Below are 72,089 nucleotides of genomic sequence, written 5' to 3' on the forward strand. Positions count from 1 at the left end.
TTGGCGGGTCAATTTAGCCTTTGGACTAATGTTGTTTGGAGTTTATGTGCGTGTGCAGGTTAAAACATGATCAATTTCAGGCAAAAATCGTGTCTCGGGGACCCCCGGCAGTCGCTCGGCGAATTGAGCATCAGTGAGCAGCCCAGGCGCTGCCCAGGCACCGCCCAGGCACCGCCCAGGCACTGTGCCTGCTCGGGCGAGCAGGATGCCTGCTCGCCGAGCAGGGCGCTGCTCGTCACGAGTAGCCCTGCTCGCCGAGCAGCTCGCCCTGCTCGGCGAGCAGACCTGCGGGAATTGGTCAAAAAGACCAATTCCACCCCACGAAGCCACGATGGACCCCACGACTTCCTACACCAATAAGGACACGAAAATAGGTCAAAAAGAAGGCCGAGCCACGCCTATAAATAGAGTTTTTCCAATGTAATTTAGACATCTTTTATCTTTGTAATTTTCTTAGTTTTCCTCTTGAGAAATCCTCTCCACCTCCTCCATATCCTTCAAACCTCCATTGAAGACACCTCCGAAGCTCCGTTCACCGAGGATTGCTCAAGCTCCATCCTTAAGTCCTAGAAAGACGCCTGCATTGGTAGACAGGTTCCCTGAAAGGGATTTTTCTTCTTTTACATTCTGTCTAGCCTCTGATACATGTTATGAATTCTAGGCTTATTGTAACTTCGTGACAATATTCTCCATCTTTGATATATATTATAGTTCTTGTTCATTCAATTGTTTTAATGCTTTAATCTTTGTCTTACGCTTTGTCTGATTGGTTTAACTCATTCGATAATCCCAAAATCAAGTTGGCACATATTGCGAGCTGAATCTGACCTAGTCAGTGCCTATAGGATTGATGACCCTATAGAAGATTAAGCCCAAATTGCTGAGCCTTAGAGCTAGTTTCGTCCTTACAAGGGAATCACGAACTAGGAACTTTAGGAGGATAGGTCGGGTTAATCGCCTCAGACACAAGTGACTTAGGTTTTAATTTAATTGCTTAAACATTCTATTTTCATTATCATCGTATCCCTTCATGTTCCTTCGGATAATTGCATTGGTAAAAGATCACTTAGGAGTAGTTTAACTTAATTAGGGGTAGAGTAACTTAATTAGGCGTAGAATAACTTAGTTAGAATCAGATAACTTAGCTAGGAATAGTATAATTCAACCTAGGAGTAGATTAACTTAGAAAAACCAACTCAAAACCCCCTAAGCCTAGATAACACCTGAAACCAAGTAACTCGATACTTGCAGAAATAAATCCTGTGGACGATAACCTGGACTTAACCAGAAATTTATTACTTGATAACGACGGGGTACACTTATCCCTTAGTGAGTTCTCATCTCTAACTTAGGTGAGGGCGCATCAAGTTTTTGGCGCCGTTGCCGGGGATTTATGTCTTCTGCAATATCGAACCAAAGGTCGATTTGTTAGTTTAGGCATTCCTTGTGAATATCCTTTGTTTATATCGTTTATACTTGTTTATATATAATTCTTTATAACTTCTATACTTGTTCATATCTTTTGTATTTGTTCTATATACTTTTACTTATCAACTTTTGTGCTAGAACTTCACTTTTTCTCAGCATTCTCTGATCAATGAATTGGCAAGAAAGAGTCGAGTGGCAAGCTCAAAAGTTTACTATCCCATCAAGACAATACATTCATGCCCTGGAGAATGAGGCTCCCAATCCCTCCATGGCCGACTTAAATGAGAAAATGGATATCTTGATGACGAAACTGAGCCTCAACACCAATGAAAGTGTAAGTTTTGTGGGTAATCACCAAAGGTATAATTCTAACCCCAATTCTTACAGCTTTTATGGCAATGATTGGAGGAGACCTCAACACTCAAATCTGTCCTACGGGAACCCTAACATGTTGAGGCCTCCAAATAGGTTTGTTAATGAGCACAGGGAAAATGAATTGGGAATGTTCCCTTACGAACAAGCAAGCCAAGTTCCTCCACAACCCTCTAGCCCACGAGATGAGGTGCTGTCCCTTTTGAAAGGAATATCAGCCCGACTTACAATCAACGAGGAGGTTTGCAAGGACTTGAGCAACCAATTGGCTCAAATAAACCATGAGATGCAAGAGCAATCCCGAGATGCTCTCCCAGGCATAAAGGAAAACATAGAAATCCCACAAAGGGAATCAGCTCAAGCCATCTCCTTGAGGAATGACAAAAAGGTAGAACCAAGTCCACTATCACATGCATCACTCGAGGTAAGTGAAGAACCGGAAGCGGTAAGCAACCCCGGTTCAAAATCTGAAATTCTAAATCATGTGGTAGAGATAAAAGATCAAATCAAAACTTGTGTATCTCAATTACCTTTTCCTCAAAAATTAGAAAAGTTTAGGTTTGTTTCATGCTTAGAAGTTTTCATTCTCTTCGACCTACTAAGAGAATCCAAAAGGGAACAAACCAAACTTTTTCATAATATGTTTAAATTCGGCCTCCTACTTTCATTAAACTTATTTGAGGCTCTTAATCCGTTTTGTAGGTACGGGTTATTTGTTAAGGAGTTCGAATTCCTAACGCGAGTAGAAGCATACACCTAGGTGGAAATTCTATGTCGAGCTCACCGACTATAACGTAGCGCTTCTTGGGAGGCAACCCAAGTTTTAATAAAACTTTGCAGGTTTACTTTATTTAGATTATACATTGATCTTTTCGTTTAGTCTTTTTAGTTTTCTTTTACGTTTTTTTTAAAGTGTTCGTTTAAAAAAAATAAAAAATAAATAAATAAATATTTTTTTTAGTTGTTTAGTTTTCTTTTATTTTATTTTTATTTTTTTTAAGTGTTCAGGTTTTAAAAAAAAAAAAAAATTTTGGCCCCAGGAGGCCCAGCTCGCCGAGCTGGGCACTGCCGCCCAGCTCGGCGAGCAAGGCCCAGCTCGCCGCGAGCTGGGCACTGCGCCCAGCCCACCGCTGGGCACTGCGCTCAGCCTGCGGCTGGGCACTGCGCTCAGCCTGCGGCTGGGCACTGCCGCCCAGCCCGCCGCTGGGCCGCGATAAGCAAACTGTTCGGGATTTTTAAATCCCGAACGGAGCTGAAAAATAATAATAATAAATAAAAAAATAAAAAATAAATTTTTTTTTGCGTTGTTTTATTTTAATTTGTTTTATTTTGTTATAATCCCAAGAATTGTACACTCTATCCGAAGTTAAGGTTTCGTTATTTGTCATTGAGTGCTAAAAATTGGCACCGGAAATCATCAAATTTTTGGCGATTGCGATAAAATCAGTAAGTTGTCTTCTCCACCCTAACTTTTTGCACTTGTACTTTATGGTTTGTGATGCAATGTTGGAACTTATTGCATATTTTTAGTGTGAGGAGGAGGGGTAGACAAACTTACAAAAATTGTATAAATTTTTTTAAATTTTTGTTGCGTCGTGTCTAGTTTAGTTTAGCGTTTTCGGGTTTTATTTATGTTCTCGCATGTTTAGGATCTAAAACCGTGAACCTCCTTCGAATATAAACTTCGTTATTTATCCTTGAGGGCTGAGAACCGAATCTAAGATTGCATGACAACTAGTTTAGGTGTAGGACACAATCCTTGTATCTGTAAAAGCATGAGCTAAAGTTTGCATTTAGACCCTACTTTTGAAGAAATGCTAAAATCATTACTTAGGTAGATAACTTAAGAATTGAAGGCATGTGATGTTAAACTTGAGTTTAGGGAGAACTAGTAAACACAAAATTGAAACCCAAAGAATTGTGAGTTGAATTTGAGCCCAAGAGCGAACATCAAAAAGCTCTTTTTCTTGACATTTTTGTGTGAATGCTTTGACTTGTGGAAAGATTACAGATTTTGCACCTAATACTGTGTTGAACCTACATGCAATGATTTGAGATGATAAACGATGAAATCAGCCTCATTAGAATTAACCCTTTTTCTTTACTATATTTTCTCTTTTTCATCCACTCTAGGAAGCCCCTTTGAGCCTATATTTTTGTAGTTTATAGATTTTTCTTTCGTTCTAACCTATTTTTGCAAACCACAACTTGGTTTGCTACTTAACCCAAAATTTTTGCAAAGCTCAAATTGAGCCTTTGTTTTCTTCTAGCGCTTTTTCTTTGTTTATGGCATTATAGTAGCAAGCCAAAAGGCTAAGAAGTGAATGAGCATCACTATCCAAAAAAAAAGGGGAAGAAGAGAAAAACAGAAAAGAAAAGAAAAGAAAAGAAAAGAGACGAACTAAAAGGGGAGAACTTCATCCCCTAGTTCTTTAAATCAAAACGTCTCAAGAAAACATCCCAAAAAGAGAATAATGGATGAATAAAAAGCTCAATCACTTCATATTTGCTAAAGCCATTTGAACTTTGTTTTTCTAGCGCTAGAACTATTAACCCTTGTTGTACCTTTAACCCTCTAACCACATTACAACCCCGATTCGAGGCTGTTTTTGATATCATCGGAGTCATATAGCATAGTAGAGGAACTCGGATGAACGTGCAAAATCAACGTAATCCTAAGCAAGAACATAAGCCGAGAGTAAACACTTTAGCCACCAAAATTGTGTGAAATGAGTGAACTACCTATGGTGAGGTGTTTTACTTAGCGATCCCCTCAAGCTCGTTTAATTGAACATGTGTCCTTTTCCTTAAAACATATGACCTATGATAATTGAAATGCGGCTTTTAGATATCGTGTCTCTACTTTGTATTTCCGAATGCATGTAATTACAGATGCTCGAAATTGTGTCAAGCACCTAGTCAAACTGGGAGGTTTTCTGGCTTGCTTGTGATTGCGGGTTTAGTTTTTTAGTTTACTTGGGGACAAGTAAAGTTTTAAGTGCGAGGAGGTTTGATAGGGGTCAAAAACCCCTATCTCTAGGTACGGTTTAGGACGGGTTTTAGCATTATTTAGTTAATAAGCGAGCATTTCTCGCATTTAAATGCTTTTGTGTGAGTTAGTTAGGAATTGGAAACGTTTTATTTACTTTTCGTTGTTTAGGCTCGTTTTATGATCAATTTAGGCAAATACGGCCAAAATGGCATGCATATTATAATTCCGTTATCTTTTGAAGCTAATTGATCCGTCAAAAGTCGCACCAAACGAAGCGTTTGCTCAAAATAAGCGATTGGAGGGTCAATTTAGCCTTTGGACTAATGTTGTTTGGAGTTTATGTGCGTGTGCAGGTTAAAACATGATCAATTTCAGGCAAAAATCGTGTCTCGGGGACCCCCGGCAGTCGCTCGGCGAATTGAGCATCGGTGAGCAGCCCAGGCGCTACCCAGGCACTGCCCAGGCACCGCCCAAGCACCGCCCAGGCACTGCCCAGGCACCGCCCAGGCACTGCCCAGGCACTGTGCCTGCTCGAGCGAGCAGGATGCCTGCTCGGGCGAGCAGGATGCCTGCTCGCCGAGCAGGGCGCTGCTCGTCGCGAGTAGCCCTGCTCGCCAAGCAGCTCACCCTGCTCGGCGAGCAGACCTGCGGGAATTGGTCAAAAAGACCAATTCCGCCCCCACGAAGCCACGATGGACCCCACGACTTCCTACACCAATAAGGACACGAAAATAGGTCAAAAAGAAGGTCGAGCCACGCCTATAAATAGAGTTTTTCCAATGTAATTTAGACATCTTTTATCTTTGTAATTTTCTTAGTTTTCCTCTTGAGAAATCCTCTCCACCTCCTTCATATCCTTCAAACCTCCATTGAAGACACCTCCGAAGCTCCGTTCACCGAGGATTGCTCAAGCTCCATCCTTAAGTCCTAGAAAGATGCCTGCATTGGTAGACAGGTTCCCTGAAAGGGATTTTTCTTCTTTTACATTCTGTCTAGCCTCTGATACATGTTATGAATTCTAGGCTTATTGTAACTTCGTGACAATATTCTCCATCTTTGATATATATTATAGTTCTTGTTCATTCAATTGTTTTAATGCTTTAATCTTTGTCTTACGCTTTGTCTGATTGGTTTAACTCATTCGATAATCCCAAAATCAAGTTGGCACATATTGCGAGCTGAATCTGACCTAGTCAGTGCCTATAGGATTGACGACCCTATAGAAGATTAAGCCCAAATTGCTGAGCCTTAGAGCTAGTTTCGGCCTTACAAGGGAATCACGAGCTAAGAACTTTAGGAGGATAGGTCGGGTTAATCGCCTCGGACACAAGTGACTTAGGTTTTAATTCAATTGCTTAAACATTCTATTTTCATTATCATCGTATCCCTTCATGTTCCTTCGGATAATTGCATTGGTAAAAGATCACTTAGGAGTAGTTTAACTTAATTAGGGGTAGAGTAACTTAATTAGGCGTAGAATAACTTAGTTAGAATCAGATAACTTAGCTAGGAATAGTATAATTCAACCTAAGAGTAGATTAACTTAGAAAAACCAACTCAAAACCCCCTAAGCCTAGATAACACCTGAAACCAAGTAACTCGATACTTGCAGAAATAAATCCTGTGGACGATAACCTGGACTTAACCAGAAATTTATTACTTGATAACGACGGGGTACACTTATCCCTTAGTGAGTTCTCATCTCTAACTTAGGTGAGGGCGCATCAAGAGGGCGTATATACGAATGGCCGCCTATAAGCAGAGGATTGCAGCCTATCACGACAAAAACGCAAAGCTTGTGGATCTGAAAACAGGGGACCTAGTACTCCGAAAGGCGGATAAAATTCAGTCCTTAGAAGGCAAAGGAAAATTGGGAATCACCTGGATGGGGCCATACAAAATAGTCACCAAAATTGGCCCGGCCACTTTCAAAATACAAGATATGGAGGGGAACACATTGCCACGCACGTGGAACATTCAGAACCTCCGCAAATATTTCGCCAGGGAATAGAATGTAATCAAGGTCTTGAGTACTCTTTTTCCTTTAGTAAGTTTTTATCCCAAGAGGTTTTTCTTATTAAAGGTTTTAATGAGGCTCACATATAAGACCCGCTTGCTGTAATAAGGCGCATCGCCATTCAATAAAAAGCAATTCTTATCTTGTCAATTCTTTTTTAAGTATTTTCTTGTAGCAATATAAATATTCCAGATTCAGAAAAAAAAGGAGGGAGGCAACAAACGTATTCCCGCAAGTAGGATAATGCTATCATGGAATAAATACTGTCACACCCGACCCTAAACGACCTCAATCGGCATCGGGCGTGAAATAGAAAGATCATAATCAATACTTAAGAGTCTCCAAATTATCCAACGCCATTATATTACAATTGAACTACCAAAGTTCTAACCATAATTCTCACAATAAGCAGCCAACTTCCAACCCACCTAAACGGTCGGTAACATTCTCTATATCCTGTACTTTCTCACCTAAAAACATTAAAACATTTAAAAACGTGAGACAAAAATCTCAGTAAGAAACTATCAACCATAAAAACTAACTTTACTTAACATAGCTACATATATACCTTTAGGAAGAGATTTAATTAAAACCTTATAAAATATACTCAAAACCAAAGTTCATATAATTTTATCAAACCAATTCATAATCAAAGAAATGTTTTATCAAACCAAATCGTATTCAATCAAACGTAAAACCTTATATCAAAATCAATTATAACCGAAAACGTAATCCAAATGAAATTAAAACATTGTATCCATCCTCGAGTTTCTCCCCTTAAGTACCAATCAATAACCACATATATAGTCGAGACGTCTCTTAACATTGCCTATCCCATATGGTCTTACCCAACACTTCGTTGCCATACCCAATAGGTCTTCAAACTGTGTACACATGCCATGTCCCTCACTGAATATGGTCTTCAAATATAAAACCAGAGATCCGGATAACTCTCGATGGATATAAAATCATAAAATCATAATGTGCTCAAATTTCCTTTCACAATCAAATTCCAAACTATTTCATAACCATAAATCATTTGGCTTCAATTAGCCCTTTTGTATCAAAAAAATCATATTTGGACTTCAATCCAAGATAATAATAACAATAACGGCAACAGATTTCTCAATCCAAAAACAATTCGTAAGAAATCATCAAATTCATTTTGTTGAATATATATATATACATTGAAACTAAAAACATGTATGTATATATATAAATCAACCAAATTAAACCTTAAATCAACATAATCAGGTAAAATCTGAAATTCACATAGAAGCATAGTCAATGGCTTCATTTGAACCATAATTTCACAATAAAAAAACAAAATCGTGAAAAACCCTAATTTTACAAAATTCTTGCATAACCCTAAAATATCAATTTCTGAAAAATCTTTGATATATATTTATCTATATACATAAAACTCAAAGTATAGTTGATAGTTATTTACCTTGGCTACTAATTGACCCGATCGATTCTTCTCTAAATTCTGTCTAAGACGTTTCTCTCCAAACACTACCGAAACTCAAAAACTCTTCGGCTAGGACTTAGATCTATGTATAAGGATGCTATGGTTCCAATTTCGAGTGATTCGGATGGTCGAATCTCCGTAAATCAAAGAAACGGTGGAGAAACGGTTCAGGAACGATAAGAGCTGATAAAGATGAAAGAAACAGAAAAGAAAAGATAATGATATAGAAGATCATCATCCTCGAGTACGATGGAAGTTTGGAGAAAATTATGGGCAAATATCACGTTTGATCCTCAATCTTTCTATAATCTTTTAAAAATTATCCTAATTTTTAATTTACACATAAAACCATCAAATTAACTCCAAACGTTTTCTATAGCACCAAATAAAAAATCACACACCTAATAATTATAATATATATTACTATCAAGGTATAAATTCTAAGAATTTAGACACGGACGTGACAAATACTTTCTCCTCAAAGATAGGAGAACAATCTTAGCGGCGGATCAATCTACCTCAAAGATAGGAAACAAATTGATCCCCGTCAGAGATAGAGTTAAAACATTTCTCAGACGTGAGATCTTTACACTCTCACACACTCTTCCCAAAGAAGAGTCCAAAGTCCTAGTGGCGAATCGATTCACCTCGAAGATAGGAAGCCAATCGATCGCCTAAGGCAGCTTAACTTCCTCTAAAGGAATAAAAGCTCTTAGCCTTCACAAAGGCTCACACTCCGAGGTATGGCTGGCCACGTACCTCGAACCAATCCTAAAACCTATAGCTTTACTTGCTGAAAGATATGAAGCGTAAAGTAAAGATAAATGGTTGTAACAAGGATTAAAATAAAATTGTACTTAGTTACATTCACAAAAACTAAACATCTATAGGAGCATCCTCCTTAGCATCTTTCTCATCAGATGCACCCTTCAAAGGGACCTCTTTCTCTACAGGAATGGTTCTTTCCTGAAGAATAGTGCAATCAGTTATCGACTCTTTATCCTTATCACCCGCCTCCTGGGATACTTCATCAAGATCCTCTGCTTCAAGATCCACAGCAGGTTTGGCTTCCTCAACAGATTCGCTCATCACCTTCCGAATATGATCACGGATGAAGTCTTTGACGTTCGGGATCTTCCGGTACTTAAGGCAGTCTATAACATCCGGAACCATGTACTCCGGGTCTACAAAATCGATCTTAGGATAGGCGAGTCTGACGTACGCCATAATCCATTCTCCGTAGTAGTAAGCGCGTTCTCCCGCCAGGATCTCCGCATTTAGCAAGGCACTTTCATGATTCTTAGCATCCCCCTCCAGCTCATCAATTCTCCCCTTTAGGTTACGGATCTCCGCATCTTTACTCTCGTTAAGGGCAATGGCGGAAGCAGCATTTGCATTAGCAGTGGCTATCTCTTTCTCCATTCTTTTTAAGGTAGCTCTATCCGCCACTCCTTAAAGGAGATCCGCTTCCATAGCACGCATGCGTGTGTATACCTATCAAAGCAAAAGCCGATTCAAATAAAAGAATAAAAACGGCAAACTCACCCTAAAGGAGATCACTCTTTCATCCAAAAATGCAAAAAAGGATAGAGGAAACTTACTGTGAGAAGCTCTGTTTTTCCCATCTGGACATGGGCTGATCCCGAGATCTTATTCTGGCTCTCCCGTACCTCGCCTAATTGACCGAGAGCTTCGTCCAGGTCATTGATGACGGATTCATTCCTTAAAGATCCTTTGTCACCATATTTGGCGAGCCAGTAACCTCCTAAGTCAGGCTTCACCACCTATGCAAGGATTAAGAGGCAGAAATAAGATCCCAGTAAGAGAAAAGAGAATGATAGAATGAACACACCTGTTCAACCCTCGCCATTGGTTTCTCGGCTCTCATGGCATCCTCCAGTAACTTTCCACCACTGGAAGCCGTGGGTCTCTTCTTCTTTGGCAGAGGAGGATCCACAATATCATCGGCAGGCCGCTTCCCAGAATCCATGCGGTGATCAGCCGCTCACGTATCACCTTGGGCCTCTAGCTCCTTCTGTTTTTTACACATCTCTGCAAGGGCGCGACTTGCCTCAGACAAACCCCTGACAAGGGAACCACGAAATAATCAAAGATTAAAGAAGAAACAAAATTACCTTCATCTAGTTGGGTAAACTTTGCGTAAGAAATTCCATCTACATTGCGGTGGATCAGAGGAATATCATTCATCATGAAATCCAAAGCATCGGCGTATGTCCAGGCATCTGACTTAATGCTCTTCATTCATCATGATTGTAGTGCAACCTTCTTGATCATGGTTTAAGTTCTTCAAAACTCGCCTCATCCATATAGCTTGGCAGGCACAAGCAGTGGCAGCTACAAATTCTGCTTCTATTGTTGAGAGAGTAACAATTGGCTGCTTCTTAGACATCCAAGACACTGCTCCTGAACTTAATAAGAATATGTAACCAGATGTGCTTTTAGAATCAGTTTCATCCCCTGCATAGTCGGAGTCCGTAAAAGCAAGCAAGTCTTCATCACCTCCTCGTTTTAAAATATCCCATAGTTGGTAGTCCCCTTTAAGTACCTCAAGATTCTTTTTGCTGCTTGTAAATGTAGCTCAGTGGGTCTAGACATAAATCTGCTGATCAAACTCACACTGAACATGATATCAGGTCTTGTAGCCGTAAGATACATTAGGCTTCCAACAATTTGCTTGTAATACGTGTCAAGCAATTCCTTTGACATCTTTGGTGATTTTGGATCCTGGAACAATTGGGCTATTCACAGGCTTGCTTTCATGCATTGCAAACTTCTTCAACACATCAGTAGCATATTTCCTTTGACAAATGAAAATTCCTTCGGGTTTTTGCAGAACTTCAATTCCAAGGAAGAATCTCATCTTTCCCAAATCAGTCATGTCGAAAGTTTGCATCATTGAATTCTTAAACTCAAACATCATATTTTTATCATCACCTGTAAAAATTAAATCGTCAACATAAATGCTAACAATCAAAATTTTACCTTCATTGTTTCTCTTGGTGAACAATGTTTGCTCGTTTGGGCATGTTCGAAAGCCTCTTCTTATGAAATGAGACTCTATATGACTGAACCACGCTCTCGGTGCTTGCCTTAGACCATACAACGCCTTATGCAGCTTGTACACTTTTTGTTCTTTTCCCTTTTTCACATACCCATGTGGCTGCTCTACATAAACATCTTCATCTAATTTTCCATGAAGAAACGCAGATTTGACATCCAACTGAAAGATGTCCCATCCTCTGCAAGCTGCAATCGCCACAATCATTCTAACTGTATCCATACGTTCAACAGGCGCAAAGACTTCAGAGAAATCAACTCCTTGCTGTTGGGAGTACCCTTTAGCCACCAAGCGAGCCTTGTATTTTTCAACTTTACCATGCTCGTTTAATTTTGTTTTGTAAATCCATTTTACTCCAATTATTTTTGCTCCAACAGGCAGATCTATAAGCTCCCAAGTCTGATTTTTTTCAATTGAGCTTATTTCTCTATCCATTGCTTTCCTCCATTTCTCATGCTTCACAGCTTCTTCAAACAGATTTGGATCATCTCCATCTACACCTTGCACAATGTAGGCCTCTGCTTCCTCGTCTTCTTCTTCACTTAGCTCTTCTCCACTTACATAATCTTGCATCCATGTTGGCAACCTTTTTGTTCGAACTTGAGTTGCATTTTCTGGTGGAATATTTGTTGTATTTGCTGCTGCAATTTCTGTATCTACTGCTGCATTTTCTGCTTCAGGTATGACTTCATTACCTTCTTCTTCATTTTCATCGTTTTCACTCCCACCATCAAGCTCTACTTCTGTTTCACTGTCATCATCTCCCCAAATTAATTTAGAATTAATTTGGTCTTTGCTGTCCCAATCCCAACTCTTTTCTTCCTCAAATATGACATCTTTACTAATCACAATTTTCTTAGTTTTAGGGTCAAACAGCCTATATCCTTTTGATTCTTCACTAACACCTAACAAGACACAAGGAAAACTCTTATCATCCAACTTACTTCGTTTTGCTTCAGGTATGTGAACATGTGCAACACATCCCCAAACACGAAAGTGCTCTACTGAGCGCTTGACTCTGCTCCATGCTTCTTGAGGAGTAATGTTTTTTACTGACAAGGTTGGACATCGGTTCAGCAGATAAAATGTCCATTTGACAGCCTCGGCCCAAAAGGTTTTAGGAACCTTTTTGGCAGTGAGCATGCAGCGCACCATGTTCATGACAGTGTGATTTTTCCTCTCGGCTACACCATTTTGGTGAGGTGTGTAGGTAGTTGTGAGTTGCCTTTTGATTCCTTGCTCTTCACAAAAAACTTTGAAGTTCGCCGAAGTGAATTCGCCTCCTCTATCTGTCCGCAAACATTTGATGGACTCTTCTACTTCCTTTTCTACTTGCTTCTTGAAAATTTTGAATTTGTTCAAGGCATCTGACTTCTCTACTAGCAAATATGCCCAAGCTTTACGACTATAATCATCTATGAAACACAACACATACCTCGTTCCACTGTGTGAAATTGGCTCAATAGGTCCACATATATCAGCATGTATGAGCTCCAGTACCTTGGTTGCACACCATTCACTCTTTTTGGGTATGACATTTCTATGTTGCTTTCCTGTAAAGCAATCAGCACAAGTGATACTTGAAGTTCCCAAGTCAGGCAGCCCATACACCATTTTTTTGGATTGCAGAGTCTTCAAACCCTTCATGCTCAAGTGGCCGTAACGTTGATGCCATAGATATGTGGAGTCACTACTTGTATTCAGGCATTCTTCTATGTCATATGTGCTGGATCTTTCATTGAACAAGATGAACATACGATTAGCACTCATCTCTGTGCGTGCAATGAGTCCTCTATGTGGCTGATATATGTTACATGCTCCATTTTTAATCAAAATAGTAAGACCCTTTTCCTGCAATTGTCCCACACTCAACAAATTGTTTCTGAGTTCAGGAACATAGTACACTTCACTTATCACAAAGTGAATCCTATTAATCACCAACCTCACACTTCCTTTTCCTGCCACTGTCATTCTAGTGTTGTTGCCACATTTAACAAAATGCTTGAAGCCATCAACCATATTCAAGAACATATCTTTATCGCCACACATGTGGTTTGAGCACCCAGTGTCAAGAAACCAAGCATCTTTTCTTTTTGCTACATGCTCATCTTCATACGTCATTAAGAGCAATTCTTCTTCTACATCGAGTTGTGCATAGTTAGCTTCCTTGTTCCATCCACAGTAGCTTTATTAAAAACTGGATAGCCTCTGCCACGTCCTCTACCACGTCCACGTCCTCTTCCTCTTCCTCTACTGCTCTCAATGTTCAATGCTTGATCAACCTCATTGCTGTATCTTTTAAATTTTTGCTCATGAACCACTAAAGTGCTTTGAAGTTCATCAATTGACATGGAACTGGTGTCCTTTGATTCTTCAATGGACACAACCACATAGGTGAATCGCTCTGTCAAGGTTCGAAGAACCTTCTCAACGACTTTCGAGTCTGGCATCTCCTCTCCATTGCTCCTCATTTTGTTTGCAACAGCCATTACTCTAGTAAAGTATTCAGTGATGGTCTCTGTCTCCTTCATGGCAAGAACCTCAAAATCTCTTCTCAACGAATTCAGTAACGACTTCTTCACACGATCATTTCCTCCAAATTTTCTCTTTAGCGATTCCCAAACAATTTTTGATGTGCGTCTGTCCAGAATTTGTTCAAACACGGTTCTATCAATGGCTCTGAAGAGATAGTGTTTCACCTTGTGATCCTTCATTCTGGCATTCTCCAATTGTGTTTGTTGTGCGTCTGTTAGTGTTGTTCCTGGCACTTGCTCCTTGATGCCTTTCTCAATATAGATCCATAGACCTTTGGAACGAAGAAGATTCTCCATTAATTCACTCCAATGGTCATAATGAAGACCATCAAAGTGAGGTATTTTTGCAGAAATCTTTTGGTCACTCATCTGTGTTTGAATCTCTCTCTCTTTCTTTCTCCCTTTTTTTTTAGCTGCTGCTTACTCTAAATAATCAGGCCAAGTGGTAGCTCTGATACCAGTTTGTAGAGGTATCTTCTGAACTTATCAAAACTGGATAGTGTTTATTGAAGCAAAGAGAGCTATTTAAATAGCCTTACAAAAGATAAGATAAAAACAGAAATATCTCACAGTAAACAAATCTGGAGATTTCAAAAACTAAACAGATTCCTAAATAATAGGACCAGAAGATTCCTAAAGAATAGGACTTATCAAATAACAACTAAACTAGACTCCTAAACAATATCAAATACTTAACCAACAAAGACCTCTTCAATATTTGAATCTTCTGATGTCGATACTTATGAATCACGCAAAATCAAATTTCCTGTTGAAATAGCCACCCCATGTCGACTCATAGGGTCAGCCAATGGATTGATTTGTGTAGCCCCCTGTTTTATAGGGGACTGCTGCTTTATATGGAATCCATGCACTGATGAGTGTAAAAGAATAACTGTACCCTTTTCATCGCCTGGATCTAGGCTATTTGGCTTCGGTTATGATTCAATTTCTGATGATTATAAAATTATTGGAGCTTGGGATTCCCACCTTCGAATTTGTTCCTTGAAAACAAATTCATGGAAGATTCTTGAATATTCTTTCAAATATTCATCAGCGGTTACTGCTGTGCATTCAGATGGAGCTCTCTATTGGTGTGCTGGTCCACAGATCACTGCTTTTGATTTAGCAAAGGAGAAAATTTTGTTACTAGATCTGCCTGAAGATATTGACGTTGTCTGCGACTATAGTTCTATTTGGATTCAATTGTTCGACTACCAAGGCTTGTTATGTGTATCTGGGCGCAAGTCTATTTGGGTGAAGGAATATGGTAACTCAAATTCTTGGACTAAATTGACTACATCTCTGCCTTATGACTATGCAAAACCTGTCGGAATTTCTAGGCTTGGCGAAGTAATATTTTGCACAGTTGATGGATTTGTAAAATATGTTTTGCAAGGAAGAATGCATGATTATGATAAGTCAAGAATAAGACGTCATGCAGATGCATTTATGTACAAAGAGTCCCTAATTTCACCCAAATGTTTTGATCCAAAAGGATGATAAATTGATTGGATTTGGGTTGACATTGTTATTGTTGTTTTGTTGAACTTCAGAAGAAGTGATCATTGGTAAGACAATATGATGGCTTGAGCTATGTTGAGTACTCAAACTTGGTACTAGTTTTGTGATTTTCTCATTTTAAACATCAATTATGAATTCAATGCTTTCCAACTGTTAGACAAATGTTCAACAACTCGAGACTAGGCTTTGTTGTGTTTCTCTGTAGTTTTGTTATATTTTCAGGCTTGAAATTGGTTGCTCTGAAAGTGTGGTTGCCAAACAGCCAGCTCAGTCCTTTTCAGGTGCCTCTCTATCTAATCTGGTTACATTCATTTTGGATTCTTCAGCTCCGTACATACAATCTTCTTTCTTGAACTACAATTGCTAGGATATGGTTTAATTTAAATTAGTGCATACGGTTTTTGGATGAGCTTTGGCGCAAATTGTTTTCGTGTGACCTAGAGGTCACGAGTTCGAGTCTTAGGAACGGCCTCTTGCCAAAAAAAAATTGGCAGGGGAAGGTTTGCTCCCGCGCCCTTTTGGTGGGACCCTTCCTGAACCCTCCCTTAGCAGGGACGCGTTGTGCACCGGACTGTCCGTAGTGCTTACTATTTTTCAGTTATCCCATTGAGTGTCTACGCATCCTAAATTGAACTATACTTGGTCACTTGGCAAAAGAAAACTCATTGTTATTTCCCTTTCCAAAACTTTATGAATGCTTTATCTCCCACTGATATATGTACCTCTTTTACAAGTTTTTTTTTTTTTTTTTTCTGGTTTTTTTAGGGATAAGGTACCAAAATAGGCCTAAGGTTTTTGGGGAAGTACCAATTTAGGCCCAACGTTCAAAATAGCACTAATATAGGCTTAACGTTTACAACATAATATCAATTTAGGCTTAACGTTTATAATATAACATCAATTTAGGCCTCACGTACAAAATAGCATCAATATAGGCTTAACATTTACAAAATAATACGAATTTAAGCTTAACGTTTTACAAAATATATACAATTTAAGCTAAACGTCACAATTTTAAATTACTTTTAGTTTGCATATATTACATGAACCATGGAATTTAGGAGTCATAGATATTTTGAATATAATATGGTTAATTTAATTGTGAAGTTTAGCTTAAATTGTATATATTTTTGTAAAACGTTAAGCTTAAATTCGTATTATTTTGAATACATTAAGCTTATATTGGTGCTATTTTGTATGTGGGGCCTAAATTGATGCTATATTGTAAACGTTAAGCCTAAATTGATATTATGTTGTAAACGTTAAACCTATATTAGTGTTATTTTGAACGTTGAGCCTAAATTGGTACTTCCCAAAAACCTTAGACCTATTTTGGTACCTTATTTTTTTTTTTTTTTTTTTATGATATGAGCAATCCTAGTGTATGCTAAAATTACCACTATCTTATGTTTGTGATGTAAATTATGAATAAAAGAATGGAATCACGAAAATGGTGTCAAAAGTTCTCTTCTTTTTTTTCATTAGGCTTTTATTTTGTTAATTTCCAGTGATGGAAATTGTCTGGCTGCCCTGAGTTAGACTAATTTTTTTCCTTTCTCCATTCTCTCATTTGCTTGAATTGAATTCTTTGAGCTCGTTTGTTTTAAGTTTTTAGACCTTGTGTTTGTTGTTTCATCACAAACATGAGATTTTGTAGCGATTGGTTAAACTGTACATCAGTCTGAGAATGAAACAGCTGCTGTTTGAAAAAGCAATATTTTGTAACTTTTGGTGAAACCATAGTTATTAAAGGCGCATGGCGCACTAAGGCGCAAGGGGTCCTGGAGCCTTGGCGCATGGCGCACGGCGATGGCGCGCGTCATAGCGAGACAAGGCACACTTACAAAAATAAAAATTATAAAACTATAAAACTAACATAAAAATGCAATGAATACTAAATCATGAAAATATCTTAAGCATAAATAAATTTAAAATGCAAAATAAACCCCATATCAGCAAACTTTAAAGTTGAATACTAATTTCTAAGTTCTACTCCTAATCAAACTCTCCAAATCCATCACTCCTCATCATCACTATCACACTCCTCATCTAAAGCATCATCATCAAACTGATCCTCTTCATCCTCATCAACAAACTCAGTTTCTTCTTCCTCCTCATCTCGAACCCCATATCAGCAAACTTTAAAGTTGAATACTAATTTCTAAGTTCTACTCCTAATCAAAACTCTCCAAATCCATCACTCCTCATCATCACTATCACACTCATCTAAAGAATCATCATCAAACTGATCCTCTTCATCCTCATCAACAAACTCAGTTTCTTCTTCCTCATCTCGAACAACTACATGGGCTTTTCCTCGATCCTTGGAAGATGATACTTTAGCCTTTTTTCCTACTCTTCTAGTGTTATATGCACTCTCTTCAACTCCAGCAGCCTTACCAACTAAACCCCATGTTAGAGTATCATTTTCAAACACGAGTTCATCTTCAACTCTTCAAATGACTCTGTCTCTTGGTCTTCTAATTAGTTTAAAACGTATAATCTCTCTCCTCTTTAATACTTCTTGTTAATAGAACATGTGCTCCATCCCAGATATATAAAAAAAACTGCCCATAACTGCCTCTAACTGCCAAGGCGCGCCTTAGTGCGCCTTTGGCAATTGCATTTGGCGCACAATGGCGCACCAGGCGCGCGCCATGGCGATTGCGCCTCGCCATGGGGCTGCCATGGCGCTAAGGCCTGCGCCTGGTGCGCCATGCGCCATAGGCGCGCCTTAGGCGCGCCTTTAATAACTATGGGTGAAACGTAATTCTCTTTATTTTATAAGACCAATTACCCTTTATGCTTGCGTGCATGACAGAAAATCGTGAACTGAAGATGAAATAAAGAAGTCTTACGCTGAATGAAAAATGAATAGGTGTTTTTCTTTTCCTCATCTAATCTTTGTGACAAAAATGGAGATTTGATTATATGTTGTGGCATAAAGATTGTGATTCCAATCTCAATTAGTTTGTACTTATGTTGGATTATCCGTTTGGTCACTGACAAGTATCCCTTTGGGTTCTATGTTGAAGTGTCAATTGAGCTTTTGTGTCATCTTCAATAGGGAGGAATTATTTAGATTTTGTGTCATCTAAACTTATGGGTGATTCCAGTGTAAATTTCTACTATTGTGTTCCCTAGTAAGTATGCTTGATTATTCATTGTTTTGGTTCATCAATCTCACACATTATTATTATGTTGATTATTCATTGTTTTAGTTCATCCATCTCACACATTATTATTATGTTGATCATCTTGAATGTTATATGAATTTAGCATTCTTTAATAGTTTTAAGTAGTTTACTCATGTAGCTTTTGTTTCTCTTTGAGCACATTGAGAGAGAGGCAAGACTTATTCAACATCTCATGTTTTTTTTTTAGATATATTTGACTGTTGCCGGGGACATTTGTTAGAGGGGATATAGAAGTTGTGATAGAGATAAAAAAAATGATAACTTAAGCCATGTTTGTTTGAGAGATAGGAAGGTGAGACAAGGAATGAATAAAGCATCTTATCCCACTAAAGTTATACCTAGAGAGGGTTGGTATAAGACATGATGATAACTTATTTAGATGGAAAAGTCCAATTTGTCCCTCAAATTTTATTATTTATTCTATTAATTGTATTTTGAAAATTTAGCAGAGTATTCTAAATATTTCTCAAGTTAATTTTAAAAGGTGTACAAATACCTCTAACGTTTATATCCAAGAGTAAATTTATCCCTAATGTAAAAAATCTTGCAATTTTACCTTTAATATTGGTAGCCAAGAGTAATTTTATCCCTAACGTTGATGTTTGGTCAATTTTAGATATAATTATAAAATACAGATGTTTTATTCGTTATTCTGCACCAATTATATCAGTTGGTTCTAAAAAAAGATTTTATATTTTATATGATTTAATAATAGAATTGAAGATTAATATTTTTAAATTTGATGAAATGTTTAATTTTTTTGTTCAACTCGTACAAAATACAATACATTTTTTTAAATTTTTTTACATGTCCAATCATATGTTTTTGGTCTGTTACTAATTAGTGATAAATTGACACATGTGTGAAGTGTATATGATAAGACTCATTACCGAGAAGACAGTTTGATGAATTATTTCTCAAATTGATCTAAATTATTAATGTTATGGGTAAAATTGCTATTGACTGCCAACATTAGAGGTAAAATTTCACCATTTTAAACGTTAGGGGTAAAATTACTTTCAAATGTAAACGATAGGGGGTATTTTTGTTCCTTACTCCTTTAATCTTTAAATTTTTGAAAACTTAAGTTTGTCCATATTTTATTATAATATGAAATTAATTAAATTTAATCTAGCATCTTAAATATATTAGTTGTTCCATTTTGTGTGTTTTAAAAATTTAATATAGTGTTTTAAATATTTCTCAAGTTAGGATGATAGAACAAATTTAATTAATTTCATTCCACTTTGATACTATAATGATATATGAGTCTAATTTGGATAGAGGTAATATAATAAAATGAATCATTTTATCTCTATCCTTATCCTACGCACCAAACATGAGATAATAAGGTTCTGTTTTTTATTACTTAATTTCAGCATCAATCAGTTCAGTTCAGTAGCATTCAACTTAGTTCAGTAATCATTACTTATTATAATTATAATTTTCATAATCATTATTATTAGAACCATTATTACTTTTATAAAAAGTTTATTTTAATTATTACTATTTTTAAAGGATTATATTATTATTATTTCAGTTTCAGTAGAATTCAGTCTAGTTCAGTTCAATAGCATTCAGTTCAGTTCAGTTTTTTTCAGTAAAAATGAACAGAGTTTAAGTTTTATGTCTTATTTTTATCCTTATCTTTATCAATATCCTTATCTCCATAGAATACCAAATGTCTCGTGAAAGTATTGTCCTAAACCCCAACTGAGTATGAATTGGATTAAGTGTTTGTTTGCTTCTTGGAGTTACTTTTTTGTGTTTTAATAACATGATAAAAAAGTATTATGTAAAATTCTGAAACATATGTTTTGAATAGGCCGAGAGGGAAAGGTTGCCAAATAAATATGTCAGATAAATACTAATATATATATATATATATATATATATATTATGAAACCAATATAATATTTTTAGGTTAAAGGACAAATGTTACTGAATAATAAGTTAATAGCTAAAAAATCAACATTTTGATAGTTTAGAAGTCAAATAATTATTTAACCAGATTTCTTTAATACTCCAAGTGTATTACACTTAATCAAGATTATAAAATCCGTTAGGCGTTGATCGACAAGACCCTTATTAATTAATAGGATTTGAATTTTTTGTATTTATTTATTTTTTATTAATAATAGTATTATATAAATACAATTAATTAATATATGAATTATACTATGTAAAAATAATAATATAAAATATTTAAGATAGAAAAACATACATATTTTAATATTATTTACTTTAATGTCCTTAAAAGAATAACAAATAGATCAATAAAATAACATTTATCAATAAAAAAAATAGGCTTAATAGACATTCAGTCCCCTAAACTTGTAACTTTTTTTCACCTGGCCTCCTCAACTTAGGGAACAACCTCTCAACCCCCTTAACTCTCCAAAAACATCACATACAACCCCTTAAACTTGTAACTTTTTTTCACCTGACCCCCTCAACTTAGGGGACAACCTCTCAACTCATTCAACTCTCTAAAAACATCACATATAACCCCTTAACGCTTACGTGGCCCTGACATGGAATAAGTTGGGATTGCACTCATTAGAAAGCGCGTGAAGGTTGGCTTTAGAAACTTAAATGGTAAAAAAATACCATTTTCTTCTTAAATCCCTAACTTCTCCTCAAAAATCCTTCATTCCTATTTTCCGATTCCTTCCATTCACCTCTTTTCTGTCTCCGATTCAAGTTCAACAGTAAGTATTCATCTCATTCATCTCCTTTATTCCTCCTCTACCTTCTTCTTTTTATTCTTCTCCTCCTCCTTCTTCTTCTTCTTCTTCTTCTTCTTCTTCCGGTTTGCCTCTTTCTTCTTCTGAGATAATTTTTTTTTTGTCAATTAGGTCAGGGCTTGTGTTGTTCTTGAAACTGATTTCATGGTGGGTACTCATGAATCATGTTTTTGTGGTGAATATGTTGTACTTAAGGTTTCGTGGAAACCTGCAAATCAAGGAAGAAGACTCTACGGATGCCCAAATTATGGGATAATTTACTGGATTTACATGAAAAAACTTAAGAAAAAATTGGCACGTGTCATTGGTTTGGTCAATCGTCAAGCGCGTTTTCTATACGAGTCAATATTTTGACTGGATATAGGGGTGTAAGGGGTTGTATGTGATGTTTTTGGAGAGTTAAGGGGGTTGAGAGGTTGTCCCCTAAGTTGAGGGGGCCAGATGAAAAAAAGTTACAAGTTTAAGGGGTTGTATGTGATGTTTTTAGAGAGTTAAGGGGGTTGAGAGGTTGTCCCCTAAGTTAAGGGGGCCAGATGAAAAAAAGTTACAAGTTTAGGGGGCTGTGTGCCTATTAAGCCTAAAAAATAATAATAGAGTTTGATGCTTAGTCTCGCACTCAAAGTTTCCAAGGAGTTTTGGGGTGAACTCTAGCCATATCAGCTTATATTCTAAAGAAGTTTAGCTTCATCAACCTTACCAGGATATGTTAGAGAAAAAGTTTAGCTTCATCAACCTGAAATAGTTGTCAAAATGCTCCAATTGAGAATAAACCAGATAATATTAATGAAGAAGTTCGCCATCAACCACCAGTTTTAGAAGGTTCTCCATTTCAAACAAGATCTAGTAGAGTTGTTCAGCATTCTACTAGATACTCTCCAAATGAATATGCCATAATGATGGACGGGGGAGAATCAGAAAGCTTTGAATAAGCCTAAGATGAGGAATACAATGAGTGGATCGAGGCCATGCAATATGAGATAAAATCCTTGCGTGAGAATAAAAGTTTAGTGCTATTGAAGTTGCCTAAAGGCTTTAAAGAACATATGAGTGTTCAGAATAAAAAATGAATAAGTTAATTCAAAACCTAAATTTATAGCTCGATTAGTTGTGAAGGAATACATTCAAATGAAAAGGCATCAACTTTGACAAAAAAAAATCTCACCATTGGTGAGGTTGACATCCATTTCATATTGTGATGGGGTTTACGGCAAGTCATGACCTAGATGGAGCAACCAGAGGGTTTTGAGAAGAAAGAAAAAGAGGATTATGTTTATGAGCTTAAGAAGAGATTTAAGACTTGAAGCAGACACTAAGACAAGGGTGAAGAAGTTCGAGTCAGTTATTGGTGAGCAAGGCTATAAGAAAACTATTTCAGATCACTACATATTCATTTAAAAATTCTCTGATGATGATTTTCATTATTTTATTACTCTATGTGGATGACATGTTGATTGTTGGCAGGAATAGTTTTAGAAATAATAATATAAAGAAACACTTAAGCAAGTGTTTTTTGCATGAAAGACTTGGGGGTCAGCAAAGCAAATTCTTAGCATAAGAATCATTTGAGATAAAAGCGCCAAGGAAATATGGTTGTCGTAGGAGAACCATATTGAAATCGTACTTCAACATTTAACATGGATAAAGCTAGAATGATTAGTTGTCTGTTGCTAATCATTTTAAACTTAGTTCCAAGTGGAGCCTTTCTACTGATAAAAAGAATGAAGAAATGAGCAAATTTACATATGCTTCAACAGTTGGAAGTCTAATGTACGCCATGGTACGCACACGATCAAATATTGCACACGTTTGTCGGTGCCGTGCGTAGATTCCTTTCAAATTTAGGAAAGGAACATTGTGAAGTTGTCAAATGGATATTCATGTATCTTCGCGGTACTTTCACAGTGTTATTACGTTTTAGAGATACTGAACTTGTGCTAATTGGCTACACAGATGCAGATATGACTGGTGAAATTAACACGACAAAGTCTACATGAAGTTACCTGTTACATTTGCTGGGGAGTTATGTCATGGAAGTTAAGATTACAAAAGTCGTTGCTTTTCCCACAACTGAAGTAGAGTTCATTACAACAACGAAAGCGTGTAAATAGTTGATGTGGATAACGAAGTTCTTTAACGAACTTGATTTTCAATACGAAAAGTATCAACTATTTTATAATAACCAGAGCGTTATTAACCTGAGAAAGATTTTATGTTTCCATTCTAGATCAAAACACATTGATGTAAGATATTATTGGTTTGAATGTGTTAGAGGTGAAGCTACTATAGCTTGATACGACCCATACAATGAAAATGAATCCAACATGTTAACAAAAATCGTACATAAGAATTTTTTTGAATACTAGTGCAAGAGTGACAAGACTCTTATGTAATTAGGAGGGGAAGAATTGTTAGATATGAATATATTAATAATTATTTAAAAAAAAAACTAAAACTAAAATTCTGATACAGTACATACCTTATTGAAAAGGAAGCACCACAATAAACATTCATGCAATAAGGTCTCTAAAATGCACAAATTGAGAGGGCAAAATCAATCTGGTGAGAATTGAGAGTCCTCGAGTTTTTTAGAGAAGATAATAAGAGTGACAAAATAGTAAACAATTATTTTTGCGATATTTTTGAGAAACACGTTAGCACTATTTTTTTTTTTTGGTTTATCTTGTATTGTTGTAATTCTAAAAAATTGTTCAGAGAACGTTCTCTTTATATGCCTACTATTTTATAATGGAAGAATTAATTCTCAAGTTTGATTCGTAGACGGCCAACATGGAAGGATCCAGAGGGGAGCATAGAATGCTTGAGCCACTTGTGGTTGGAACACGTTAAAAATTCTAGGAATAAAGTATCAAAATAGGTCTATGATTTCTGGAAAAGTATCAATTTAGATATTAATAACGGAACGAGACACGTCATTGATATTACTCCGTTAAGTTTTGTCAATTGTACGTGGAGAGAGAAATCAAAACTTAACGGAGCAATAGAAATGACGTGTTCAATCCGTTACCGAGACCTAAATTGAGACATTTTTTCAAACATTAAACCTATATTTGGTGTTATTTTATACCTAAAGTTTAAATTGATACTTCTCAAGAACCATACATCTATTTTGGTAGCTTATTCCAAAATTCTATAAAAACCATAAACGAAACTTTAATTTTTTTTATATAAAAACACTAAAAAAAAAAATTCAATTAGCACACATAAATCACAATACACACCTCTAATCCTGAGGCCCAACAACCAAATCAACAATGAACTCAATTAATCTCATCGAAATTCCCCAGAAAATCTCATCTAATCTCTGAAACTAATAATGCGCAGATATTGATATCCACCAAAGCTGAAAAATGTGAAGTTATTTGTATGGTTGCAATTTCTTCTGCTAAAAGCCGAATCTCCAATCTACCGAATAATGTATGTTACAGAAAGATCTGTACTTCTCAATCCAACAAAAACGACTGTAACGAAAATTGAATCATCTTCCATTTCTTCCCATTGAATCAAAAGCTTATTTGATCACATCTCTTTGGCCATGGCTGATCCTGATACCCAAACTCCCAACCATCAAACCCCAAACATTTTCATATTCACCTATGGAACTCTCAAAACAGATTTCCCAAATTACACCCTTATTCATGACCTAATTCGTCTAAACGACGCCACTTTCGTCGGCACATACATCACTCACCAATCCTATCCTCTCGTTATAGGTCCCCACGGCATCCCTTTTCTCATCAATCTCCCCAACGTCGCCGGCGCCCACCATGTCAAGGGCGAGGTTTACTCCGTTTCCACTAGGGGACTGCGTCGGTTGGATGAGTTGGAGGGAACGAGCACCGGTCACTACGAGAGGCTGCCGATTCAGGTTCAGGCGGAAATCGGAGGAGAAGAGATGATTACGGCGGAGGCGTATTATGCGCACAGGAGTTTCGGGGAGAGAATGTGGGAGAAGAGAGGGAAAGCTGGTTTGAGTGAGTATAGTGAGAGACATGGTAATGAGTATGTGAAGAAGGAGGATAGGATTGGTGGTAGCTTTATTGATGCAATTGAATCTTTTCTCTCAATTTCTTGAAATTCATTGCGATTATTAATAATAAATGCTTGTTGTGGACTCGATACCTATTTGATTGCATTCATCATGTGAATATGAGATGGTAGTGGAACAGAGGATTGAAGATGAATTAATAAGGCCTTTCCTGTTTCAATTGATCTTCTATATGCTGTTTCAATTCTTTCTGTCATAACGGTGGTTGAGATTGTGGTTTTATTTGTGAATTTTGTTTTATTTGGCTGCTGATTGAAGCAGTCAAATAAGGAGATTGTTATGGCTATGATGAACAAGAATGACACATTTCAAATGTATTCTAACGAAAATGAGAGGGATGTGAAAGGGGTTAGGATTTCTATGATGAAGAAGAATGATACATGGGTGTTATAAGACAAGTTGGATCAGATTCAAGCACAAATTGGATGTTGAATGTGCCTTCTTGAGTCCGACTTGGAAAAGTTTACGGATTTCGGGAAGAAGACAGAATCTGCAGTCTAAAACATGACCCCTGGGATATATGCACATGGTGATTGGGCTGATGCTTGGATGATTACGAAACAAAAACACCTCCGGATTATGCTCTTTTAGTTCAATATGAGGCGCTCTCTTGTAGCATCATCCACAATTGAAGCAGAGCTTTTGTTTTGTGCCTCCGTTGCTGATGAGAGATTCCATTATTTAAGGAAGAGGACTTCAAACTTATTCACTTCAGCGCAAATGAGCAAACCAGTAGGCATCTTCCCAGACATTGCAAGAACCAGGTCTGAACTTCTAAGAAAAATCTCAACACTTTTGGATGTAAATGCAGATCTTTTGTGGGTTATATATATATATATACTTTGCTATATGAGTAGTATTGTAAATATGCATTAGAACTTAAAAATAAGTGGCATATACTTCCTTTTCAAAAAAATAAAATAAAATAAGTGCCATATAGAGTTTCTGTCAACATTGATAACTGCAAAAAAACCCCGCATAAATAAGATTGTTTTTATAAAAAAAAAAGAATAATTTTTTTTTATTAAATCTAGTACACAATTTCAACTGATATGACTTACAATTTCTAATTTTCCTCAAAGCATTAAATATGGAGTTGAATAATGTCCTTTAGTTTGTGAACCATGCACATTTCAGTTGACTATGTACCAAAAACTCCTAACTTTACACGTTTATGGGACAGAACTTTGTGTACTTTTCACAAACCTCACCAATATGCATTAAATATTTACACTACTTGACACCCTAAACTATCAAAATACTAATTAGCTGATCCTCACCGCTCTACCATACATATGTAACTATTTTTCCAACATCTGTGGAAGGAAAAATGAAACAGCAGACAAAACAAATTCCAGTTATTCCGCTGTTAATCCTTCTTGTGCTTTTCTTATTCTTTTCTAGAATACTATGCTTTCAACATGCAAATTTCGTTGCTGATTCAGGGAATGAGACAGATTGGTTAGCACTGTCAGAATTCAAAGCTCGGGTAAGCAATGATCCTTTCAGGATATTGCGGTCGTGGAATGATTCTGTTGATTTATGCTCATGGAATGGGATCACCTGTGGACACAAACATCGGAGAGTAGTGTCTCTAAAGCTGCCAAACCAAAGTCTGTCTGGAACTATATCTTATTCCATAGGGAATCTAACCTTCTTAAGGTTCCTTGATCTTCGCAATAACAGCTTCAGTGGAGATATTCCTCAAGAAATCGGGCACCTATTTCGACTGAGATATCTGAATCTGAATAAAAACACACTGATTGGAGATATTCCAGTCAACATTGGTTACTGCTCAGAGCTTCAGGTTTTGTCAGTGGGTAAAAATCACTTAGCAGGGGAAATTCCGGCTGAGTTAGGCAATCTGAAGAAGCTGATAAGACTTGATCTTGGAAGGAATTCTCTCACAGGCAAGATACCAGTTGCCATTGGAAATCTGTCTTCCCTTCAACAATTATCTGTGCGAGAGAATAATCTAGTAGGCAACATTCCAGATGCATTGGGACAACTAAGAAACTTAACTTTCCTCATCCTGTCTATCAACTATCTCACAGGTACAATCCCTTCCACCCTTTACAATATCTCAACTATCACAGCGTTTTCTATAACACAAAACCAACTGACTGGGAGTCTCCCAGCAAACATGGGCCTCACCTTTCCTAACCTGCAATCGTTTACTGTTGGTGGAAATCGATTCTATGGAAGTATTCCAGTTTCATTGGCAAATATATCTCAGCTGGAATTATTCGATGTTCCTATGAATAATTTTGGAGGCCAAGTTCCAAATAATCTGGGATCTTTGAGGAGTCTCCGGATTCTGAATTTGGAAGGCAATTTTCTTGGCAATAACATGAGTCAAGATTTGAATTTCATAGCATATTTGTCAAACTGCACCAATCTAGAAGCATTATCTCTTGATCAAAACAATTTTGGAGGTGTACTCCCTCGCACCATAGGAAATTTGTCCACCGAGCTCCATGAATTAAATCTGGATGGCAATCAAATATCTGGAAGCATTCCTGAGGAGGTTGGGAATCTTGTTAATTTGTATGCATTAGCCATGGAGGGTAACTATTTTTCTGGTAGCATTCCTTCTTCTATTTGTAAAGCTGCAGATGTTGACTTTATTTAGAAACATGTTATCTGGAGAAATCCCATTATCCTTGGGTAATATCACTCAGCTATATGTACTTTATTTGGATGAGAACAATTTAGAAGGGAGCATAAATAGTTTAAGTATTTGGAATTGCCAAAATCTTCAGCTTTTAGATATTTCCAACAATCACTTTTTTGGCAGCATAACCAACCAGATTATCGGGCATCCTTCTGTATTTACAGCTCTTGAGTTATCAGGAAACTCATTGACAGGTTCTCTACCTACAGAAATAGGCAATTTGAGAAGTGTTCAGAAATTGTATGCCTCACATAACAGATTGTCCGGGAAAATTCCTGATTCGATCGGTGATTGTTCAAGCCTAGAAATGCTTAATCTGAGAAATAATTCTTTTCGAGGACCCATCCCTTCATCTTTGGTTTTGTTGAGAGGTCTGCAGAGTTTAGACCTGTCTACAAATAACTTGTCTGGAACGATTCCTATAAATCTAGATAAGCTTCTGTTTTTGGAATATCTGAATCTCTCTTTCAATTATCTCGAGGGTGAAGTACCGAAAAATGGAGTATTCAGCAATGCTAGTGGAATTTCCTTGTCTGGAAACAAAAACCTCTGTGGAGGTATAGCAGAATTGCAGCTGCCACCATGTCCTGTCACACAGAGGAAACACCGGAAGTTTACAACTCCCACGATTCTTGTTGCAGTCATTACTTCAATTTTGATTGTCATGGCATCCTTATTCCTCTGTTTCTTTTATCGGCGAAAGTCAAGAAAGAATCCTTCTTCAAATCCTTTTACTGCAGATAAGCTTCCTCTTATTTCATACAATGAACTCTTGCAAGCAACCGGGGGATTCTCTTCTGAAAATATTATCGGAGAAGGTAGTTTTGGCACCGTATATAGAGGAAACCTCGATCTGGAAGGAGAAAAATTAGTAGCTGTCAAGGTGCTCAAACTTCAACAGGATGGAGCTTGCAAGAGCTTTCTTGCTGAATGCAAAGCATTACGCAACATTCGGCACCGAAATCTCGTAAAGATCTTGACATACTGCTCTAGCATTGATTTTAAAGGCAATGACTTCAAAGCTCTGGTTTTTGATTATATGAAAAATGGGAGTTTGGAAATGTGGCTGCATCCTGAAGAAGATGACCTCAGTCAATCAAAGAGTTTATCCTTTCTTCAAAGGCTTCGTGCAACGATTGATGTGTCGTCGGCATTGCATTATCTGCATAATGACTGTGAACCACCAATTGTTCATTGTGACTTGAAGCCGAGCAATATTCTTTTTGACAGTGATATGACTGCTCACATTGGTGATTTTGGATTAGCAAGACTCCTTCCTAACGCTGCTAATAGTCATTCTCAAGGCGAAACTAGCTCAATTGGGATGAAGGGAACCATCGGCTATATAGCTCCAGGTTCAGTTTTCTGTGCAAAATCTTTTCCATATAACATAATACACATGTGAAGAAACATTTTAAAGTTAATTTTGTTTTATTTATTGCAGAATATGGAGTAGGCAGCCCGGCGACAACATGTGGAGATGTTTACAGCTTTGGAATAATTTTGTTGGAGATTTTCACAGGACGCCGACCAACTGATCAAGTGTTCACAGATGGTATAAACCTCCATGACTATGTTAAAGCTAAGCTGTCTCAACAAGTTATTCAGGTGCTGGACCCTGTGCTTGTCACAACACCAGAATTGGCGGCAGGAGCAACAACATCAGAAACTATTGAGAATGATCACTATGAGATCCAAGAAGATGGTGCTGCAAATTTTGTACAAGTTGGAGAAGGCGTCCGCAAATGTATTTCATCAGTCCTGGAAATCGCACTTGCATGCTCAACAGAACTACCAGCAGATCGAATGAATATGCGGGATGTGAACAGAAAACTAAATGTGATCACTGAGACCTTCCTCGGTTCTAGTAATCGTAGAGCCGGACAAATGGTGGCTCGCTAACAGGTACAAGTTTTCTTTGCCTTTTAAGTTGGAGATGGAGTTCTAATATGTGGGATTGGAACATTTGTGTGCATTTGTATTTTGCTCTTGAATTTAGATAGAATCTGTTGCTTTTATAAAAATCAAAAAAGAAAAAAAGAAAGAAAGATAGATTTCAATCTTAGGGACAATTATTTGCAATGATGTTTTAGCTGTAATTGAACCCGGATAAATCATATTAATTATCAGGTTCATGTCGTGCTTGTGTCATGTCAATTATCGGGTTAGTATTAAATGAGTTAAACCTAATTTAATTCAAAAAAAAAAAAAATCGTATCATAATCGGGTCAGCGTCAATTTCGTGTCATGTTTTCACGTCACACATAGTTTTACTATGTACCTATGCTAATGATGGCATTTGAAACATGAGGATATTGTAACCTTTCTAAATATTTTATATCATTTTTGGATTAACATGTTAAACGTGACCATAAAAGTTCTTAATGTCATATTGGGTTCGTATAATGTATCTACAAATCACATATAATTTTACTATTTGTATTAAGGATGACATATAAAAATATCGGAGGTTCGAGCCGTGTTTGAATCTAATAATTGTAATTTTAGTACATTTAATTAAAGTGACATTTTATGTCAATCCAAAAATGATATATTACCTACTAAGCTAAATACTATCGATTTCGTATGGTGTGTAATTTTGTGACCTAAAAGGTTCTCGTAACATAAACTCCTAAAACTTAAACTTTTCATCTTCTATGTGTCGCATTATAACTGGTTTATACTTATTAATTAATATATACAATTCTTTTTCTAACATCATTTAATTATATTATATTATATAAACAAGTTTACTTGTAAGTACACGAGTAACTTCATCTTCTTCAAAACACAAAACACATAATTAAAACATAAGCATTAGATAAATAGATTTTAGATCTAATACATTTACTATTATTTGAGCCCCTTTATTTGTTAATCTGGTTTTGACATTATTTTTGTTACTTCAATTTTTCTTTTTCTTTTCTGCTTTTTTTTTTTTCGAAATTGCTTCGCAACTTTGAAACTTATTATTTCAAAAAGCAAATCCAAATTCATGTATATGTATGTATAAGAATGTTAAATATGTATACTAGTATTAAAAAAATATTGATTTGTTTATCTTTTAAGGTGAAACAATGACCGTTTTATCTTTTAGTAATCTATTTCAATGATAGAAGCCATAGTTATTAAAGGCGCATGGCGCACTAAGCCGCAAGGGGTCTTGGAGCCTTGGCGCACGGCGCATGGCGCGCGCCATAGCGAGACAAGGCGCACTTAAAAAAATAAAAATTATAAAACTATAAAACTAACATAAAAATGCAATGAATACTAAATCATGAAAATATCTTAAGCATAAATAAGATGACTATGTCTCTCACTCTTCAAATGACTCTGTCTCTTCCTTTTCAAAGAGTCTCTTCGTCTTCTAGTTAGTTAAAATGTATAATCTCTCTCCTTTTTAATACTTTTTGGTAATAGAACACGTGTTCCATTCCGGATAGATAAAAATAAATGCCAAAAATTCCAAAAAACTGCCCATAACTGCCTCTAACTGCCAAGGCGCGCCTTGGTGCGCCTTTGGCAACTGCCTCTTGGCGCAAAATGGCGCACCAGGCGCGCGCCATGGCAGTTGCGCCTCGCCATGGGGCTGCCATGGCGCTAAGGCCTGCGCCTGGTGCGCCATGCGCCATAAGCGCGCCTTTATAATAACTATGATAGAAGCTCAAAAAACCCATGGCAGAAGTTACAAATTCAAAGTATTAAATTTGCAAAATGAAACCCTTAATTAACAATGCAAGTATGAAAAGGAGAATATAAATGATATGAATAGTAGAAAAGCAACAAAATCTATGAAAGAGAGCTGGGTGATGAAAGATATTCTGGGAAGATATGAAGAGGCATCAAGGCAAGCAGTTAATTTCTCTTGGGTCTGATGTGCAATAATAACGTGACTCTGGAGCTCGCTGAGGGTATTTCTTTTATTCTGGGGTCTCGAACCCTATTTCCACATGGCGATATTTGGGGTTCCTTCGCTTGTGGGACGATCGAAGCGGCCCATATTCTCGCATTTGAAAGATCGTTTGTGGAATAAATTGCAGAATTGGCGGGGAAACCCCGGGAGAATATTGATATTTTTAAAGTCTGTAATTTTTTTAATTTCAGTTAACTACTTCAAGCTATTTATATAATTTACCATCATTTTATTTGGGGTTTAAAGCCTTCTGTCTTTACCCAAAAAAAACCTCAAGCTTTTTCATCATTTCAAGCTTATTTACAATCATCTGGTTAAAAGTTAAGTTCTTATTTTTGTGACTTTTCATACAAAATTATGTATTGGCATTGGCATGTTCACATTCCTAAAAAGGCAGCAATAAATATATTGAATCAATTGATTTGATTAGGCTTTTTGAAGCTAAGTTCTCTATTGAAAACGGGTTTAAGAATCATCCAACATCGGTGTCGGATATACATAGCTGGACTAGGAAGCAATACAGTTTGGATTTGACAGATCAACATCAGTCTTTGAAGCTTTAGATGCCTTTTTTTCAATTGAATAGATGACATGGTAAAACAATTATGTGGACTGTATTGTGATAAGTACAAGTTAACAGGTAAAACAATCATATACGCTGGTCGGATGTGTAGAGTCCTCGAAGAATAACTCGGGATTAACCAACTATTATATAAAATTTAATTAAAATATGTATTACACGATATTATCTAAAAATAATAATACAAAATTATTTAATGTAGAAAAACATATATATTTGTAACATATATATTTAAAAATATATAAATATTAATAATATCGTTGAAACAATTTAAAAGTGACTTATAATAAAACAAAAAAATAAATTCACAATAAAAAAAATACTTATGTTCATAGCTGTTTAGGCAGCATATAGACAGTTAAAAATCATTAAAGGACCAAAAAAACACAAATTAGTCGGAAAAAAATCGTGGTGGATTCTCGATTTCAAACGTCTAGACAGCCTTGGTTTTAAACAAAGAACTCAATCAACTTTTTTTTTTAAGTCAGTCTCCATTCTATAAACTCTTGACTGAAAATTAATTTACGAAGCGGGGTGGAAAATGATAAAATATTGGTTTTTGATCATTGATTAATCAATTATTACTTGATAACATTTACTCTTTCATTTATTTAAAATGCTTATTTTTACTTAAAGTTCATCAATTTCTTGTTGCTGGTGACTAAAGATCTGGTTGTAGTGAATCAAATTTGATTGATTCATGCTCTTTGTTTAACGTGGAGAATATAATAAACGTTTGCGACAATTATGCAAGCAGTCTGAAATACGGGTCACATCGCCTCCAGGATAAAACAATCCAATTAAGTAAAAATACGATTCTGAATTGCACAACTCAAAACAGGTCTAATACACACACTCAGAACAATTGCCCTGTTCTAGAAAAAACGGTTGCAAAATATAGGAGCACCTTATGAAAAATTACAGTGCATAAAAAATGCAAAAATCAAGTTGTCTACAGTCGGAGCAAAAATGAGAGCAATATCAGGATAATGGTATCCAGACTAAGTTTGGTGGACTAAATCACTTAATAAAAATAGTTGTAAAATTTCTCAAAAAATATAGTGTCCAATCCAACCAAACCCGGCTCGATTGAACGGAAAGCGCGCGGCATGCGTCTGTGGTAGTCAAGCATTATGTAGATCCTCACCCTTTCACAGAAACGGGTATCCATTGGGCACACCCATAAGTATGAGGACCATCTTTATAAATTGCACTTACAAGTGACAATTTTCCAATACGGGATGCTTACAGGACTTTTTATCTCTTTGAGGGCTTTTGATAAATTCAAACTTGAGCCTAGCGTAACAGATCCTATTTAAGACTTTGGATCAATATGGGAAATGAGGGAAATAACTAGGATGAGGATAGGGATGGCAACGATTAGGGTACCTGCGGGTAGTGCCAATCATAAACCATTACCCTTTTATTTAATAATTACATATACCGGTCCCATTACCCTAACATGTATACTTTTTGTATTTCATATCCGTCCCATTTAATTCGCGGGTACCCGCGGGTACCCTTACCCGTTAAGAATCAATATATAAAACAAAAAATATTACAAATTTAACAAATAATAAACGTAATAAATCATCCATCTAAAAAATTGCACAAATTCAACCTTAATCAATAAGAATAAATTGGCTTAATGGTATAACTCAATGGTTAAATAATAAAAAGTTGGAGTTTGAATCTCTCATCTTACATCTAAAAGACAATAATGTTTTTTAATATATAAAAGATTTATGACAGGTAACGGGTACCGGGTACCTTGGGGTATTTCCATACTCGTCACGAGTAATGGTTTTGATCTCATACCCGTCTCATATCCTTTTATACAAGGTACGAGTAGTTCTATTAGGATCAGGTAGTGTCGGGTACAATACCCGTTGACATCCCTAGATGAGGAAAGTATTAACTCATTCAGTAAGTTATACCTCTGCCCAAATACCTCAACATGACAGAAGAGAGGTCATAATCTTACGAGCATGGGCGGAGCCAAGGGTCATGGGAGGTTTGCTGATCCTCTTGTTCGTCGCAAAAAGCATGGCTCGTACTCGATCTGCCCTATTATGCCATGGCTAAAAACGATATAGAAATATTGGTATTTTATCAGAAGACAAGTCTAAGATTTTATTAATCAAACCATTGGAATTGTTTAATTCACGAACCTAACCATGAAGAGATGACATAATATAAGCTCGTATGTCATCTAATTTATGTTTCCGGACATTAATCCTAGGTGTCGACTCTAACATGTCGAATTAGCCTAAAAACATGGTAAAAAATACTAATAAGTAAAACATGCACCAGAAAGGACACACCACATGTCGTCCTTAAAAACGTTAAGTGGCGCTGTATTGTTCAAACAGAACCCCTTTTGCCGAACCAAAAGGATAAACGGATTCTGGGATGCTTATAACTAGTTGGCTACACAGATGCAGATATGGCGGTTGATGTTTGACGTAAGAAAGTCAACATCGGATTGACTGATTACAAAAGTGTTGCATTGTCTACAACTGAAGCAACGTTTATTGCAACAATAGAAGTGTATAAAGAGTTGTTATGGATGAAGAAGTTCTCCAACGAACCTGATTTTCAACAAGAAAAGTATCAGTTATTTTGTGCAGTTTGAGTGCTACTCACATTGAAAAGAATTCTTCTTTCTATTCCAGATTAAAACACATTGATATAAGATATTATTGGATCAAAGATATGTTAGAGATTAAACCACTACAACTTGATAAGATTCACACAGATGAAACTCTAAAACTCACAATTTGAGAGGGCAAAATCAATTTAGTGAGAATTGAGAGTTCTCCATTAGGAGAATTAAGCGAGTTTCTTTAGAGAGTAGTCCTATTATTTGAGTGAAAATAGTACAAATTTATTTTTGGAGTATTTTTTAAAATCATATTAATCATGGACGGAACCAGGGAAGTTGGGGTGGACTCGAGCCCGGGCAGGTTGCCGGAGAATTGAAAAAAAAATTAGTAAACGTGTCTGATAATATTTTGAAAAAAAATTATATTGACCCTATGTAGTGTTATTTAAATGTTTAAAGATAGATGAGATGGTTAATTATGTTTATTTCTATTTTTTGAGAGGTTCTATGTTCAACTCCCTCCAACTCCATTTTCTTTTAAAAAGTTTTTATTAATTTTATTTTTATTTTTCAATAATTATAAAAACATGTTACCATTATTATTTAATTTAAATGGACTCTTTATTTTTATTTTGATAACTTTTTTAATTCATTTTTAATATCTCTTAACCATTAAAAAAAAGTAAACATTTAATATTTATTTTTATTATGTCTTTACCATTAAAAAAAATAAACATGTTTAATTTTCTATTAGTTCAATGTTAGTTTCTAAAAAATGATAACATTTTTACAGTTTTAACGCGTTAGAGGCTAAAAAAATTTTGTTGACTTTGAAAATTTACTGTCAACCGCACGGTTAAAATTAGCCCCCCAAATTATTGTGTTAAAGATTATTGAATTTTACGTGATATAATATTTTTAATATTATAAAAATTTAAGTTCCGACTTAGTTTGGGTTCTGGTTTCGCCACTGATATTAATGCTATTATTTTTTTTAGAGATAAAGTATAAAAATACTAATGTTTAGGGAAATGAGCAATTTTACCTTTAAATTGGTAGCCAATAGCAACTTTACCCGTAACGTTCACAAGTTGGATCAATTTTAGACCTTATTATAAAACACATCTATTATGTTCCTTATTTTTCACAAATTGCATATTAGTTGGTTCTAAAAAATATATTTCATATTTTTTGTGATTTAATAATAGAATTAGATTTGATTAAAAAAATAATAGAATTAGATTAGAGATTAATATTTATAAATTTAGCTTAATATTAAAAAAAAATTTTGTCAAACTCGTACAAAAAAAATATATTTTTTATTTTAAAAAAAATCAGGTATGTTCATATGATTGTAATCTATTATTAATTAGTGATAAAATGATGCAAAAGAATGTTAGATTACAAGATTCATGACCGAAAAGATAATTTTTGAATAATATCTGAAATTAATCAAACTTATCAACGTTATAGATAAAATTGCATCATTTTAGATATTATTGATAAAATTACTCATAATTATAAACATTAGAAATATTTTTATACCTTATCCATATTTTTTATTTATTTGGTATTGGGTGTTCGCTATGATTACTTTGTTTTTTACAAAGTACTGTTACTTGGTGTGGTTTTCACCATTGGATGATATTCATCCAATGGTGAAAACCACACCAAGTAACGGTACTTTGTAAAAAACAAAGTAACCATAGCGAACACCAATTAATAAGTATAAACCAGTTATAATGCGACACATAGAAGATGAGAAGTAGAAGATGAAAAGTTTAAGTTTAGGAGTTTATGTTATGACAACCCTTAAAATTAGAGGTGACAAAATTACACAATACGAAATCGATATATGAAATTAGTATTTAGTTTAGTAGGTAATATGTCATTTTTTGGATTGACATGAGATGTCACTTTAATTAAATGTACTAAAATTACAATTATTAGATTCAAACACGACTCAAACCTCCGATATTTTTACATGTGTCATCCTTAATACAAATAGTAAAATTATATGTGATTTGTAAATACATTATACGAATCCAATATGATATTAAGAACTTTTATGGTCAATCTAAAAAGGATATAAAATATTTAGAAAGATTACAATATCCTCATTAGCATAGGTACATAGTAAAACTACGTGTGACGTGAAAACATGACACGAAATTGACACTGACCCGATTATGATACGATTTTTTTTTTAATTAAATTAGGTTTAACTCATTTAATACTAACCTGATAATTGACATGACACAAGCACGACATGAACCCGATAATTAATATGATTTATCTGAGTTCAATTACAGCTAAAACAACATTGCAAATAATTGTCCCTAACATTGAAATCTATCTTTCTTTCTTTTTCTTTTTCTTTTTCTTTTTTTTTTTTTTTTTTGATAAAAGCAACAGATTCTATCTAAATTCAAGAGGAAAATACAAATGCACACAAATGTTCCAATCCCACATATTAGAACTCCATCTCCAACTTAAAAGGCAAAGAAAACTTGTACCTGTTAGCGAGCCACCATTTGTCCGGCTCTACGATTACTAGAACCGAGGAAGGTCTCAGTGATCACATTTAGTTTTCTGTTCACATCCCGCATATTCATTCGATCTGCTGGTAGTTCTGTTGAGCATGCAAGTGCGATTTCCAGGACTGATGAAATACATTTGCGGACGCCTTCTCCAACTTGTACAAAATTTGCAGCACCATCTTCTTGGATCTCATAGTGATCATTCTCAATAGTTTCTGATGTTGTTGCTCCTGCCGCCAATTCTGGTGTTGTGACAAGCACAGGGTCCAGCACCTGAATAACTTGTTGAGACAGCTTAGCTTTAACATAGTCATGGAGGTTTATACCATCTGTGAACACTTGATCAGTTGGTCGGCGTCCTGTGAAAATCTCCAACAAAATTATTCCAAAGCTGTAAACATCTCCACATGTTGTCGCCGGGCTGCCTACTCCATATTCTGCAATAAATAAAACAAAATTAACTTTAAAATGTTTCTTCACATGTGTATTATGTTATATGGAAAAGATTTTGCACAGAAAACTGAACCTGGAGCTATATAGCCGATGGTTCCCTTCATCCCAATTGAGCTAGTTTCGCCTTGAGAATGACTATTAGCAGCGTTAGGAAGGAGTCTTGCTAATCCAAAATCACCAATGTGAGCAGTCATATCACTGTCAAAAAGAATATTGCTCGGCTTCAAGTCACAATGAACAATTGGTGGTTCACAGTCATTATGCAGATAATGCAATGCCGACGACACATCAATCGTTGCACGAAGCCTTTGAAGAAAGGATAAACTCTTTGATTGACTGAGGTCATCTTCTTCAGGATGCAGCCACATTTCCAAACTCCCATTTTTCATATAATCAAAAACCAGAGCTTTGAAGTCATTGCCTTTAAAATCAATGCTAGAGCAGTATGTCAAGATCTTTACGAGATTTCGGTGCCGAATGTTGCGTAATGCTTTGCATTCAGCAAGAAAGCTCTTGCAAGCTCCATCCTGTTGAAGTTTGAGCACCTTGACAGCTACTAATTTTTCTCCTTCCAGATCGAGGTTTCCTCTATATACGGTGCCAAAACTACCTTCTCCGATAATATTTTCCGAAGAGAATCCCCCGGTTGCTTGCAAGAGTTCATTGTATGAAATAAGAGGAAGCTTATCTGCAGTAAAAGGATTTGAAGAAGGATTCTTTCTTGACTTTCGCCGATAAAAGAAACAGAGGAATAAGGATGCCACGACAATCAAAATTGAACTAATGACTGCAACAAGAATAGTGGGAGTTGTAAACTTCCGGTGTTTCTTCTGTTTGACAGGACATGGTGGCAGCTGCAATTCTGCTATACCTCCACAAAGGTTTTTGTTTCCAGACAAGGAAATTGCACTAGCATTGCTGAATACTCCATTTTTCGGTACTTCACCCTCGAGATAATTGAAAGAGAGATTCAGATATTCCAAAAACAGAAGCTTATCTAGATTTATAGGAATCGTTCCAGACAAGTTATTTGTAGACAGGTCTAAACTCTGCAGACCTCTCAACAAAACCAAAGACGAAGGGATGGGTCCTCGAAAAGAATTATTTCTCAGATTAAGCATTTCTAAGCTTGAACAATCACCGATCGAATCAGGAATTTTCCCGGACAATCTGTTATGCGAAGCATACAATTTCTGAACACTTCTCAAATTGCCTATTTCTGTAGGTAGAGAACCTGTCAATGAGTTTCCTGATAACTCAAGAGCTGTAAATACAGAAGGATGCCCGATAATCTGGTTGGTTATGCTGCCGAAAAAGTGATTGTTGGAAATATCTAAAAGCTGAAGATTTTGGCAATTCGAAATACTTAAATTATTTATGCTCCCGTCTAAATTGTTCTCATCCAAATAAAGTAGATATAGGTGAGTGATATTACCCAAGGATAATGGGATTTCTCCAGATAACATGTTTCCAAATAAAGTCAAGATCTGCAGCTTTACAAGCCTCCCAAAAGAAGAAGGAATGCTACCCGAAAAATAGTTAACCTCCATGGCTAATGTATACGAATTAACAAGATTCCCAACCTCCTCTGGAATGCTTCCAGATATTTGATTGCCATCCAGATATAATTCATGGAGCTCAGTGGACAAATTTCCTATGGTGCGAGGGAGTACACCACCAAAATTGTTTTGATCAAGAGATAATACTTCTAGATTGCTGCAGTTTGACAAATATGTTATAAAATTCAAATCTCTACTCGTGTTACTGCCGAGGAAATTGCCTTCCAAATTCAGAATCCGGAGACTCCTCAAAGATCCCAGATTATTTGGAACTTGGCCTCCAAAATTATTCCCAGAGACATCAAATACTTCAAGCTGAGAAATATTTGCCAATGAAACTGGAATACTTCCATAGAACCGATTTCCACCAACAGCAAAAAATTGCAGGTTAGGAAAGTTGAGGCCCATGTTTGCTGGGAGACTCCCAGTCAGTTGATTTTGTGCCATAGAAAACACTTTGATAGTTGAGATATTGTAAATGGTGGAAGGGATTGTACCTGTGAGGTAGTTGGTAGCCAAGTTGAGTAAAGTTAAGTTTCTTAGTTGTCCCAATTCATCTGGAATGTTGCCTACCAGATTATTCTCTCCCACAGAAAATTGTTGAAGGGAAGAAAGATTTCCAATGGCAACTGGTATCTTTCCCGAGAGAGAATTCACTTCAAGATTAAGTGTTATCAGCTTCTTTAAATTGTCTAACTCAACAGGAATTTCCCCTGCTAAGTGATTTTTACCTACTGATAAAACCCGAAGCTCTGAGCAGTAATCAATGTTGACTGGAATATCTCCAATCAGTGTGTTGTTATACAGATTCAGATATCTCAGTCGAAATAGGTGCGCGATTCCTTGAGGAATAACACCACTGAAGCTGTTATTGCGAAGATCAAGGAACCTTAAGAAGGTTAGATTCCCTATGAAATGAGATATAGTTCCAGACAGACTTTGGTTTGGCAGCTTTAGAGACACTACTCTCCGATGTTTGTGTCCACAAGTGATCCCATTCCATGAGCATAAATCAACAGAATCATTCCACGACCGCAATATCTTGAAAGGATCATTGCTTACCCGAGCTTTGAATTCTGACAGTGCTAACTGATCGGTCTTATTCCCTGAATCAGCAATGAAATTTGCATGTTGAAAGCATAGTATTCTTGAAAAGAATAAGAAAAGCACAAGAAGGATTAAGTGCGGAATAACTGGAATCTGTTTCATTTTTCCTTCCACAGATGTTCTGATATGGTAAGAGTGGTGAGGATCAGCTAATAAGTTTGTTGATATTTTAGGGTGTCAAGTAGTGTAGCAGATTAAGATGTTTGTGGAAATACAAAGTTCTGTCCCATAACTACAGTGTAGACTTGGAAATTTTTGGTATAGAGTCAACTGAAATGTCCATGGTTCACAAACTAAAGGCCATTCTTCAACTCCATTTTTAATGCTGCGAGGAAAATTTGAAATTTTAAGTCACTTCTGTTCAAGTTGTGTACTAGATTCATCACTAACTAGATATTCCAAGTTGTGATCTCAGAAGTTCAAACCTGGTTCTATCTTCTTCCCAAAATCTGAAATCTTTCAGGCTGCTCCATAAAGATCTCCTTTTCCAAATGCATTAAAAACAAAAAACAAAAGTAGATTCAACACCCAATTGAAATACTTGCCAATTGAATTCTGAAGCCATATTGTGTTTGAATATGGTCCTATGAGGGGTTAAGTTTTGTCTTATAAAACCCATGTATCATTCTTCTTCATCATAGAAATCCTAACCCCTTTCACAACCCTGTCATTTTCGTTTGCCAGTTAGAATACATATGAAATGGGCAATTCCTGTTCATCATAGCCATAACAATCTCCTTATTTTACTGCTTCAATCAGCACCCAAATTAAACAAATGTGCAATTCCTATTCATCATAGCCATAACAAATCAAATTCGACATCCAATTGAATTGTGCAGTCAAGAAGTCATCTTGTGCTTGAATATGGTCACATGAGGTGTGCCATTCTTGTTCATCATAGCAATCTTAACCCCTATGACATCCTTGTAATTAAACTTGCGTTTTCTAGTTAGAATCCCTCTGTGATGTGTTATTCTTGTTCATCATATGCATAGCAATCTGCTTATTGCACTGCTTCAATCAGCAACCAAATTAGACAAATTTCATAAATAAGACCACAATTAATCACATCTCAACACATAGAAGAACACACAAAGTACAAACAGGAAATTCAATCCTCTGTCTCACCACATAATGGATGCAATCAAGCAGAAATTCAGTCCACAACAACCATTTATGATTAATAATCAATCTCAAGAAATGGAGAGAAAAGATTCAATTGCATCAATAAAGCTACCACCAATCCTATCCTCCTTCCTCACATACTCTTTACCATGTCTCTCACTATACTCACTCAAACCAGCTTTCCCTCTCTTCTCCCACATTCTCTCCCCGAAACTCCTGTGCGCATAATACGCCTCCGCCATCGTCATCTCTTCTCCTCCGGTTTCCGCCTGAATCTGAATCGGCAGCCTCTCGTAGTGACCGGTGCTCGTTCCCTCCAACTCATCCAACCGGCGCAGTCCCCTAGTGGAAACGGAGTAAACCTCGCCCTTGACATGGTGGGCGCCGGCGACGTTGGGGAGATTAATGAGAAAAGGGATGCCGTGGGGACCTATAACGAGAGGAAAGGATTGGTGAGTGATGTATGTGCCGACGAAAGTGGCGTCGTTTAGACGAATTAGGTCATGAATAAGGGTGTAATTTGGGAAATCTGTTTTGAGAGTTCCATAGGTGAATATGAAAATGTTTGGGGTTTGATGAGTTTGGGTATCAGCCATGGCCAAAGATATGTGATCAAATAAGCTTTTGATTCAATGGGAAGAAATGGAAGATGATTCAATTTTCGTCATTCCTAAAAATTACAGTCGTTTTTGTTGGATTGAGAAGTACAGATCTTTCTGTAACATACATTATTCGGTAGATTGGAGATTCGGCTTTCAGCAGAAGAAATTGCAACCATACAAATAACTTCACATTTTTCAGCTTTGGTGGATGTCAATATCTGCGCATTATTAGTTTCAGAGATTAGATGAGATTTTCTGGGGAATTTCGATCCTAATATGAGATTAATTGAGTTCATTGTTGATTCGGTTGTTAATCAAAACTCTGAGAAATCTCCGTTATAAAAGAGTAAACATATAAAGAGATGTTCTCTGGACAATGTTTATGGACATACAATGGTGAAAACCACACCAAGTAACGGTACTTTGTAAAAAAACAAAGTAACGGTACTTTGTAAAAAAACAAAGTAATCATAGCGGGCACCCTTATTTTTTTTTTTGGTAGGAAGGAAAAGAAGACAGACAAAACAAAAACCTAATCCGGAATCAGTCTAGGATGGCTGACCCCAACCCTATCCTCGAGAAGGATGGGTAACAGAAAGGAGGGGGGAACAGAAAGGGTAGAAATACCTAAAATCCCCCCATGCCCAGCAACTGCCAAACGATCCGTCACGCGGTTTTGCTCCCTAAAGATATGGGAGAAGCTAAGAACCTCAAAGGCATGACGAAGCCTCAAAATAGCCTTGATAAGATTCTGGTTCTTCAGACCAACAGCCTGGCAATCAGAAATCCTGTTGATCGCCTCCAAATTATCAGAATCCACCAAAAGCCTTTTAACACCCATGCGAATGACCAATTTAACTCCCGACAGGATTCCCCAGAGCTCCGCAGAAAACGAAGAGCCCGTCCCCAAGTTATGGATGAACCCAGCCAGCCAAGCGCCACCAGCATCCCGAAGAACTCCCCCAGCAGCAATTCTTCCATTGCTAAGGCAAGAGCCATCCGAGTTCAACTTCACAAACCCTTCTCTAGGCTTAATCCAACCAACTAACTGGACCACTTTATCCGGGACAGGTCTAACCAGGGGCTCCCCTTCAAAGCTCTTTGTAATAACAGAGAGTTTTTCCGAGAAGTGACCAAGTAAATCAGGAATAAGGACAGTCTTCTCAGAAAATAACTCTTCGTTCCTCCATTTCCAGATTTGGTGACAGATAATGGCGAAGAAAATGTCACCGTGCTCCATATTAGCCAACAACTTCCCATTGGCTCCATCAGAGAACCAGTCAACATCCGCATGAGCCATAAAAGAGGGCAGGGTGTGGCGAGGGAGAATCCCCTCCCAAATCTTCTTACTCTTAGAGCAATCCCTCAAAGCATGGCACAAGGTTTCCACATGACCACTGCATCTACTACAGGCTCCAGACTCAGCCAAATGCCTTCTGTGTCTATCCGCATTAGTAAGCAGCCTGTCCTTAACTCCCAGCCACAGGAAACTTCTGATACGATAAGGGATTTTGAGGGCCCAAATGGACTTCCAAATCTCCACCGGGGGGTCAGCCCTATAAGAGGAAAGAGCTTCATAGGCTGATTTACAAAAGAAAATGCCATTATTCGTTAAGGCCCAGCAATGTCTGTCATTGTCCTCCTCTTGGTTGCTAACCTTCACTCCCCTAATGTTCAGAAGGGTCTCCAGGTTGAAGAAAGAGGCGAACTTAGACCAGATCCAGTCACCCTCCGAGTCCACCACATCAGCAACCTTCTAGGGACGGAAATCACAAGGCGGAGGGGTTCTGCAAACTTCAATTAGAGGTTTGTCACCAACCCAGGTATCATACCAAAAACTGGTGGATTTACCATTACCCACCTCCAGACCAACCCCCGAACAGAACTCATCAAACACCGCACTAATCCCTTTCCAGAGGAAGGAACAGTTGACAACCCTCTCCTTCGGACCTCCGAAAATTCTATCCTTCCGATATTTGCCACAAAGGAGACGAACCCAATGAGGGATTTTGCCACATTCTCCAAAGAAGCTTCATCAAAAGGACTTTATTATTGTCCTTAGCTTGCCTGATTCCAAGACCCCCCTGCATTTAGGCTGACAGGTCTCCTTCCAAGGAACCAGGTGAACCTTCCTTCCATTTCCAGACTCCCCCCACAGGAATCGACGATTAATCTTATCAAGGTCATTAAGAACAGGTTCAGGAAGCTTACAGGCCTGCATAATATGGTTCGGAGCAGCACAATTAACAGATTGGATTAAAGTAAGGCGACCTGCAAGGGAAAGAGAATTAGCTTTCCAGCTAGCACACAAACCGTTAGTTTTATCCAAAATGTCTTTAAAAGAAGCTTTGGAAACCCTATCACTGTGAAGAGGGACCCCAAGATACTTCCCCAACGAGTGAGTCAGGGGGATGCCAGAGAGCTCACTCAGTCTTCTACATAAGCTATTGTTTATATTCTTAGAGCAAAGCATGCGGGATTTTTGGATGTTAATCTTCTGACCAGAAGCCTCACAAAAGCCATTAATGATATCCATCACCACCTGAATTTGCTCCTCATTACCCTCCACGAAAAGCATTACGTCGTCAGCAAAGAACAGGTGGGTAATAGACGGACAATGTTTGTTGATGGAAACAGGATGGAAAGTCCCCTTACTCACCGCCTCCTGGATCATGTGAGACAGTCTTTCCATGGCAATCACAAACATCATTTAATTAATATATACAATTCTTTTTCTAACATCATTTAATTATATTATATAAACATTTTTACTGCTAAGTACTCGAGTAACTTCATCTTCCTCAAAACACAAAACACATAATTAAAACATAAGCATTAGATAAATATCAAAATTAGTGAATATAGAAAAATTTAATAAAGTTTAGAATTGATGAATTGAGGTCTAATTTTTTTAAATTAGAGTATAAAATCATACTTTAGTTCTTATATATAAAAACAATGGCATATTGAAAAGTAATTTTGATGAAATGATTTAATTATGATTTTGTAACCAATTGTGATATTCATGTAAAAAACTCTATGAATTACATTCATATTTGGTCTTTGTAGTATCCAAAATTTTATCCTATCTTTTAGTGACATTTTCTCATTGAAGTATTTCTATAAGTGACATTTAACCCATTTTGGATGGAAAATTAGTCGATTTGTTTTTTTTTTTTCCCACATGACACAATTTTTTACACGCGATATATACACGCTGCAATTGATTTAATTTTTTACCATATAGATTTAACATATAGATGAATAAGGAATTATTTTTTGCTCATTTATCAATGTATTAAGTATATATAGAAAAGTAAAATAAAAAAAATTATTAGCAAACAATTTAACAAATCGGTTAGTTTTTTTTTTTATCCAAAATGAGTTAAATTTCCTTTATGGAAATACTCCAATGTGTAAATGTTATCAAATAATATCACATTAGCCAAATAATAAAATTTTGGATAACACGTGGGTCAAATATGTTTAATCCATAATTAAAAAAAATTCTGAAACGTCTTTTTTTTTTATAAACAATTGTATTTAATGAACGTAATAATACATACCGTATAATTACTAATAGAATATTTTTTTTATTTATAATGTATTGAAATATATTTTAATTTTTTTACGTAAAATATTTTTTTTATTAAAACGGCCTTTATTTATTATTCTGCCTATGACCCATAAATTATTAGGACCTGTCCTGCGAACAAATGTTGAAGTCGAGCTCGTCAAATTTCTGACATGTCCAACCTGAATAGGTTAAAGCTCGACTCGACTCGACTCAATTACAACCCTAAATGGTGGTTAGTTGATATAATATTAAATCATTTAAATAAATAGTTAGTGGAGTGAGAAAGTATTCAGATCATACCCTATTGTTCAGATAGTAGTATTCACATAGACCCTAATTATTACGGTAAATTTGGTCATTCACCGTTAAATGTATGCTGATTAAAATCTTAATAAGTTGGAGATTCAGAGTCCATGTGAAAAATACTAATTGTTCAGAAGAGTAATGATGGAAAATGTATGACAGCGGGTTTTCATTGAGATTTGACTTATAAAAAATATATGCTTTGTTGTGTTATCTGTACCTTTTATGATATTTATTTATGTTCGTAGTTTTTTTGTTTTTGTGGATCTTGTACTAACCTTATCCTCCTCCCAAATGTGATTTATATTCTTATAACATCTTTACTTTTTAACCACTTATATATTATGGTCATGTTCTTTGTTTTTTATTTAAGTATCAATCAATAATCAGTTCTGTTTAGTAATTTATTATTATTTATTATAGTTATAATTATTTTTTTATTATTAGAACCATTATTATTTTTATAAATATTTTATTTTAATTATTGCCAGTTTTAAATGATTAAATTAGTATTATTTCAATTTCAGTAGAATTCAGTTCTATTCAATTCATTTCGGTAAAAAGGAACAGAGGCTATGTCATTCATATTTCCCTTGTCTTTCAATAAATTTACAGACTTAGGTGGAGAGTCCCCCATCGATTCTCTACACTGCTTTTTTTTTGTGGAGATTCCGATGATTTAGAACATAAAAAAAACTCCCTCTGGCAGATTTTTTTTTTTCATAAAACATCACTTACAATAAAACCACTAATAAAAATTGGGAAAATTACAAATCTGGGTCAAATGGGAAGCCCATTTACATATTAAACTCATTTATTAATTCTACTACATATCTAGACTGATTTTGTGTGACTTTCCAAAAATACCCCTGACCTTCCCACTTCCACCACTCGCGAATCACCGCTCCCCCCTATCTCCTTGGTTATGCGAAAAGTTACTCCTGCATTAATGATTTCAAGACTTTTGATCTTCCTTTCTTCCTTTAAATTGCACGAAATCTGCACCATTTAGTCAAAATCATAATGAATTTCTCTTTTTCGTCTCTTTATCTCTTGATTCTGCAACTTCCCAACCCCAGAAAACAAGAAAATGGTTTTTCATCTTCCTGTTCGTTGCTTGGTTTCTTTCTTCTTGTTACCATCAAAGAAATGGTTTTTCTAAGTTATTTCCTTCGTTCTTCCCATGTTATCATAATGTTATTGTCGCTTTTAGGGGTGAAAGGGGCGAAAAATGTAAGTATCTGTTTTTTTCTGCGTTTTTTCATGAATTCACTTCGCAATCGATGATTTCGCGAAGTTCTGCGAAGAGAAAGAGTCTGAAACGTATGGATCTACCTCGCAAATCGATTAGTTCGCGAAGTCTGCGAATAGATCCTCACGTTTCAGACCTCGCAGACTTCGTGAAAGCATCGATATGCGACGTAGATAGTCACATTTCAGACCTCGCAGACTTCGCGAAAAAATAGATATGCGAAGTAAAATCACCTCTTCCCCTGCACATTTACATTCGCATGCTTCGCTAATTTTCATTTCGCGAAGCCAAAATCGTCCTTTTTCATAACTAACACGGTTAATTTTTTCTGTAGATGGTTGAATACGTAACATCCCTTTCTGGAAGGCGGCGTACTGCGCTGCAGGGAAGATGATTTTCCTTCCTGTATAGGAATGAACTTCCCCAAGATTGACACATTCACTCCTGAAATGATTCGTTAGGAGAGGTTGTGTCAATCTCGGGGTGCACCATGGGACACGTCCATCCCATGGTGCCAGTCTTCAAAGTGGACCTAACTTAATCCGGTGCCAATTTTGAAGCGGATGCATAATCTTGGTACCGGATTAGTTAGTTTCACTTTAAAATGATTGGTTAGTAGAGTTCATTGTGGCAATCTTGTTATAAATTTTGATAATGTTATGATTTGAATGTTGTTATTGTGGCAATATTGTTGTAAATTTTGATAATGTTATGATTTTAATGTTCGAATCCGTTGTTGTTTGCCAATTTTTGTTATATACCACTTCGCGTATTAGCTTCAAATCATATCCAGCATTCGCATATGCGAACTAAATTCATCAAGCAAAACAAACTTCAGCTTCGCAGGCTTCGCATATGCGAACTAAATTCATTAAGTAAATCGAAACATTAACTTCGCAGGCTTCGCATATGGGTGAATATGCGAAGTCAGACGGGATGGGGCGAGCTCCGCGTAAATATTGAGGGTATTTTTGGAAAGTCACACAAAATCAGTCTAGATATGTAGTAGAATTAGTAAATGGGTTTAATATGTAAATGTGCTTCCCATTGACATAGATTTGTAATTTTCCCATAAAAATTTAACATATAAATATATTGAAATTAAGTGTAATTTGATGAAATTTTAGAGTTATGTTCCAAAGCAATTTCAATCAATTTTGCATAGTCTCACTTATTTTTCATGTGAAACTACATTAAACCATGTTCAAAGAACATCAAAACTTAAAGGTTAATATTTTAGAGCGTTCCAATCAATTTTACATAAATTTCAGTTAATTAAATCCTAAACATGATTATTTCAAAAAAATCCTAAACATGATAATTAAGTTCATATTAAAAAAAAAAAGTTCATATTTGTTTAACAACTATATAATTACTTAAAAATCAACTCTTATTTGAAAATATTTATTTTTCATAAATTTTTAAGTTATGCTTATTTATTATTATTATTATTAATTGTTTATTTGAAAATATAAAAAACTAAACTATAAATTTTAATATTTAAAAGATCAATCTAACTTTATGATGAATTGATTAAAATTATATGTTTCAAATAAATTCTACTCACAATTTTATTAGAACAATAGGAATGTTTGTTATATTTTTATTATTATTTTAAGGGCAAGTTAGTAATGATTGAGTGAATTGTTTACTAATACTCCAAAATAAATTTATCTGAATGGTATATTTGTTGGGTTTTTTTAAAGAAATTTGTGGGTTTTTTAAAAATATTGTTTTTATAGGTGAATAAACGAAAATTTCACAAAAGTAAACGTAATATAATATTTTGATATTGTTAAAATTTAAATAAAAGTTAAAATCTGATTTCCTCAAAAGGCCCAAGCCTATCGATATTACATGGCCTTTCAGAATTATATAGCCCAATTTTGTATTGAGGCCCCGCCCACCAGAATCCAAAATCAACCGCAACGGCAAAACGTATAACTACCGCAAGCAGCTCATTTCCGCCGGAAGGCCGCCGTTGCAACCTCTCTTACTCGATGGCCTCAACATACAGAGATCGAACGGCGGAGTTCCGATCACTAACCCAAACACTTAAAAAGGTCGGAGGAATTACAGCCAGTAATCAAGCAAATGTTTCATCTACTTTAAAATCATATTCACCATCGATCTCTTCAAGATCCGAATTCAACAAAAAGGCCTCCGTAATCGGCTTGGGAATCCATGAAACCTGTCTAAAGATCGCTCGACTTTCCAAACGTAAGCTTCCTTTTGTACATTTTTGTTATTTGATTTCAGTTCTTAAATTTACGAATTTTTGTAGTAGTAATTATAAGATTTGAACTAAGAAAAGTGTAAAGTTGCTTAAAAATCTCAAGGATTTGAGAGAAATACGCATAGGATGATTTAAAGATTGGAATAACTAAATACCATTTTTAATTCGACTGAAATAACAAATTGAGATGCTAATCGAATGAAGTAGCTAAAGTTTTTTTATTCATTATTTAGAATCGTTAGAATGTACTGTTGAGTTTGTTGAATGAACCTAATTTCGATATGGAGCTATTTGAGCAGATGCCATAGAACAATTAATGCCTTCGTGAAGTCTTCTACTTATCATATGATGAATGCTCCATTTTAGTTTCTTTTGGAAAGTGAGATTTAGTTTAGTTTTCAGCTCAATTAAACCAAAAGAATCTGTTCTATTCATAGTGCATGAAAACTGGGTTCCAGTATATCCTTGATACTTGATATTATGATAAAAGTATATTTTTGATGGCTTGGTGATGTTATGCTTACATGTGCTTTTTCTTTTTCTTGTGTCAATGTGTAGTTGCAAAAAGGTCATCAATGTTTGACGATCCGACTGTTGAAATACAGGAGTTAACCACATTGATAAAGAATGATATTACGACATTGAATGGAGCTCTTACGGATCTGCAAACCCTTCAAAATATGGAAATGGCTGATGGAAATTACTCTCAGGACAGAGTTGTTCATTCAACTGCTGTCTTTGATGACTTGAAGGGAAAACTTATGGGAGCTACAAAAGAGCTTCAAGGTGTGTTAACTACTAGAACAGAGGTTAGTGTTACTAATAGTTGTCGTTGATGTACTTGCTTAGGATATGCTAACTATTAACTAATATTACTTTCTGTCTCTATATGGTCTTCCTTCAGAATATAAAGGCTCATGAGAACAGGAAACAGATATTTTCGTCAAATGCTTCAAGAGAGAACCCTTTTGCACGTCAAGCAAAATCCATAACTGAACCACCACCTTGGTCAGGTTCTGGAGATGCATTTGATAATTCACAACCATCTGCGTAAGTTAAATTTCTTGAAAACTTGTATGCTAATACTTCTTTTACGTAAGCTGTTAATGAGATGCACAAGCTAATTTGAATACAGTCAAACATTGGGATAATATAGCACACAGTTGATTGTGATGTAGCTCTCAAGTGGGTTCCTCCTAAAGACATGGTGTGGTGATCGAGCATTCGAGCTATAATATAACTTCCCTTCAGTAGTAACAGGGACCAAAATACTTAGATATGAAGTGTGTTGTTAGGTCATAAATATAACTTGAATTGAATCATTATATAAGCAACTTAAGAGTATTCGTCTTTGTTTTAGCTCAAAATGAAATCTGCTTGCCCATCTGGAAGCTTTCTTGCTGTAAGAATTATCTATCTGCTAATTTAAAAAAATGTTGGATCTATTTCTCTAAAATAGGAGTTGTAGTCCTTGCCATACTATGTGAATTGTGAATTGTAAAATACTGATTTTATTGCTTCCCATACTACTGATATACAATTCTATTTTTTTTCCTAAATATCCAGATTGCCTCCTAATAACGTTCAAGCAGGGAACCAGTTAAGGTGCGTTTTATATGATTCTGCTGGACATAATTATTTGTCCCTTAAAATCATTTCTTATGGCAAAAACTTTAGCTATATTTTTAATTCTTGATGACAAGAACTTTTGTCTCTTATAATTTCAATTTCATACACTCCACACATATACATGTACTTAAAAATTTTGCCCTAAGCAACAGTCTTTTTTAAATTAAGCAGTCTGTATAGTCTATTTACTCAAATTATTTTCAAAGAAGTAATGTTATGTTTGTGCAACAAGCTGATAATGTTGTGGTTGTCCCTCCTTGAGAGATATTGGGTGTCATTTTTTGTGACCTTCATGATACTAATATATTCCCTTGGCATTTAAAATTAGATGTTTAATAGACATCAATTATCGCTATCAAATATCAAGTTCAAGAATCTATTCAATTCCTCTGAATGCATGGTTGCAGAAAGATTTCATTTTCTTTTGTACAAAAAGTATAGTCAGCTACATAAAGGGTTCAGCTGCCTCTATTTCAATCATGTCATCCATTTGCTAAACCTTATAGAAATGGGGAGAGATACCATGCTTGGTCTGTGAAACCAACTGAATTTGTTTTCTTAAATCATCACATGTTTTTTAAATTTTTGCATCACAACTTCAACTTCTGTCACTTAATTTGTATGGATCCCTCAACAAAACTTTTGTCATAGGATTTGGATTTTTCAAAAATTGTACATTTCCCAAGGCACCAAGATAGAAATAAAAACACTTATGCTAATTAAAAGTTTATCTCCATTCAGACGGAGGCCAGGTGTAGACAATGCTCCTTCCCAGCATTTGGAAATGTCCATGTTACAGCAGGTTGCTCCAAGGCAGGAAACCTATACTCAAGGTCGCGCAGTTGCCCTTCATAACGTGGAATCTACAATTTCGGAACTAAGTGGAATCTTTACACATTTGGCTACAATGGTTGCACAGCAGGGAGAGCTGGCTATCAGGTCTCTTTCTTTTGCATGGATATAAAAATGTTTGTGTTTCTACATGAGAAAAGTTCTTACTTCATCTGGCATACTATTGAAAGAAAAGACTAGTTTTGACCAGCTTAGGAACTAGGATACGTAGTCTCAGTAATACCCTCTAAGTCTGGTATGCATTGCATCAAACCCTGAACATCCTTAGGCTAACTACAAACAAAAATGAATTTGATCATAATCTATGAAGAGTTTATCAAAATGAAAATGTTGACCCTAGTCTTGAAATTTTTGGTCATAAACCCAATTGACCGTCTTTACTTTTGATTGCATTATTTGTTTTCATTTAGTACTTCAATCTTTCATTATCAAAGCATTCTAATCCTAATGATCGAAACAGGATCGACGATAACATGGAAGAGTCATTGACTAACGTTGAAAATGCTCGCGGTGCTCTTCTGAAGTATCTTAGCCAAATTTCATCAAATAGGTGGCTTATAATCAAGATATTTGCAATTGTAATATTTTTTCTTGTGGTGTTCATCGTCTTTGTTGCTTGAATATGATTTTCGAGATCATATTAATAAGTCGTTGCATAAATATTCTTCTAACCTCTGTTCATGCTCATTAAGCATATATGTCTCGGGAGTAAGTTCATTATTTTGTAAATTTATTGGCATCTCCAGTTTTATCATTTATATTTTATAGTAAGATGTGTATTTGGGAGAAACATTAGAAATAGATAAACTTCTATGTAAAGTTTTTTTTTCTTCTGTAATTGGGATTGATATACAAATATGACAATTGAATCTGTAATTATTTCCCCCTGATTCATATTATGATTTTACACAGTTTATTCTGTTTTTGCTTTACTTTTATTCTATTATTTGGGTTTATCCAGTTCATTAGACTTGTTCGCGGGCATGAAGCATTCAAATAATGCCCTTTGATTTCACCTGTTTATCGGTAATAGGTCCGAAAAGGTATCGAAAATCTTCAATTTCTTCCGGAAGCAGATGATTAATAATCTCCTTCTCACCTTCCTTGATTAGCCGGGTGATATTATGGAGGAACGTCTTTATCAGAATTTCTTATTTATTGTCTAGAAATGTCCAAATTTGTATCGTAATACCTAATAAATAGTTCCCAATCTTTTACTAACACTAAAAGGATTGAGCTGAAAAGGTACATTAGATCTAATAGAATTATTTTACTGATTTGTTTTGATCTACGAGATTGATCTAATATTTGAAAAACATTCCTCCTGGAGTAGTACGAATAAGAGAAACTTAGTGATAGGCATTTCTCAAGATGTAGGAGAAAACTTCTTATATGTTTCCATGGTATTATTAATATTATTATTCTACAATTTAATTTTTTTTTTTTGTTCTTAAATATCGTTTTAAGCAAGAACTAAAGTAGCTGCTAAAAAATGGTTTACATATACATGTAATTGTTGTTATAATTCAAATCGAGGATTGATATTAAAAAAATTCTTCTTAGAACGGATTGATTTAAGTTCCCACGTGATTTATCAATTTATCCGGTGAGCTTCTTCATACCATTCGAGCCACAAAAACAATTTCATACTTTTTCTTGTAGGTCTAGGTTGATGAATGATTCTTTCGTCTCTTTTTTATTTTATTTTATTTTATTTGGTAGAGAAGACCTCACCGTTTAAGAAGTAACAGTAATTGCCAGAAACATATAAAGTGTATGGCTACCTGTAATTGCAACAATCCAATTGCAAGAGTCAGGAGCAATTTATTTAGATCCAAAGCAATTTATTTAGGTCCAAGCCCACAAATAAAGTACCAAACATGAACATATATTCGTGGCCTTGATGGGTAAGTTCTGGGCCAAGATAAAAGATAATAGTTGAAGAAATTGCATATATATATATATAAAAAATCAAGTTTAAACTTTATTTTACGTATTTCCTATATTTATATTTTATCATTCCATACTTTTATTTTTGGTTTAGTCAAAATTCAGTTATCTTTTTTTTATTATTCAAAAAAACCATAATTTTGAAAAAAGAAAAGTGAAGTACGGGTGTGTAAAAAAAAAACTGATAAATTTGATAAAGTAATAATTTATTTTTTGAGTATAAGGTAATTATAAATATTTACTTATTCATGAATTCTATGTAATTCACCCCTAAAGGAGGGGTAAATTCTAGTGATAATGGTTGACTTTCCATCCAAAAGTTATTTCTACGAAAATAATCTAATGTTTCCAACCCTATAATGACCAATTACAATAAGGAATGGAATGTCACATAATAATGAAGAGAGAACGAGATAGAGACGTAGCAAATATTACCTATTTAGAGGCTTCAATGAGTGTGAAAGTACAGTTCAACTCCGTGTGGAAAAATAAAAAATTTATCGTGAGAAAGACACTTTACCATTTTCTTACAAATTGGAAACCTTTTCCTTTGTACTGGGGCAGTCACAAGTCAAGAAAGACCCTGCTTGAAGCTGAAAACAAGACCTGAGAGCAGATATTAGGTTTGGAGAACATGCCCCATCCTTGTCGATAATCAATAGAGGATTCGCTAGATGAATTCGTGGACGAGTGCCGGTAGATATGGAAAGGATGAAGGTTTCTTAGGATACTTAACTTGGATAAGGAACACATAGCAAAACTGCTCGAGGAGCGTGGTTTTCCCTTAGAAAGGGTAAAACTGCTTGAAGAAGTGAGAGTCGTACAAAAAAGTTTTCGATGGAGTATGAACTTCAGTGATTTCTATGAGTAGATGCAATTTTTCACTTATTTTTCCTATGGTTCCATTTTTCAAATCATTTCATGTCTTCTTTTGGCAAGTACCATAAGCGAGAAAGAGAAAGAAGATTGTTGTTGATATCTCGACCTGACTAAAGTCGACCTGGACTTACTAAATGAATATGAGGGCATCAGCCTTCAAACATTTGAAAGCGACTTTAGGTCCTTTCCTAGGCTTTGGAAATCCTATTGCTTCCCCGACTACAAAGGAAAAGAAAAGGTCACTAAATCTCTTTCCCCAAGCTAGTAAACTTATAATTAGCATTTTCAAATAAATATACTATTTTCACCTCAAAACTATCAAGTCTTTGATCTTGTAGCCCAAACGGATGCTAGTTATTCCGTATTTTACGGCTCGAGCTATGAGCATCATTTCTCCACTCATAAGGTTCCATTCTATTATCGACTTGTTTTCCTTTCTCCTTTTGGTTATAGCCCCTATGAAGCTTGTCATTTTCTGCTTCTAATCAGCATGGAGCTTAGCGTCGTCGTAACGACAAAATTATGGCCCATAGCCATCAACTCCTTGAAAGTTCTATGCAAATCCATGTAACACTTCCGCTTTAGAGATTCACAAGTGGTTCCTTTTGCCAAGGAATATGTGGAAACCTCAAAGTTTAAAGATTTGACAAAAAATGCCATCTGATAAAACTTTATAAGATAATACATGAGAGGTTTTGTAACTCTTTGTCGGACATCATGAAGATCAATACTTATCTTGTGGGCTTTCATAACTCACAGGAATCGATTTACAAACAGGTCCTTCAAATAACGAAATGAATATATAGATCATGCTGCTACCCTTTTGTTCCACTCCTGAGACACACTTAATAGGTTGGTGGAAAAAATCTTACACATCATAACTTCGTCTTGAATGTGCATGTTCATCATGCTCGTGAAAGACACACAATTCTCAATTGGATCCTCTATGGTAAAACAATAAGGTAGGAGAGGAGTTTTCCAATGAGGTAAAAAAGGAGTGTGAATTATGCACTGCGAGAGGGGAGAGTGGGATGGTATTTGGTCGCCCATCATTCTATTGATCACCCTTTTGTGCAAAAAGCGTTGGAATAATATTTCCCGCGCTTCTCTAGTTAAAGTTTTTTCAGAGCCATCTTTGGAGCTGATATCATCTACAACTTGTTTGTCTTTCTTCTGTCAAGTGCTCCTCTTAGGCAAATCATTGTTGCTAGAACTCTAATAAGGGCTTTTAGAATAATCCCTTCCCCTCCTTTCTCGTGTGCAAGGGAGGACGTCTTGTCCTTTGTCAGGTAAGCCCATAGCTATTGATTTTCCCATTGTAATTAATTGAGTCTCTGTCATCTTGACCTAAGTCTCCAGCATTTTTTGTAATATGGCGAGGATTAGTGCATTTCATTAGGATCTGACGCAAAGTTTCGAGTTGTATCAGGCTTCTTAATTATATCATCCTAGAAATCATTGATTTCGAGGTCTTTCTTATTATGGTTTGAGACCCTTTCTTCTCCTCCTAATGCGGGATCTACTGCCTTTTCTGGATCTTTGGTTTGAGGAATGAACTTCTTTTGATTTGTATCTCTAGGAAGTTGATTGTCCATGCTTTTAAAAAATGTATGGAGTTGTTTGGACTGAAGATCTAGAGGCTGTGGAGTAAGTTCCACGCTCTATAACAAAAGTTGGGTTGAGTCCAACTTTTGAGTTGACTTCCACATGTGTTTGTCGACCTGTATTGGGCTCCTTGGTAATGCCAAAGTCATTGACCAATTAGAAAAAGTAAAGTGAATATCACGTAATAATGAAGATAGAGAAATTAGATATTATCCATTTATAGGCTACTCTAATTAGAAAAATCGAATTAATTAATAAGATTCTACTGACAAATCGTAATGTATTGTCTTCTGCTACATAATTGTTGGTTATTGATTTAATTTCTTATGTTTAAATTGAATTTTCTAAGCCACTTAAATTTTATTAAAAAATATATGTTATTAGCATTAAAAAAAATGGGTCAAATACATGAATATCATAATTAAGTACAAAATTACAACTAAATCATATCACCAAACTTAATTCTTAATATGTCATTATTCTTTATATATTATGATTTTACACCATAATTTAAAAATTCTAGACTCAAATTCATAAATCATAAACCTTAGAAAATATGTTTGATAACAACCCAAATTATTCTTGAATAAGGAATAAGGGAAAATTATTAGAAATAATGGCAAACCATTATTCCTTCTAAAAGAGATATTTATACATGATTAATGTGGAATTAATGATAATTAATGCAGGGGAGAATATGCAAATAATGAGGAAAAGGAAGGAGTCTCTAGCATTATGCCACGCCACGTGGACCATGTCGAGATACGACATAACGAGATACGCCCGATGAGAGCGAGTAGCGGAGACCCGCCATAGCTCTCAAGGAGAGCGTACATACGCCTTGACGGATCAAAGAATACGAAAATGGATATTCATCTTACTGACAGAATATTATCCCAAGGACCAAAAGGGATATTCACCTTGAGAACGCCGCAAGAAGAACCGGATGGCGGATCTCCACGGTTCAGCTCAATGAGATCCGCTGGCGAACCTATGAGGCGAATCTCCTCTTTCACCTGATTCATCACAGTAACGGCTAACCGCCGACTCGGCCATAAAGACCATTAATGAGCTATCAATTAGCTAACCGCCAGGTTAAAGGTAACCAGTAACCGCCAGCTTAAAGGTAACCAGTAACCGCCATTAATGGAGCATTAATGGAGACCTTCTAGTTGCTGAAGGTTACGACTTCCTAGCTATATATAGCCTACATCCCTAGGCTATCAAGAGACACATTCTCACAACCTTTGTCAATTCAGTTTGTTTCCTTGATTCACCTTACTGACTTTGGCATCGGAGCTTCCCCCCGTCGAACCCAACGACGCCCCCACAGGGACGGAAGACAACCGGAAATTCTCCACTAGTTATCAATTGGTGCGGTGAAGGTGGATCTCTAACAAACAGAAGATCACAAAATCTTGATTGTATAGAGTTTCACAAAGAACAAAACAATAGAGTCAACGGAATAGAAATCACAATCTCAAACTTTGGCTCAATCAGTACAACAAATCTATCCAAATATACAGTTCTCCATATATTGGTGGGAAAGAGTTTTCTACATTGAATTTGGAATTTTATGATGAAAAAGATAAGTTTCCTCCCCTTTCTTATTCCATTTTTAATTAAAGAAAATTGAGATCCCTCACTCTTATAAAGTGCTATGAATATCATTACATGTTATTATGATAAATCTAATAAACTGTGAAAGATGAAGTCATAGACACAAATCTTTCATTAAATCTTGCATGCTTACTATGCCCTCATATTTTTATGCATGACAAGTGTAATATGATATTATCATTGAATTAGTACAAACGCATGTATAAGACCCGTAATCTTGGGATTTACAAAAAAAAATTCATCCATTTAATGTGATTTTGTCATTTGATATTAAAATATCATAAAAGGGCTCATGTAATTACAAATGATTTAGATCTGGTCGGTCTTTTGGATGAACATTCATATAACTATTAGAAGAAATTACAAAAAAATCATATTTGGTTTTTCCTTGTACAATTCATCATCTATATATGGCTTTTCTCCTATATAGTACTTTTAATATCAGAAATTCATATTTTTGAATATTGTTTTGTCAAACAGTTATTTCATTCCCTTTTTTACAAGGATGTGTCTATTCATATAAAAACTGTTTATTTGACATTGTTAGAATTTCTGTTACCAACACAAGAGACTTGAAAATATTGAGTTTATTTGTAATTATCCTGTAATTGTCCCTAACTATTAAGGCCATTATGGGCTGATGAATTACCAAATTGGATAAACAAAACTTTCATGTCCTGAGCTAACTACAAAATAGTGCAAGTGTCGGTTTCGGATCAGAACATTAATTTATGCAAAATTCTTAGGATATACATGAGAATTCCTTAAAGATTGGAGGAGAATCATGGTACATGTATTTTTCTTCTAAAATTACCCTTTCTCTTCTATTTTATTCGTACAAATGAAATGATATAAGAGTAATTTTATATATAACTATATTATTAAATCATCACTTACCTTTCTTTAATTACACCTCATTCAAATGAGGCTTTAATGATCTCTGAATGCCATTAATGTATGGATGCACAATATTAATTGCAAGTAAATAGCAACTATGTAAGATATCTTACCCAATATAGAATGCCATAACTTTTATAACGTTTAAAATAAATATGCTATCTTGGATATTAATGCGCATTGAAATACAAAAGGACATTATTCTTAAATCATTCTCATTATGGTTATTTATTAAGAATTCATTATGATATTCATGTGCAGTAGCAATCTTTATGGTTATGACCGTTATACGTGATATTATTATTAAAACAAGCACGATTAAAATTCTATTATGAATTTGTTTGACATATAATATTTACTCGGTTTTATCCTTTGACTAAGCTCATTTTAGAGTCAGGGACCAACGTGAAGGAATTATTAAGTTGATTCCAATATGAACTAAAAATTCCATAAAGAGACATTGCATCATACATGATATTTGCCAACAAGGCAAATGCAAACATTCTTTTGCTATGAAGTATGTTCCATGGATCAAGCCATTGATCCCCAAGGTAAGTGAATATATCTTTTATGACTTACCACAATCTTTTAATAATGGACATAGCATGCCCCACTTCTGGAGTTCTTTCAGTGCTAACCCACAGGTACAAGGGAGTTGCTAATACTACAACCAGTGCAAACACTGATATGAAAAATAAAGCTCAATCCAAAGAAGTGTATATGTAGAGTCACTTCAGAAAAATTCCTTGACTATGTCATTGGCCAAAAAGGAGTTAGAGCAAATCCAGATAAAATAAAAACCTTGCGAGGAAAAAGGTGAAAAGAGCGCCTAAATAAAAGCCATGCGAGGAAAAAGGTGAAAAGAGCGCCTAAATGAAAACCCCACAATGGGTGAGAAAGATCCAGAGGTTGAACGGGCGGATCATCATACTAGAAAGATTGTCAACAAGCATATCAAGGTATAAAACAATTCCTAGCAGAACCACCCTTGATGAGCAGACCAATCTGAAGGGGAGACCTGCATTTGTATCAATCTGTCATGGATAAAGTTATGTGCACCGTGGTTATTCAAGAAGAAGAAGGTCAGCAGTTCTCCATCTATTATGTTAGCAAAATGTTGAAGGATGCGGAGACAAGATATTCGAAGCTAGATAAAATGGCTCCCACGGTTGTGACAACATCCATCCGCGTTAAACCATAGCTCCAAGTATAACCTCAACATGATCGAGATCAGGATCAAGAGCCGGCTTCACCATCATGATTCAACATTAAACACACGGATGATGATATTGAAAAACGAGTGCATACCGCTCTATATAGACAAGAGAACAATGCAGAAAGGTACGCCATCAAGTTAACATGAATTCGCCATTCATATCACGGATCCTGGGGTACGAAGCGAACAGAATGTTTAAAGCTTCCAACTTGCCACAATATAAAAGAAAAGATTCAATATAAGCGGGACATTACATATCCCGAACCCAAAGGAGGGGAGCATGTAACCGTTGGAAGAAACGTCAAAGCGTACTACAGGTTGGCCACCACACTGAAGCTTGCTGGGAGCTGGCAAACTAGATAGCTTTGTCCAGAATAACAAATAACAAGATGACAAGCAGAAGACAGATCCCAAAAAATAAATTCAAAAGTGTCATTAATGTCATAGCAGATGGACCAGTGTATCAGCCACCCGTGGAAAAAGCAAAAATATCCGCTCTGGATAAAACATCCCTCCATTGCTCCTTTTGCAGAAACAGGTCCAGTAATCTCTCCGCATGCAGATGCATTGGTAGTAACAATGGCGATTCAAGGATGGGAGAATAAATAAAGCAAGTAAAGACACAGGCAGTTCTCGCAATGTCATCACCAAAGGTGCATTTGCCAAACTAAAGGTTGATCCGATCCAAATAGAAACAACCATTATTGACATCATTGGAGTGACGGGTCACACTATCCAGACCAAGGGCCAGAGGTTGCAGCCCTAATTTCCATCCGTCGTCTGACAATGTACATTCCCACCAACAAAGGAGGAGTAATGATTAGCGGGAACCAAAAGGTGGCTAAAGAGACTTATACTCGACGTCACTATCAATCCGCCCACAATCCAAAGAGGACGAAGGTGAGAAATATTAACTTGTCACTACAGCTTTGGGCGACACAGAAACGCTCCTTATTGCTGATGGAAAGCGGGTGCGGATCGCCAAAGGATTAAAACTTGAGATCAAAGAGGATGTTAAAAAAGTTCTCATTGAGTCTGAAAGCGTATTTACATAGGAGAATGAGATCCCCACAAGAGTAAGCACAGATGTAATTAGTGATAAGTTAAACATCATTGAGGATGCGGTTCTAGTTGCTCAGAAAAGACGGACCTAAAAATCAGTATTTTTACATATTCTTATATGTGCATTAAACTGTTATAGTATCCTATATTTTATAATTTATTCTTTCTCGCCATACTTCTTATATTCATTTGCCTAGCTTTTAGTGCTGATATATGCCCAGTGGCTGGCGAATCATAAGTTCCACAGGTGGATCAATTACCTCAAAGATAGGACAATTGATCCCATCACGGGCGGATCCCCTTTCCATAAAGATAAGAAGCACAGACCCTCAGGAGCTTTCAAATGAGCTCAACTCTCTCCTCAAAGACAAGAAAAGGATTGACCACCATCAAAAGCGGGTTAAAATCGTCTCAAACATGAGATCATTACACCCTCAACTTTCTCTTCAAAGATAGGAGAACACTCTCATGGGCGGATCCATCTTTAGATGATCACCATTCGAGAAAGAGTTAAAACATTCCTTGGACGCAAGGACTTTACACTCTCTCACTCCCTTCCCAAAGAAGGGTTCACAAGTCCTACGGGCGGATCGCTTCACCTCAAAGATAGGTAGCAAGTTGATCCCCTAGGCAGCTTTACTTCCTCTAGAAGGAATAGAACAACTTCTAAACCTTCACAAAGGTTCACACATTGGGGTACGGCTGGCCACCTACCCTAAACAATCGGAGAAATCCTAAACCAGATTCTAGAAAATTACTTGCTAAAAGATATAATGCATTAGTAAAAATAGTTCTGAAAAGCAAAGGGTTCATCCAACTAATGAAGCCTCGTCTTCATCTCCAAGTAATGAAGCCTCGTCTTCATCTCCAAATAATGAAGCCTCGTCTTCATCTCCAATCAATGAAGCCTCGTCTTCATCCAATCAATGAAGCCTCGTCTTCATCCAATCAATGAAGCCTCGTCTTTATCCAAACAATGAAGTCTCGTTTTCATCAAAGTAATGAATCCTCATCTTCATCACAGAAATAACAAAGCCTCGCCTCCACAAAATGCAAAAAAGTCCCTAAATGGCTGATCATTCTTACTGATCCCTAAGGGCGGGTCATTCTCCTCAATATGGTAGAACTGAAGAAAATAAGTCCCTAAAGGCGAATCATAATCCTATGGGGTAGGAACAAATGGTCCCATAAAGGGCAGGTTATTCCTTTCTAAAGGAAATATAACTCTCAAGAAGCCCCTAGAGGCTAACAATGGATACGGTTGGCCACCTATCCACGAAGAAGCAAAATCCCCTAAAAGCGTATCATATCCATATATGATCCCACATAGGGCGGATCTTGTTCATAAGATCCCACATAAGGAAGCACCAAAAGGCGCATCATTTCCATATATGATCCCCCATCTAGGGCGGGTCCACTTTCCTCCAAGATAGAAAAATAAAACACCATTTAGACAGCCCTAAAGAGCTTTTTATACCTTTAGGGGGGGCTTCTGATAACAACCCAAATTATTCTTGAATAAGGAATAAGGGAAAATTATTAGAAATAATGGCAAACCATTATTCCTTCTAAAAGAGATATTTATACATGATTAATGTGGAATTAATGATAATTAATGCAGGGGAGAATATGCAAATAATGAGGAAAAGGAAGGAGTCTCTAGCATTATGCCACGCCACGTGGACCATGTCGAGATACGACATAACGAGATACGCCCGATGAGAGCGAGTAGCGGAGACCCGCCATAGCTCTCAAGGAGAGCGTACATACGCCTTGACGGATCAAAGAATACGAAAATGGATATTCATCTTACTGACAGAATATTATCCCAAGGACCAAAAGGGATATTCACCTTGAGAACGCCGCAAGAAGAACCGGATGGCGGATCTCCACGGTTCAGCTCAATGAGATCCGCTGGCGAACCTATGAGGCGAATCTCCTCTTTCACCTGATTCATCACAGTAACGGCTAACCGCCGACTCGGCCATAAAGACCATTAATGAGCTATCAATTAGCTAACCGCCAGGTTAAAGGTAACCAGTAACCGCCAGCTTAAAGGTAACCAGTAACCGCCATTAATGGAGCATTAATGGAGACCTTCTAGTTGCTGAAGGTTACGACTTCCTAGCTATATATAGCCTACATCCCTAGGCTATCAAGAGACACATTCTCACAACCTTTGTCAATTCAGTTTGTTTCCTTGATTCACCTTACTGACTTTGGCATCGGAGCTTCCCCCCGTCGAACCCAACGACGCCCCCACAGGGACGAAAGACAATAGGAAATTCTCCACTAGTTATCAATGTTCTAGACTTCTAATTTATAAATTCTAACCAGTAAAATATATTGAAAGTACTGATTTTATTAGTTTGACATAATCCAAAATTATGACTTGACATAGTTATAAATAGTTTTTAAAAGATGAATTTCTGTGTAATTTTTCTAAAAATAAAACAATTAGTTAAACGGGGAATGGAAATCCCTGTCTACACTGATGATATGAGTTTTCCCCATCATCTTAATGTAACAAGGAGTGGCATGACATTCTTAGTTGTCATCCTGCTAGCTATTGTTCTTAGAACCCATTTGCTTTACCTACTGTTTGCTTTTGCTGTTGGAAAAAATTGTTTTTTCAAAAACCAGAGATCTACTTTTGTAAAATGCTACTTAAAAAGGTAAAACTGTTTGTTTTTGTTGTTGGAAAAAGTTGTTTTTTTAAAAACCAGAGATCTACTTTTGTAAAATATTAAGGTCACTAACCAAACACCTAAAACTCTCCTTTTTTTAAATGAAAAAACAAACATGAGTATGAAAATGAATAACCAAACACCCGGATTGGAGGAATTCTAATGGGAATGAAGAAATTTTTATCCAGAAATTAAAAAGGGGTGGATCCCTCGCTAAGGCTCAATTTCCGGCTTTATTCAGATCTCCAAAACTATATATATATTACTGGTTTTTTTTTATTCAAATGTTGAATTATTATAGTTTTTCTTTATTAATTTGAATTATTATAGACTTTGACGGTGGAAATAGGGAGAGCTAGCTTTTTCTCTGATTCATATAACGGAAACGGAGATTTCATGAGGTATTTTTTAATTGGCCATTCTGTATCACATTACCGAGTTTGGTCAAGAGTTTTTAGAGCTCCTGGTTGCAGGGTGGATGTAGTGGGGGAGGGGGCGCCTTCATCCCGAATAAAAATAAATAAAAAAATTTAATCCAAAACGACGACGTTTTATCTTGTGAGTTTTATTTTTTTTATTTTAAAGAAATGTTGCTTCATATATCTTGTTATAATCTCTAACGAGTTGAATGGGTAATCGCTTCATCCTCATACATTTTTTTTTTCATCTTAAACAAGTATATGAATAAACACATGAAACTATATTATATTACAATTATTCATCAACATTTGGTAAGAATGTTGAAAAGGAAATAGACTAGTGGATTATTTAATTAGATTTCAAATAATTTCATAATGTAAAAAATTAGGGTTATAGAGTTGACCTAATTAAAACTATAGAACTAGTAGTACTACGTAGTGTTGATGTGTAATGCATGACATGGATGGATATCTTGTTAAAGTTGTCTAACAATCTGAACACATAATAAACTCAAAATTATATTGTTTTGATATCAAAAATGTATATAGGACGGTCTGTCATTTTGTGAATTTTCTTTGCAATTATTGTTTATTAGGTGACTATGACACCAAAACTTCTTGCTGTCAAATTGCTTTCAATCCTTACTACTACTACTTCCCCCCAATTTTTGTTTTAGATAATTTCTAATTCTTCCCCTAATGTTTTTTTTTGGAAATTGCAGAATATGAGAAATGATAAAAAAAATTATCCTAAAAATGTTTTTAAGGTGTTAGTAAATTTGGATTAAGATAGTGATGTAATCCAAGTTTCACTACTTAGAATGCAAAAAAAAAAAAAAAAAAATCTAATTCATATGAGTTAGGTTTTATTTATTTATTAGTTTTACTCCATCGGCTTTTTATTTGTTGAGGATGCAATAAACACCTTATCACCATGTAACCACTCCTATAAGGAGCGGTTCCTAACAATGAAGTTCATATGGTATTATGTGCTTCCGCCTCTGGATCAAGATAAGAGTATCATTTCTTTTGCGTTGCTTTCCAAGCCTAAAAACAACTTTAACAGTATTCTTAACAAAAATAATGTTTTTTTTAGGAACAAAAAATAATGTTTTAGTAAATGTAAAATTGTTTTATTTAAAATTGAAAAAAATTGAGAAAGCTGTTTTTAAGAAATCATATAGGATCAAATTGGCATTATCGTGGCCAAAAGAAACATGATAAGTGTTTGATAAATAAATAATAAAAGTTTTTAAAATAAAAAATATATAATATTAGATTATATTCAAAGTTTAAATTTTTTTTTTCAAAAAAAAAATTAATATCAGATTTCTTGATAAGTTGTAACAACTACTTCCTCAATAACTACAAAATGTAGATTTTTCTGAAAGCGGTTTCCTAATTTCAAATTAGTTTTATATTTACCAAATATTTTTTTAACTAGAAAAACTGCTTTTAAATATGTAAAATGCCAAAGCGGCCGTAATTTGTAACTTTAGGAAAAATAATTTTCACAACTTATAAAAAAATAAAACTGATATTACATTTTTTTTTCTAAACAAAATGTTTATATAACTTTCAAACAAAAATAGCCCTTAACATTCAATTTACTTTTAAAAATAAACTTTTAACTTTTATAATATATTTAACGTTTGTTATTTAGAGTATGTACTTCTCAAAAACATCACAGAAATTTAGGCCTTATCTCATTTTTCTCCTTATTGTCATTCTTTTTCAAAATGCTGCACATGGGAATTTCTAGGTTAATTAATCTAAGAATCCTAGCTATAGGTCTTCTTAGTTAAAACATAGAATTAATATAATTGTTAGATTCCTAATAGATGGAGAAAGATGCAATTTGACTACTAGAATATTATTTGAGAGAAACTAAAAATTACTTTTTTCTTCTTTTGCTGCAACTATAAAACTACACTCCAATTATTAATATCCTCTGGATAAATTGATCTAATCTTTCAGACAAATTAAAATAAAAGCTAGTTTAAAGTGATTAAAGGTTTGAATCCTGATAATTCTATTTATTGATTAAATTTCAATACATGGTAAGAGATTAAAATAAAAGTTATTCTTAATGCATAACTATCATATTAAACTTTTAGTTGAATTGATGAATGAAGTTGTCTGACTCTTACAAATTAATTTAGAATAGTTGTAAAGCTGTGTGGCACATAGAAACATTTACTCAATTTAGGGTTGTATTGATGAAGAAGCAACCAAATTTGAACCCACAATTTTGAATGTAATTATAATAAGTTGAGAATATAATGTTGAAGAAGATGGTGGGAGAGAATCCACTAAGTTATTTATTTGCTTCAGAATCTCCCTTTTGTTTGGGACCAGAAATTCCCAGTTGATGACTCAATTATATTTATCTGTTGTTTCCCACAATACAATATAACTAGTGGAAAACAGAAAATCAACATGACATTACCCCAACTTATAGACCTTGACTGCTTTCTTTTATATAGAACTAGAGAACCTTTTCTACCTAGATCTTGCAACCATATTCCTTAAGTAAGCTCTTATGTTCTAGTTTTGTATGTAACAACTCTTCCTTTTAGGGTTTTTCTTACTACTAGGGGCGAGGAGATGGACCATCGACCCCTCAGCAAGCCGGTGACACGTGAAATTTTATCTAAGGAGAGAATTACTTCAGCATCTTCATATTCATTGATATGATATCAGAAACTTTATTAGACTAAATTGAGGTTTCAAATTCCAACAACTCTATTTATCGATAAAATTTCAACATAATGTAGATTGATGCTTGAAACTCAAAGGTCATTTGCATCCACATATAAAAGTTATTCATGGAGTTTACCTATGAGCTTAAACTTTTAAGTCAATCGATACTTTGACTATAACTACTTCAGTCTCTTATTTCTTTCAACATCCACACATATTTCGTTCTGACTCTGCCACGGGAAAAAGAAACTCGTGAAAATATTTTAATTAGAAATTGAAGTTGAATATTTCTAATTTTAAAAATGATATAAAATGATATGGGTGTTAGGAAGGTATAATTTTGTTTTAATATGATAGAAGAAAATATGAGAAGGAAATTTTGGGGGTGATTTGAGAGGATAACTTCCTGAAACAAGATAGAAATAGGATCTAATGAGGGACTAGGAACCGACGACCTTACTCTGATACTTAAGTTAGTAAAGCTTTTCAGGAAGAAGATGAAGAATGATATAAATCTAGGGTTTTGTCGTGATGTACCTTTTACTGCACACTACATTCTCTATTTATAAGGTGTTAGGGTAAGTTCCGAAAGTGTGACAATTTGTGTACACTAATAGTGAATCAAGACACGTGTAGAGATGATATTGGAGAATATCCTCTATGGACCTAAGGGGAATTAGCAGGCAAAATCATTATCCCGTAATTATAGGCATGCATATAGGGATTGGCGTTTAACAAATTCAGGGCTCCCTCTCATTGGTCTATGTGGTAATGGTGGTTGCTACTATTGAGACACGCTCATTGGTTCACGTGTCTAGTGTGATTATTCTCCTATTATCATATATCCCCATTTTAGTCAACTGAAGATCTTCAAGGCTTGATTAGGCTCGTGGTTTAAAGAACCAAAGTCCTACGTAAGATTGTGGTGCATTGAGAGCCGAAGTAGACTACATGGATGAAGTTAACATTGTTGCAATGTTCATCGAAAATGAGTATGCCTTTCTGTGTGTGATGTCCAACTCTTCCATTTGGGTAGTTCAGAAAAAAAAAATGTGTTTAGATGTGTTGTTAGCTGACCGAGCACGTCATCCCTTACAAACGCCTTTTCAAAAAAAAATTGCATTCCAATGGGAAGTAGCCACATGTCGGAAAGTGTGCTATCATTTTGAAAGAGAAGAATGTGAAAGAGTTTTTAGGGTTTCTTGAGTGGAGCGCCTGTAATGATGTCCATTAAAACCAAAGTTTCGATTTCTCATGTTCAAACATTTATACAAAAAAAGGGCAGGAATTATAATTCCCGTCTTTTTGAGATATTATTTGCTTCCTCTCCAAATCCACATATTCTCTTCAAAGTTCTTACCAATTTCCTTTAACTAGTAAGTGTTATTTTATTTTCTCCATTTTCTTTTTCTTTGTCATGTGGAAGTTTTTTCCAGAAAGAATTACCGCAAACCTCAAACGTCTGAGCTTCTCAACCATTTGTCTTCTAGCGATTCTGAAGTGATGGTCCGTATAAAGCAAGATCCCACCAATAAAAAAAATCCTCTACTAGCCTCTACCTCTCCCCCAGCCTGTCTCGCACTAGGAGTCGCTTTCGTGGGTCATTTCTTTCCCTATCTTCTCTATCTTTAGAGCGATGTCTAGGCTCCTCCATTCATCGTCGCTCTAGCTGTGCTCGCCTTCTAGGAATTTCAGGCATCAAATATCTATAGTGGTTGTTTTCATGTCTAAACACTGGCTTATGGCGCACAATATTATCTGGCCGCCTGACGAATCGACTACGAGTTCGGAAATGTTGCCTCAGAGGTGATGGGCTTTGCAAGTAGTGGCTAGAATGTCTAAGGGAATGTTTCCATATGGAACAAGTATTCTCTCTGTTGGAACGACATATGGCCTCTTCTGCCACTCGTAGTTTTTCTTTCATTTCAACCATCTATGCCGTGTTCTCCGCCTTAATGCCATCCATTTCCCTTTGAACTTGGATGAGATTACAAATGAACTATCTACTAATATCATTGAGGAATCGCTGATGTTGAGGGTCCATGGGTTCCTTGTGGCACTGACCGTGAGAGACTCGTTGAGAATTCGGTTGAGATTCTGCAACCCTTCTTCTTAAATTATAAGTCTTAGAGGTCGACTGGTTGTCACTCCGTGAACTAAGTCGATAACTAGAATCATTACTGATTGGGAAGCGTGCTGGTCCATGCTCACCTCAACAATTGATGTCCTGCAATATGTGATGCCTTCTTGGACCTTCATGAGTAACCTGAAATGGAAGTAACTGTTGGTTAGATAGGGGCCGACATCCAGTGAATCCGCTTCAATGCTTAAGTTAGCAAAGGTTGGAGATAATAGGAATATTGGTGAATGTGATGTTTACATACCTTTTAAAGGGTGTGATGTAGATTGAAATCGACTGGAGGTTTTAATCGTAAACCAACAAAGATTACAAACTTTTCAAGCTTAACTTGAAGGTTGAATAAACCCAACAAGGAAGATACCTTGGCTCCAATGGAGGCTAATATTCTTAATTCATCAAAAGTTAAGAAACATTACAAAATGAGGAGAATATATACTCCTACAAAATAGAAAGCAAAGGACTAAAAGACCCCCCCTAGGGTTACCAACAACTAAGGAGCCCTAGGGGTAAAATAGGAAATGCATAATGATAGATATTAGGGTAATTAAGTTCAATGGCAAAGTGGTAAATAGTAGAGTGGCAAAACAGTAATAAAGGAGGTGGCAGATCTTGTCTTCGACAAGAAGAACTTGAGGAAGAAGTATTCTCCAACGCGTGTACGCCCCGCGCCAACCTCAGTACGCCCCGCGTGGTTGTGTTACTGGTCATGGTGGTTCTTGCTTAGTATCCTCACGCGTGGCGCTCCCCGAAGTACGCTCCGCGTGCTTACCCTCCTGGACAGGATCCTCTTCCAGAGCTCGCTCCACGCCCCGCGCCTTGCCAGACATGCCCCGCGTGTATGACCTCTTGGGTTGTTCCCCCGATTTCGAACCCTTCGCGCCCCGCGTCCCATTGGATACGCTCGGCGTGCTCTGTTGTTCGCCCTTTCCTTCATCTCCCTCGGCTAACTTTCTACAGGTCCCATCCTTCAACTCTAGGTCCACCTTTAGGGGCTGGATGCCCTCATCATACTCCCCTTCTTTAAAAGAGTTGGACCCCAACTCAATGGTAGCACAAGGGTGACTCTTCCCCAAGGTTGACATTCCGCTCACCCCGTTAACAAGACTCTTCTCTTGGCTCGGGTTACTCGTTACTAGCAATCCAACAGGCTGTCTAACGTTTGCATCTTCTAGCGGCGCTGGTTCTCGGCTAGGGCACACAATCAAGGTGGCTTTCTTTTCTCCCTTGGTGGGACCCGTCAATGGTGTGAGAATGTACTTGACCCCATCTTTGAATACAGTGTACGTGTTGTTCCTTCCCACATGTGAGGCGTCCCAGTCGAATTACCAAGGTCTCCCAAGAAGCAAGTGATACACATCCATATCAACCACATCACATATAACCTCATCGTGGTAGGCCCCAATAGAGATAGGGACCCTACACCGGTGAGTGACATTAAGCTTCTCCCCCTCTTTAATCCAACCCACTCGATATGGATTCGGATGTGGCTCGGGCACTAAGCCGAACTTGCTCAAAGCGGCTTTGCTAAGGATGTTCTCTTGACTTCCACCATCAACAATTAACTCACATTTCAATCCGTGGATTAGGCCTCTAGTTCTAAACAATTGATGCCTCGGGTCATGTTCCTGTTCCACCGTCATAAGAATTCTCTTCACTACATGGACTCCCTGGTCATCTCCGGATGATCTGCTGTCCACGGGCTCACAATATACACCCCCGTTTCCTCCATACTCATCATCCTCGTACCTCTCAACCATATTAGCGCTCCTTCTCCTTGGACATTCATTCGAGCGGTGGCCCGGTTCGTTGCACCGAAAGCACTTATACGGAGCCGGTTTGGTGTACGGGTTGTTGCCTTTAGGAGGGGCGGCTATCCTAAAGGGTCGCACATCTCCGCTAGGTGATTTTCCCCCACTCAAGATCTTAGTGCCACTTGAACTAGCGCCACATTTATCCTTGTCCACCCCCTTGGACTCTTCTCCCTCCTCACATGCTTCCTCAATCTTTGGCCTCCGATACCCATCACGTGCCCTAACATTCAATTGAGACTCGGCCTTCAAGGCTAGATTCCTCATGTCTTGAATCCGGATTACCATTTGTGTCCCAATTCTGTCTTGAATATTATACCATAGCCCCTCTAGATACCTTGACGTCTTTTGGCTTTCGGTCTCCGACAAGTTAGCCCTTGCCGAAAGCCTCAAGAACTCCAAAGTATACTCGTGTATGCTCCTAGGCCCTTGTGAACAATTCCGGTAGGAGCTGTAGATGTACTGTTTATAGTCGGGTGGTAAAAACCGTTCTCTCATCATCGATTTCATCCTCCTCCAAGACCTAATCGGTTCCATTCCTCCTCTTCTCCTCTCTTCCTTCATATTATCCCACCATACCGAGGCTCCCCCTTTCAACCTATATGCCACTAACCGAACTCTCCTATCTTTCGGTATACCCGCATAGTCGAAGAACCTCTCCACCTCTAGTAA

The 72,089-nt window shown here is 36.2% G+C and overlaps 4 protein-coding genes and 1 pseudogene across 4 annotated transcripts; 3 read left to right on the forward strand and 2 right to left on the reverse strand.

Annotated features, from left to right (window-relative positions):
• Positions 1-13,497: 13,497 nt before the first annotated feature.
• On the reverse strand, positions 13,498-16,104 carry LOC136227728 (uncharacterized). The gene has a single exon (XM_066016468.1). It carries the CDS (start codon positions 14,260-14,262, stop codon positions 13,498-13,500), a length of 765 nt encoding a protein of 254 aa, XP_065872540.1. The 5' UTR covers positions 14,263-16,104.
• Positions 16,105-24,620: 8,516 nt separating this feature from the next.
• On the forward strand, positions 24,621-25,451 carry LOC136226024 (putative gamma-glutamylcyclotransferase At3g02910). The gene has a single exon (XM_066014294.1). The coding sequence runs from the start codon at positions 24,912-24,914 to the stop codon at positions 25,449-25,451; it is 540 nt and encodes a 179-aa protein (XP_065870366.1). The 5' UTR covers positions 24,621-24,911.
• A 733-nt stretch (positions 25,452-26,184) lies between these two features.
• On the forward strand, positions 26,185-30,977 carry LOC136226025 (putative receptor-like protein kinase At3g47110; annotated as a pseudogene).
• Positions 30,978-37,551: 6,574 nt separating this feature from the next.
• On the reverse strand, positions 37,552-41,755 carry LOC136226674 (probable LRR receptor-like serine/threonine-protein kinase At3g47570). The gene is made up of 3 exons (XM_066015294.1): positions 41,281-41,755; positions 38,263-41,180; positions 37,552-38,173 (listed from the first exon to the last, which is right to left on the reverse strand). Exons 2-3 carry the CDS (start codon positions 40,955-40,957, stop codon positions 37,716-37,718), a joined length of 3,153 nt encoding a protein of 1,050 aa, XP_065871366.1. The 5' UTR covers positions 40,958-41,180; positions 41,281-41,755; the 3' UTR covers positions 37,552-37,715.
• Positions 41,756-49,665: 7,910 nt separating this feature from the next.
• LOC136227935 (syntaxin-31) lies at positions 49,666-53,347 on the forward strand. The gene is made up of 6 exons (XM_066016736.1): positions 49,666-49,934; positions 50,509-50,759; positions 50,855-51,000; positions 51,517-51,555; positions 52,321-52,518; positions 52,892-53,347. The coding sequence occupies exons 1-6, from the start codon at positions 49,715-49,717 to the stop codon at positions 53,049-53,051; spliced, it is 1,014 nt and encodes a 337-aa protein (XP_065872808.1). The 5' UTR covers positions 49,666-49,714; the 3' UTR covers positions 53,052-53,347.
• The last annotated feature ends 18,742 nt before the right edge of the window (positions 53,348-72,089 follow it).

Source organism: Euphorbia lathyris, chromosome 4, assembly GCF_963576675.1.
Source record: "Euphorbia lathyris chromosome 4, ddEupLath1.1, whole genome shotgun sequence".
Taxonomy (NCBI): Eukaryota; Viridiplantae; Streptophyta; class Magnoliopsida; order Malpighiales; family Euphorbiaceae; genus Euphorbia; species Euphorbia lathyris.

Excerpts from the sequence above, each read along its gene's own strand:
- LOC136226024 (XM_066014294.1), top strand. The coding sequence starts at position 24,912 with ATGGCTGATCCTGATACCCAAACTCCCAACCATCAAACCCCAAACATT.
- LOC136226674 (XM_066015294.1), bottom strand. The coding sequence starts at position 40,957 with ATGAAACAGATTCCAGTTATTCCGCACTTAATCCTTCTTGTGCTTTTC. Across the intron at positions 38,174-38,262 it reads CATCGGCTATATAGCTCCAG|AATATGGAGTAGGCAGCCCG; the intron begins GTTCAGTTTTCT and ends TATTTATTGCAG.
- LOC136227728 (XM_066016468.1), bottom strand. The coding sequence starts at position 14,262 with ATGAGTGACCAAAAGATTTCTGCAAAAATACCTCACTTTGATGGTCTT.
- LOC136227935 (XM_066016736.1), top strand. The coding sequence starts at position 49,715 with ATGGCCTCAACATACAGAGATCGAACGGCGGAGTTCCGATCACTAACC. Across the intron at positions 49,935-50,508 it reads GATCGCTCGACTTTCCAAAC|TTGCAAAAAGGTCATCAATG; the intron begins GTAAGCTTCCTT and ends GTCAATGTGTAG. Across the intron at positions 51,001-51,516 it reads GATAATTCACAACCATCTGC|ATTGCCTCCTAATAACGTTC; the intron begins GTAAGTTAAATT and ends CTAAATATCCAG.